The sequence below is a fragment of the Morus notabilis genome, unplaced genomic scaffold (genome assembly GCF_000414095.1).
Source record: "Morus notabilis unplaced genomic scaffold, ASM41409v2 Scaffold825, whole genome shotgun sequence".
Taxonomy (NCBI): domain Eukaryota; kingdom Viridiplantae; phylum Streptophyta; class Magnoliopsida; order Rosales; family Moraceae; genus Morus; species Morus notabilis.
The window spans coordinates 256,086-324,425 of record NW_010358062.1 but is presented as its reverse complement, the minus strand read 5'-3'; the positions used below and the strand labels follow the sequence as shown (position 1 = coordinate 324,425).

The following is a 68,340-nucleotide window of genomic DNA, read 5'->3' as shown; positions in this document are numbered from 1 at the left end:
GGGGCTTGAGGAAGCGGAAGCCGGAAAAGGGCAACGCTAGTCCCAGGTTTGATTGTGTGAGGTAGGATTTCTATCCCTTTTCCTTGTGAGCCTGTTTTCAAAAAGAATTTTGGCCTTGAAAATGTTTTAAAGAAAGGGATTGATTTGTGAAAGAAAATGCTTTGAAAACCGTGGCTTGTTTAGTCATGGAACCTCATGGCTTGTCGAGTCATGGGGCCCGCGCTTGAGTAATTTGTGGGGTCGTATTAACGATTTCAAAATGTTTAATAAATGATTTCTTAAGCAAAGAGATCTTGTGAACTGGTAATAGAGTCTATTGCTGTAAGCCTAGATAGGATGCGGAGAGTGCATCCTCGGGGGCAGAACCCGAAACCGGTCCGAGTAGGCGAGGCACTTGGTTAGGTAAGTAATTTGTACTAATTACTTGCTGAAGCCTGTAACATGGTTATTTTCAGTTATATTTCCTTTGATAAAAAGGATGTGAGGTTCCGGCTGTTCTGTCGGGACTGAATGTCTTATTTTATTTATGTATTCAATTATTTATTCATGCGCTCATTTATTCTAAATATTTCAAATTATATCCTACTGGGCCTTTCGCTCACGTTTTATGTTTCAAATGTTTAAAACCCCTCCCAGGAGACTCTAGGAGCGGGGCACAGTAGCGGGAGGAGCTGAGTGGTGCTACGGAACGATCAAGTGAGGATTGTGTTCATCCTCTGACATAAAGTGTAAGGAATATGTATGAATTTGTAATAAATGACATTTGAATTTACTAGACTATGGATGATGTCTATTGTAATTGATTATTTACATGTGCATGTATGTACGATACTTTATGTCCTGTGGGGCGGAGCCCTGTGTGTCAGAGGCTCCTGGATTATGTCGTTTATTTATATTTTAATGCAGTCAAACGTGGGGCCCGGTTGGGAATCTGCTTTATTAATCCCTAATCGAGCTCCACGTCACCCACCCCGTTTGGGGGGCGTGACAGTTTAGATGTGACTTTATGTGAGAATTTTTTACTGTAGTAAAAAAAAAAAAAAGATGTGACTATCCTCTACTACTGAGATCATCACATGATCATCAAGCCACTAATCACGCTCTCGCGCTCATGATTCATCCACCAGGTTGAGATTCCTGTCTTCTTAAGCCTCGTTTATTTCACCGATTTTAGTTTTGCTATAGTAAAAAACTTTCAGAAACAGTCACATCTAATTTTTTGCTATAGTAAAAAACTCTCAGGGCCCATTTAGTTTGTTGATTTGAGTTTTTAATTCGAGTTTTGGTTCACTGATTCGAGTTGAGATGTGACTTTATGTGAGAGCAGTTCGTTGATTCAAGTTTTTAATTTGAGTTTTAGGCCTCGTTCACTTCGCTGATTCGAGTTTAGAATTCGAGTTTTTCTACAGTAAAAAGCTCTCACAAACAATCACATCTAACTTTTTTGCTACAGTAAAAGCTCTTACATAAAATCACATCTCAACTCGAATTCTAAACTCGAATCAGCGAAGCGAACGAGGTCTTAGTTCGTTGATTCGAGTTGAGATGTGACTTTATGTGAGAGTTTTTTACTGTAGCAAATATATATATATATATATATATATGTGTGTGTGTGTGTGTGTGTGTGTGACTATTTCTAGGCCCGTTTAGTTCACTAATTCGAGTTGAAATGTGACTTTATATGAGAGATTTTTACTGTAGCAAAAATATTATATGTGACTATTTTTGAAAGCTTTTTACAGTAACAGAACTCGAAGTGTAAACTTAAATCAGTAAAATATTAGATGTGACTGTTTCGAGTTTTAGTTCGCTGATTCCAGTTGAAATGTGACTTTGAGAAATTTTTACTATAGCAAAACTTGAATTGATGAAATGAACGGGACCTTTATCCATTCATTTCACCGATTCAAATTTTGGTATAGTAAAAAACTCACAGAAACAGTCACATCTAACTTTTTGCTAGAGTAAAAAATTATCGTAGAAAATCACATTTCAACTCGGATTAAAAATTTAAAGAATCACACCTCTACTCGAATTAAAAATTTGAATAAACGAACTAAACGGGCATAAAACCTCACATAAAATCACATTTCAACGAATTAAAATTCAAACAAACTAATAAAATCACATTTCAACGAATTAAAATTCAAACAAACTAACGGCCTATTTAGTTCGTTGATTTGAGTTTTTAATTCGAGTTGATATGTAACTTTATGTGAGATCTTTATAATGTAACAAAAAATTTAAATCTGACTGTTTTTAAGAACTTTTTATTATAATAAAACTCTCGAAATGTAAACTCAAAACGGTGAGGTAAAAGAAATAAAACTAACAGTAACTCAAGAATATAGAGAGGAACAACCTATAGAAAAGATCCTGTTGAAGTAAGGTCACGTTTTATTTTGTTAACAAACAACAATATAAAGCGCTATTTTTTCTAATCAACTTTCGCCGTGGGACTTTTGTCTTCGACGCATGTTTCCTACTTTTCTTGGTTTCTTTGGGCTTTTTTCACTATTGTCTATTGGGTTTTCGATTGATCTTCTTGGCCCAAAAATTTGCGCCTCGGACTTAGCAAAGAAAGATTTACTATGTATTTAATTGGTGGATTAGTTCGAATCATAGTTCGTAGTTAGTTATAGTATTTTATTTCACAAAAAATACACATAAATCGAAAATAATTCTAAATTCATGAACCAAACGTCCATTTATTTTATTTGGAAAAAAGAAGAAGAAAAGAACTAGTGAGCTGCTACTATTTACTTTTTTTTTATGACTCGCAAAATATGAACAATATGCACAACAAAAATATTTGAAAACCAGTTAGGATTCTCTACTAAATATGAACATATGACAACAGAATTTAATCAGACTAACGTTTGTTTCCTATATTCGTCGCTGATTCTGAATCATGATTCATAGTTCTCTATAGTGTTTTCTCTCACAAAAAATACACGTAAAATAAAAATAATTTAGAATCATGATTCCGAATACATAAACTAAACGACCTAGTTTAATCGGATAAGGAGACCACCAACCGTGAAATAAAGCCAAAAATCTATGAGGTGGACTTGAGTCATTCTCCAACTTTTTACAACAACATACATCCCCCAAAGAAGACAACGTTGAAGATAATATTACGCACGCACAGTCTACAGATTCATAAGTGTTTTCTTTTCTTAAAAGTTAGGGGACCACCCCATTTTCTTTTCTTTTTGTTTGCTAATAAGTGTTCATATCCTGCTGAAAGTTTGAATATATATATTTTTTTTTTTTTTTTTTGTGAAATGTATTTTTTATAAGAAAAAAGAAATACTTTTCGCTCTACTACTTAGCGTGACAATTGACATTATTTTAACACTAATTATGTACAATGTATGTGTGTAATAGGGATACCAACTGGGATGGGAGGGCCCACCCTTATACCCTACCTTTTTTTTGTCCGTCCAATTTAAATCAGATCGAGATATATCATCCTTAATGTGTTATAAATGAGATAAATATAGAAGTATACCTTGTAGCTTTATTTTAAAACAAAATAATAATAATAATAATAATAATAATAATAATAATAATAAGTTACTTGATAATTAATGAGATTAAGCACCTATATTATCCCCTCCCAAAAGAAAAAAAAAATGATAGTAAAAGAGGCATAAACCTTTAAGAACTTAATGTTAACTACCAACCAAGTTAAAATGATGATAACAACTGGAAAGTACTAATAGTCTTCTCCTAAAGGTTGAGTCGCAATAGTTAGATATCATGAGAGTATGCTCTTACATATTTTGATGATCTTTCAAGCAAAGACCACGATTGAGACAATCATGCAACATTAATTAGAAGGAAAGGAATTGAATAAATAAGATTGTAAAGGTCCGTTCATTTCACCAATTCGAGTTTTGTTACAATAAAAAGCTCTCAGAAACAGTCACATTTAACTTTTTTACTGCAGTAAAAAGCTCTCACATAAAGTCACATCTCAACTCGATCAAATCAGCGAACTAAACGAGCCCTAAGTTTAAACCACGGAAGTCAAACGATTGATTAAGCAAGTGAAAGTATTTTTTATTCTTGATATCGGATATGTATCTCAAATTATTCATCTGATTAATTATAGGACTCCTTGATTATAATATTTTTTCGTAAAAAGTACTATAGCTAAACCAATAATTAATGGTCAGGTTATAAAAAAGTGTAGTCATGTCATTGCCAAATAGGCAAAAACTTGGCTAATATTGAGAAAAAAAACTAGAAATTAAAGGTAATATTCACAGCTTCTAGAAAAGGATAAAGAATTCTGAGGTGGACAAGAACCTCATAGTGGAATTCTCCCGCTTAAATGCAAGCCCCAATTTCATTGATTACTAAATTTAAAGGAGTGGCAGCATTTGCATTGTAATAATGAACTTTTTACAGATTGGAGTCTAAAGATATGCCTCAAAGTTAGTTTTTTGAGAAGACCAATGCTAAACCCTAAAGGTATGGATAATGAACTTTTTATAGATGGGAAAAAAGGTTGAATTAACAAAAAGGTGCCTCAAATTCATGTACGTGTACTTTACTCTCTCTCTCTCTCTCTCTCTCTCTCTTTTCTTTTTTTGTTAAGTATGGCTGATTACAAATAGAGATATAAAACATGAACAACAAGTAGGTTGGAAAGTTAGACTGATTTTCAACTGGAGACATTTTTTTAGAAGGAAAAAAAAAAGAGATTAGTGGTGTATTCATATCACGACTTAGGCCCCGTTTATTTCACCGATTTGAGTTTACAATTCGAGTTTTGTTACAGTAAAAAGCTCTTAAAAACAGTCGTGTCTAACTTTTTTACTACAGTAAAAAACTCTCATATAAAATCACATCTCAACTCTAATCAGCGAATTAAACGGACCTCTAGTGTCACGAATAGAGTTTAGTGGGATCATCTATGGGATGATAAGAGTAATGGACCTTGAGCTTTCAATTTCGAATAGAGACTTATGAGCAGGGGACGTGCAAGTAATAATGAAGTGCGATAGTCTCCAATTCTTTTAACTTTTTTTTTTCCTTTAAAAACAAAAAATATAGGTCAAACACCTTTTTAATAACACTTGACAATATGCACATCTTACGTATGGACAACAAAAGTATTGCTTTGCCTTTATTTTTCTTGTATTGGAAGTCATGAAGATTTCTGTAAATCATGTGCAATGTTTGGTTGAAAAGAATCGATGATGTGCTTGACCAGTTATGTCATGCTTTCATTCTAATCCAAAATGAAATTAACAAAATATTGAAGTAATTAGTTGACGATCGATCAACTTGTCGTTGTATTAGTTAAACTTTTCCTTTCTTTCCATCTACTTTTGCATGCATTCCTTTAATTTTGACATGGACGATGAGTAGATGCCTCACCAAATCTCCGCATAAATGCAAAAGCTTAATGCTTATTGCTTTGCTTGCATACACACACGTATATTGTTTTATTTGATATTTAAATAATAATTAGAGTAACATAAATTGGCCTGACTAGAATCCACATTGTACTTTTAAAAAAAATGTAAATATATAGGACGTGTTTGGAATTAATCTCGTTTTTATTTTTTACGTTTTTTAAGATATAAAAAATGAAAACGTTTCTAAAACGCCGTTTGGCGCAATAAAGACAAAAAACGGAAATGAAAACGATTTTTTAGTTTAGTGTAAAATGAGAGAGAAATGAAAAACGACTTTTAGTCGTTTTTCATTTTTTGTTTTTGTTTTCTCCTCTCTCGAGCAAAGAGAAAGAGACAGAGACATTAATGAGCTTTTTTTATACTGAAAATAATCTCTTGATAAAATTACCAAATACATTTTTAAAAATGATTTATGTATGAGATTGTAAACGTTTTCATTTTCATTTTCATACAAAGAATAAAATCATTTTGGAACGAGTTCCAAACACGCTCATATATTTTTTGTTTTCTATTCTAAAATAGTTGTATACGAATAATTTGATGAATGACTTGTTAGTTTAAAGAGTGTTATATGGAGAGTCGCTTTCCCATTTATATGGTTGACTAGCGCGCTTTAACAATACAACATTAAGGCCCTTTCTCGACGGTTTTAAAATGTGATGAATAAAAAGATGACTTTTGACAAATAAAATTATATGTACTTACTAAGGTCTCGTTCATTTCACGGATTTGGGTTTTCAATTCGAGCTGAGATGTGACATTTTTTTAGAGCTTTTTACTGTAAAAACCTAAAACTGAAAATTCGAATCGGTGAAATGAATGAGGCCTAAGCGTTCACTTATTGATCGTTTACTTTCATGTCATAAGAATAAGAGTAAGGCGTAAAAAATAAAGAAGGAGCGGATGTGTGCGTGATAATGACAGAATGGAAACCTAAGTCATGCTTACTTTTACATTAGGTTTTAATAAATCTTTTTATTATTGAGGTTTCGTTTAAGATAAGTTAATCTTTGGAATAAGTCCGGTGAGCGGACAAAACTGCTACTATTTTAGTGGTCCTTTATGGTTTGAATTTTATAAGTACACGTTATGATATTTTTTTTATTTCATGTTTTATCTCAATAAGTTTTAAATCAGATTTTCTAGTATTAATTGTTTCCGCATAAGTTTTCTCCACGATATCTTTTAATTTATAAACAAAGAAATAAGTATCAGTAAATGTAACCATCCGTGAGGGATAGTTAACAAAAAAAAAAGAATAATATCTTATATTTTTTGGCGAACAAGTAAAAAAAAATAATATTAATTAAGAGAAAGAAGTAAATAGTTTTTCTATAGTAAATAATTGAAGTAAATATTATATTTTAAAATATTTTGTTGCTATTTATTAAATTATAGTAAATAATTGGAGCAAATAATTTGTAATTTACTATAATTTATCTTAAATATTTTAAAACTTTACTATTTATTTCTTTTAATTTTACAAAAATGATATTTACTGCAATTTCAAAATATTTTTTGTGTTTTTCCTTTTATATCAAGCCTAAATTGATGTTGCATCTTCTTCCTTTTTTTTTTTTTTTTTTGAGTCTTTTCTATAATTTTAAATTCTTAAAAAATATTAGTTGTCTCACTTTACCGTTTAAACGTTCATGTAACACGATACCGACATCCGAACTAAACACATATTTCACTAATAACACCTCCGTGATTTAAATGTTAAAAATGGATGGAACGGAGCACGTGAGGCACTGTGGTCATTGGTATTGTTAAAGTTGCTGCCGTGCTCTTTGCTATAAGCTGTAAATACTAAGATCTTGTTTATTTTATTGATTTAAATTTAGAATTTGAATTTTATTATAGTAAAAAGTTTTTAAAAATAGTTAAATTTAATTTTTTTACTACAATAAAAAATTCTCACATAAAATTACATCTCAATTTAAATTAAAAACTCGAATCAACAAACTAAACTCGCCTTAAACTAAGGGTGGCAATTTGTGTTAGTGGGTCATATTCGTGTCAACCCATTTATTAATCGTGTCAGAAAATATTAATCCAAACACGACTTATTTATTAAACGTGTCAAAATATCAATCCAAACACGACTCATTTATTAAACGTGTCAAAATATCAATCCAAACACGACTCATTTATTAATCGTGTTAATCATGTCAACCCGCATAACCCGTTTAAATTAATATATTAAATAAATAACTAATATAATAATGACTTATTTAATAAGGTCAAGACATGTTTAACATGTTTATTGGTCAATTTATCTTTTCCTTTAAGAAAAATAAATAAATTTTACCTACAAATATTAAAATTCACATTATTTGTATTTAATATGTCATATAAACTTTCATGTTATATCACATATCATTAGATTGTAGATGACACATATAGTTAATCGTATCAATTCGTGTTAGAAGGTCAACTTTAACCTAACTTATTTATTAATCGTGTTAATCGTGTCAACCCAATTATGGCACAAACCCATTTATAGTAAATCCAAATCCGCTAACTTCCTACGACTTTTAAGTTATGTTGTCGTGTTGCTACCCGAATTGCTAGTTCTACACTAAAGTCCCAAATATCCAAATTGTATGGTCGAAGGGGAATGGACCAAATTTCTTCTCATGGTGTTCTTCAAAATTTTGATGGGAAAAAAAAAGAAATTTGGTCTGCTCTTGCTCTTCTTCCTTCAACCATACAATTTAGGAATTTAGAAATTTTGTCTCGAGAGCATTTAATTAAGAAGTAATTACATAAAATGTCTACTTTTAAATCTATATTTTTAAAAATGTCGACTATTTTACAATTTATGAAAATGCCGATTTGTTTTTTTATAAGGCATATTTTTTTATGGTATTGTCCTTATTTAGTATTTTCAGTAATATTCTTTATATAGTTAAGTTTTATTTATTTGTAGATTGTTTTTTCCTGATTAAATTTTAGTTATTTACTTCCCTTTTTAAATTTAATTGATTTTTTTTATCAATCAATGTGATTTTATGCTGATTTGTTTTTTTTTTGTTGTTGTTGTTTATTTTACTGCTATTCCTTTTTGCTTTCTTAATAATTGCTTGCGTTTACGTTGCTGCTAATCCTTTTGGTTTTCTTTGCTTGCGTTATTTCTCTTTGATATTTGTTAATTTGTTAGGTCATGTTCATTTTATCGATTTGAGTTTAAAATTTGAGTTTTTTAATAATAAAAAATTTTCATAAATAGTTATATCTAACTTTTTTACTACAGTAAAAAACTCTCACATAAAATCACATCTTAACTCGAATGAGCGAATTAAATAAGAGTGTAACTCAAAATTGGTGTCTTTTTTTGTCCACGTCATTCAAATTTCATATTCATTCTTTGATGTAATTCTTAGCTCATTGCATTAATGAAAAGTTTTCACATCTGTTCATGTTTTCGAGTACTATACTTGTTTGATTCATATTGTATTGTTTTTTTTTTCAAGGTGTTTTTTTAGTGATGTCACAACTAAACTAATAAAGAGATTTTTTTTTAATTCCTTTGTATTTTTTATTCTATTTCATAATAATTTATTATATATTCTTTTTTATTATGATTTCATCATTTTTTATTTGTGGATTAGAATCATAAGATTAGAATTATTTTTAATTTACGTGTATTTTTTATAAAAAAATATTATAATAAATTATAAATCATAATTTGAATCAAAGAAAGAACTAAAATATATATTTTTTATGTGTTATATATTCTCTTGTTTCATACGTAATTTAATATATAATAACAATAATAATAAAAAATTATAAGCAAAAAATAAAAGAAAGTGATGGTAACTGACACGTGCGGGCTTAGGTGTAATCAAACTTTTCTGATGCGACCGAAGAATCCGCCTCAGGGGCGGTGGCGTACACGTGCGCTCTGCTAAGATTCGCGTCAGCATTGTTTCCTTTTTGTTTTTTGTTCAAAATAAGTAAATTGCATTCGAGATTGCTTTCTTTAAAGGTCTAAAATATTTACGGTGTTTAGTCGGTGAATTTGTGTTATAATTTGAATTATAATTTATAATTTATTATAATATTTTTTTTATAAAAAATATATATAAATTAAAAATAATTTTGAATTATGATTTTGAATCCATCAATTAAACGTTCATTTAGAGTCTGTTTAGTTCGTTGATTCGAGTTTTTAATTTGAGTTGAGATGTTATTTTATGTGAGAATTTTTTATTATAATAAAAAAAATAAATATGATTATTTTTTAAAACTTTACTGTAATAAAGCTCGATTCGATAAAATAAACGGGGCCTTAATATACGATATACATTCTTTTTTCCTAGAGTTGCATTGAAATTTCGTATTATTTTCTAAAAAATAATGTATATATATGTTCATAAAGTGTAAACGAGATCGGTATAATTCTCATTTTTTAAAGTCTTTTACTGTTATTTTAGTTCTTAAATTATCAATAATATATTGGAGAAAATTCAAAATTTCCTCTTAATTTTACCTAAAAACAACTTTTATTCTTAAGTTTTAAAATTTAAAAAGTATCGCATGTGTTTTTCACACCAGGCAAAAAAAAAAACATTTCTTTTTTAACTTGTTTGGTTTAATGTTTTTTTAAAATGGCTAAATTATTCTTAAATATCTCATATACTATCAAAATTTAGTCATGTTACCGGCTTTCAAACTCTACTCTTAAATTCTTTTTTTTTTTTTCCTTTCTAAGTGACACCGTTAGATTTACATTCACAAATGTGAAGGAAATTTACGGCACTAATTTAAACAATTTTTTTAAAGTCGGATCCGAATCTTCTATTTAATTTTTAGTGTTCTAAAAATTCCTCACACTTCCTTACTTTGTGTGCGTATGGCCCCGTTCATTTCACCGATTCGAGTTTAGAATTCAAGTTTTGCTACAGTAAAAGGTTCTAAAAAACACTCACATCTAACTTTTTTACTACAGTAAAAAGCTCTCACATAAAATTACATCTCAACTCGAATTAAAAACTCAAATCAGTAAACTAAACATGCTCATATTTGTAATATGACTCCATTCAATTCCTCGATGAATTTTCAATTCCCCAAGACTCTTTTCCGCTTACATTCCTTACCCTTGCTTGCCAAAATCCATTGAGGAATTGAAATGTCGGATTGTATACGGCCTCGTTTATTTTACCAATTTAAATTTTTAATTTTAGGTTTATACAGTTAAAAACTCTCAGAAAATGTCACATCTAACTTTTTCTGCTACAGTTAATAACTATCAGAAAATGTCACATCTCAACACGAATTGAAAACTCAAATCCGCAAAGCAAAAAATGCATACTTTTGTCGGAATCCTCTTGATATCGTTGTTTCCCATTGGAATTTGGCAACTCAAGACGTTGATCATAACTCCCAATTGTTCTAAGTGGAAATTTGTATTTTGTGGACGTGTATTGTGAAGGTGAAGAGTTTTTTCGGCCATTAATTTTTCGGTTCATGTGCATGGTTATTGAAAGCAAAGCTTGGAAAATCCGCAAATTTGGTGTTGTTTCTCAAGTACGAAGACTAGAAAAAGGATACCAAAACTCAAGTGAAAAGGCTGGCAGAGTTAGTGGGATTCCCTTCTTTAGAGGAAGAGAACCAAAGGATTGTTGAAGGCATATATATATTGAAGCTTTTTAGTTTGAGCAATTTGGGGACTTGGAAGTGAACAAATGTGAGAAATTCATGCCCTAAAGAAGAAGTGGGGGATTGGATTAAAATCATCTTGACAAGGCCATGGTAGAATGTGTGGAGAAGTTAATCCAAGAAAAATTATATGTTGTTTTGGTTTGACATTCTAGGTAGCTAGATAATTTTTTCACATGACATACATTGGTAGGGTATTTAGCACATATATCCCCTAAACTTATAGAGTTTTGTTAACTTAATCCTTAACTTTTAATTTTGACAATTTGTTCCTGCAACTTGCAATTTTTTTTAAGAAGAATTGCAACTTGCAATTCAAATTCCACATTTTTACGAAGTTTTCACTATTTTTTTTGTTAGATTTAAGGGATTAAGAGTTTCGTCAATCGTGCTCTTTCGTCACTAATTTAACACAACTATATGAGACATATTGTAATAATTTTATAAGTTTAGAAAATTGTCAAAATACTAAAGTTCAAGGGCAAACGGCAAAAAAAAAAAAAAAAACCCTTATATTAAGGCTCGTTTAGTTTGCTGATGTAAGTTTTTAATTCGAGTTGAGATGTGATTTTATGTTAGAACTTTTTACTGTAGCAAAAAAGTTAAATGTGACTATTTCTGAGAGTTTTTTACTGTAGCAAAACTCGAATTCTAAATTTAAATCGGTGAAATAAACGAAATCTTATTATACTAATTAGAATATTATGTGGTGGCCAACTAACGGAGACCGGAAGATATTTTTATTATTTGCGTCTATATTATTCCATGCTACACCAGCGCAATTGATCATATACACGTTCAAGATACTTTGGTAGAAATTATTAAAGGAAAAAAAAAAAACAGACTTTAGTAATAAATACATATTAATTATGTGTGTGTACTAGCGGCGTTATACCATACAAAAATCCATTAAATTAAACATTCACACAATTCTACTCAACAAAACATCATTTTCTTAGGGTTTTTTTCATAACTTGCCGTAATATTGTTCTCCAATCACACTACAAAAGGATTTTTCCCAATTAAATCTGGCAAAATACAATAAACAAAAAGATAAAAGGCCGGGAAGTGAATCCTACTGCACTTATCAATCCTTTTTGACTTTCTAAAAACCATTCACGATGTTGGGTATTTCCGTAAACTACCACAGATTTAAAGGCAATTCGGGACACAAAAATTACGATGTCGGTTATCCACATAACACGTTGCCAGAATTCGATACGCGTACGTAAACTACTGGCTAATAAATATCAATTAAATAAACCGAGTGCGGAGGAATTATTTCGTAAATTAAGTATATCACATCATATTATTTATGTGATATATCTATTTAATAAAATTATATTATTTAAATATTTTATCTATATTAATTTTTCATTTTTATTTTTCTCTTTCTTAATAGGTATTATGTAAATACCTATTAAGAAAAAAAAAAATTAATATAAATAAAATATTTAAATAATATAGTCTTATTAGACGAGTGTATTATATAAATAATATGAGTTAGTACACTTATGCCTCGTTCACTTTACAAATTCGAATTGAGATGTGATATTTTGTGATAACTTTTTATTGTAGTAAAAAAAAAGTTAGATGAGATATTTTTTTAGAATTTTTAACTGCAGAAATCTAAAACTGAAAACTTGAATGGTGAAATGAACAAGACTTTTAGTGTAAGCCCACGTTAAGATCCACATAGCCCCAGAATGCTCGAACATAGCCCCATACTTGATTTAAAATTAAAAATAAAAAATCTTTTTTTTTAGATAAAAAGAATACTTTTGTGTGTGTGGTGTACTGTTTGTGCGGTTGTGGCTTGTATATGTAGGAGTTGAGTTTGTGACGAGGTTGTTAGCTGGCAAGAGGAGGATCAAAATCAATTTATATTATATCGTCGTTTCTGAGGGACGACAGAGAGTTTTTGGGTTTGAGAAGGTGAAGAAGTGAAGGCCAAGATCGGATCAGCAATGGGGAGATATTCTTCATCTTCTTCTCCTCTCATCTTCCGAATCATTCTTCTCTTTCTCACCGTCTCGGGTTTGTTTCTTCTCTTTAATGGCTTTTGGTGCAAGAAAAAGAGGAAACGAAAAGAAAAGAAAAGAAAAAAGTTTGTCTCAGTTATAATAAAGTTTCCGAATTTCTTTCTCATCTGGGTGTTATTAGCCCATTTCCCTTTCTTTTTTTTTTATAGCTTTTCTTAGACAGTTCTTTCTTTTTCCTTTTTTGGATCACAGAAGAAAAACTACGTTTTGGTATATTTTGCTATGTTCTCTTTTTGGTTGCAAAGCAACATAAACTTCTTTTGTGTTGTTTCATTCTTAAAAGTCTGATCTAGTAAATGAACTTCTACTCTGTTTTGACTCTGTTTATTTATTTTATATTCATTTTCCGGGATTCAGCTGCTTTGGACTCATGCTCTTCTTCTTACTTTGTTTTTGTCTTTTAGATTTAGATATCTCAGTTTTCTCATGCACCATTTTTCTTTAATTAGTATTTAGAAAACGTCCAATACAATTCTAAATTCTTCAAACTACCCAAATCATTTTCTCCTTTCAACAATGAAATCCTCATGGTTTTAAATCTTACATAATTATCCCCTTTTTTCTTAACAAGATTACTACTACTAACTCTTCATTCACATTTTCTTTCAACTTTCAACTCTTTTTTCTTTGAATTGCATATCCAACATTTGTTTCACATCCACCAATACTTCATTGTTTTCTGATCCAACAATTTAATGAATTACAACAAAATTTATTTATTTTTTTTCTCAAAACAATGATTTTTTTGTATTAATTTTTCATTAAATATTTGTTATAGTATTAGTCCTAACTCACAAAAAATTCCGGACTCCGTCACTGATGATCACAGATTCATCTCTCGGCGTGGTCGGCCTCGGAGTCGGCATAAACTACGGGCAAATAGCAAACAACCTGCCGTCGCCGTCGCGCGTTGCCTTCCTCCTCCGCTCCCTCAACGTCAGCCGCATCAAGCTCTATGATGCCGACCCGAACGTCCTCACCGCCTTTTCGAACGCCGGCGTCTCATTCATCGTCAGTATCGGCAACGAGAACCTCCAGAACATGAGGGACCCCCTCAAGGCTCAGAATTGGATCACCCAACACCTCTCTCCACACCTCCCCCAGACCAAAATCACCTCCATAGTCGTCGGAAACGAGGTCTTCAGCTCCAACGACACTCAACTCATGTCGTTTCTCCTTCCCGCCATGCAAACCGTCCACAGCACTCTCGTTAACCTCGGACTCGACAAGCAAGTAGCGGTCACAACGGCTCATTCTCTCACAATTTTGTCAAACTCTTACCCGCCTTCTTCGGGCACTTTCCGGCAAGATTTCGCCCAGTATCTTCAGCCATTGTTGAACTTCCATGCTCAGATCAAGTCCCCTTTTCTGATCAATGCTTATCCGTATTTCGCATACAAGGATAATCCCAATGAAGTTCCATTGGAGTATGTCCTGTTTCAGCCTAATCAGGGCATGACCGACCCGAATACTAATTTGCATTACGACAACATGTTGTACGCTCAGCTTGACGCCGTATACTCGGCGATTCGGGCGATGGGGCACAACGACATCGAGGTGAGGATATCGGAGACGGGATGGCCGTCGATGGGGGACTCGAATGAGGCCGGGGCGACGCCGGAGAATGCGGGGCTCTACAATGGGAATTTGCTTAGGAGGATTGAGCAGAGGCAGGGGACTCCGGCGAGGCCTTCGGTTCCGGTTGACATTTATGTTTTCGCGCTTTTTAATGAGAATTTGAAGCCGGGGCCGGCGTCGGAGAGGAATTACGGGCTGTACTATCCCGATGGGAATCCGGTTTACGATATCGGATTGCAGGGGTATCTGCCGGAGCTGGCTTTGGTCACGGATTCGGCTTCTGTGATGAATGTAAGTTTTAGTAAGGTACATTTTCATACTGTTTGATTCTGATATGATGAAAATTCCTGGGCAGTAGAAGCCCCTTAATTTTGTTCTTAATGTGGCAAAGAATATTGTAGTTAAAAAAAAAAAAAAAAGGCAACATTGAACATTTTTTGATGTGTTACTATTTCATGCCATGATGTGCTGTTTCCACTCTCTCACTTTGTAATCTTCACCTTTTGAAGTGAAATTCATTATTTAGTTTTTACTTTTTTTTTAGGTGCTTCAAATAGAAATTAACCCTCTTGTTCCAATGAGTTCTCATGAAATTCAGATATTAAATGTGACATACGTTTAGTAAGGGAATTTATACCATGATTTGAATCATAGTTCATGATTCGTTACAGTGTTTTTTCTCATAAAAAATACACATAAATAAAAAATGATTCTAATATCATAATTCTAATCCATAAACTAAATGTCTCCGTGTGAAATTCAGTTGAACAAGTTGGATGAGAATTTAATGTAATGCCCATTTTTGTTCATCCTTGGCAGGCTTTGTCCATCTTCAAGTTTTTGATCCTTCTTATCACATACTTAATATGTGCTTAAGCCACTTGTTAGCTGACGGAAGAGACCAGTCAAAGGCATATATCTAGTTTAAATGCAGAAAGTGGTCTTACAGGTAAATAGAAACTTTCTTTTCCTTTTCAAATTTTTTTTTTTTTTTTTTTTTTTTTTTGCCCTCTCTCTTTCCTTCCCATTCCTAATTAATATGCTTGCCATAGCCCTTGCCACACCTACACCTATTTGATGGAGATTTAACAATTATGGTCCTTCTAAATATCCATGACAAGGACTAAAAGTTACTGCTTCTTTTTCCACTTGATTTTCATTGCACTTTCCTTTGGATTCTCTTGGAAATTCAAAAGTAGACGTAGAACAATTTTAGAATAAGTTGTGCATGAAAGGAACTAAGGAATCTTTTGTTTATTTATTATTATTATTTTGTTTTTTTTTTATTAGAGAGCATGTTTTTAAATGTTAGATCTTTTCAAAATCACAATCAAAATTTTAAAAACTATATATGAAAAATGATGAAATCTTTAAAGAAAAAAAGAATTAACGATTCAAAATAATATCTTAGTTTTTTTTCATTTTTTTCTTTACTAAGGTATCTAAAGAAAAAAAAGAATTAACGATTCAAATAAATAGTTATGAGTGTCAGAGCTGGTTCATCCTCAACTTTATAAATATGAGTCTTCTTTTTTTTTTTTTTTTTTAATAATTTGTTTGTTGAAGAAATTGTAATGGGTCTCAATCTTTCTTAGCCCCCACTTGCTATATCGTGCTTGTGAATCTTTCTTGTTGACAAAATTCTCTGTGTCTTCAACAATACAAAAGTCCAAATGAGGGGGTTCTATCAAAGAAAAGAGACCTTTTTACACTTTTCTTCCAATCGTGTTTTAATTTCTCCCAAGTCATCAAAAGTAGGAGCCTATCTCATCATGTTTGTCTTTGATTCCAATTCCGTTTTCATGATGTCTCTCTTGTTGTTTTAAATATTTTTCTTTCCATTACGAAATGGGAATTCATTGCATCAGCCGCTCATACAGCTTGTCGGTAACAATCCATGTTAGTTTCCTTTTCACATGGCCTTTCCCAAAAAATATCTATTTAATTGATAGTTCCCTTCTATCATAATCTTTGAAAAATATACAAAAATTGGAAAAACCCTTTATTGGTTGGAATGTGAAACAAAAGTCTTGTTTATTTCACCAATTCAAGTTTTGTTACAGTAAAAAACTTTCAGAAACAATCACATCTAACTCTTTTTTGTTACAGTAAAAAATTCTCACATAAAGTTAAATTTAAACTGAAATCAGCGAACTAAACATGCCCAAAATAGTGGAACCTATCGGGTGGGGCCGCACTTATCTCCTATTCCGACTAAGGGTGTGAAGTCGGGATGTTTAAGAGTGCTCTAAAAAGTTTGAGTATTGTACATAGAACATTAGAAACTTTATTAAGTCACTTTGACAATAGATGACAATCATGTGTCAACTCGGAGACGATAATTTAACAGCTAAATTATCTTCAATATCGGTGATTAGCGTCCTTTTAGAGACCTAGCTAGTGGCAGTGGCGGAGCCACTTGATGATGAGCGGGGCAGTCGTTTCCATTTAAAATAAAATTTTACACTTAAATCTCTATTGATATAATATATACCCCACTAAAATAAATACATATTAATTTATTAAAAAAATTTAATATACGTCGTTACTAAAATAAAAAACTGACTCCGTCATTGGCTAGTGGTGCTATCTCATACAAGTTCATGGTATGGTTAATTCTTCCATAATTAGGCGGTCAAAAACAGATGACATTATTATAAATATATTTTCTTTCCTCGACTATTTTTGCCACTGTGCATGCTTATTATATATGTTTACGGCCGGTAATGGCAAAGGGAAGAAAACCTTTTCCCAGAAGAAAATCAACGTAAGAATCATGTTTTTCTCCTTGTGAAATTGACGAATAGTGTTGAAAAGTGGGAGACGTGACACAAAAGAATACTGATAATAAAATTTTTAAGTCACTAAAAAGTGATGTCGTGTGGTGGATTTCAACATCGTGGACCATGTGTGGGTTAGCATTGTAGGATTCGCATCAGATTGGGCCCATCCAAGGATAAGATTGACAGATGGGCGGCGAATCCACTACATATATTGCGACTTGTTAGCCACCACCATATCTGCTGGTAGATTACCACATGTCTAATGAGCTTCGCACACAACATATCTATATACATACATACATACATACATATATATATATATTCATTTAATTTGTCATTGTCCATTTACATCAGCATTTACGAGGCAAAACGACATTACGTATAGTTCATGGATTATAATCATAATATTAGAACTATTTTCGATTTACGTGTATTTTTTTTATGAGAAAAAACACTGTAACAAACTATGAATCATGATTCAAATCATGGTATGAATCCTCTTACCGAACGTTATTGACGCTGCTATTATTTTCTAGCATCATTGTACCATATATGGGATACGTGAGATGAGAGCTGTTGATCATTGTGGTGTTAAGGAAACATCAAACTATAGGCTATCTTGTTTTTATTTTATCTTATTATCATTATTATTATTATTATTATTATTATTTGCTGAATTAGGCTGTCTTGAGAAGTGTGTGGCTTAATCAATAATTAACTCATACACATGAAATGTTATTCATAATTATTAAATAACTCTGCCATGGTCATAGTTTTGTTTTTGAATTCCTTTCGGCAATTTAGCATTTTTCACTTTAAATAGAGAAACATATAAGTGAATCATGCAAGGACTAGATTAGAATAGACTATAGGACTAGATTACAAGGAATAGATTAGATTAGAGGACCAGATTGGATTAGATCTGTTAAGAGATTCGATTCTCTACGTCCGTACTTAGTCTTCATAAATAATAAGGTTGTATGTTTGATGTGTATGAACTGGGGATTGTTGACGAAGTGGAGGATTTAAACCATGATTTGAATCATGGTTTATGATTTTTTATAGTATTTTCTCTCACAAAAAATACACGTAAATCGAAAATGAAAGAGAAAAAATAATAGAAGTGATAATATGAGAATCACATGATTCTAATTCATGAACCAAACGTCTCCTAAATTAGAGGTGAGATTCGCTAACCATTATGATTGTTGAAAAAATAATAGAAGAGAAAAGTAAAGAGGTGCAAGCACAAATCTGGTTTCATTACACAGCCAGGTTGTGGCATCCTAAAAATCTTTAAATAAATGGTGGCAGGTAGGCCATCACTTGGGAAAGACTCATCTAATTCAGCTAACTTTGTATTTAATAATTCAGTTAATTTTCAAAAGTAGGTATTTGGTTTATTTTCTAATAATTCCATTGACATTTTTTTTTTTTTTTTTTTTTTTGCAGGGAGATAGCCGTACCTTAGCTGTTATATCCCCGCCATAATTGTTACAAAGAGCTTCAATTCTTTCAGCAGTGGCCATATTGGAGATTCAAGATTTGCTTCTTTTTTTGTGAGACAATAATCACCAATATCCATTTGCTAACATATTTTAGAAGGGCCTAACCTCAATGGATGATTGATATACGAAGCAAAACAAAGAAAGTAAAAACAAAAAAAACAAAAAAATTCAAGCAATAAGGTAGAAGGATAGAAACTAGTTAATTCTTTGACATAAATCTAGGCATTGTTTATGTCACCGATTCGAGTTTTCAATTTTAAGTTTCTACAGTTTAAAAACTCTCAGAAAATGTCACATCTAACTTTTTCTGTTACAGTTAAAAACTCTCAGAAAATATCACATCTCAGTTCGAATTGAAAATTCGAATCCGCGAAATGAATGAGACCTTAAGAATTGAGATCTTGGTGGTGTGTTTTCTAATATATTTAAGTAGAAGTTTAGGACTTTCACTTGTGATATTGTATTTGGATTTTGATTCTTAATAGAATAGCAGCCAGCAGGATTTTATTGTGAAGAATTGTTTTATTTATTATTATTATTATTATTTGGTCTTTTTCTTTCCTTGGTGAATTCCTAATCAATTTGTTTCCAATTTTTCTTTGATTTAATGAGTGTAAACCTACCCTATTTTATCTTCTTCTTAGAGTCGGTGGAATAGTATCCTTTAAAACTTCCGAATCAATTGAAGATTATCAGCATCTTAGCCAAAAAAATAATAATAATAAATAAATCAAGATGATCAGAAATTCAACGTGATCATCAATATGAGAACTACGTTTATGCCCCTTAAACTTCACATTGTTTGGCAGTTTCTTGTTTAGCTTCTAAAATTGGTTTTTATTTATGGAAGTTATATTATGGACAAAATAATTTTAGCTTTTTAACAGCCTCCTGAACTTTTCGTATTTTATACTTTCGTTATTGAAATTTTTTTCCCAGTTTAGTCATTGAAGTAATCCCATAAGTTCTTAATATATAGCCCCTATTAATAATTAGATTTAATTTCTCTTTCGTATTTTATAATGCTCTTTGACAAAGTACCAAATTTGGCTCTCGTTTTCAACATTGGTGGTTTGGGATGTGATTTGTAAACGTAATATATCAAAGCCAACCTAATATGCTACTACCTAAAAGTGGTGTAGATGGAGTAAAAACTGATGGCTTGTTCTTTTAAAATTTAAATTGAGTATAATTTTTGAGTTGAATTTGAGTTATAACTTGAGTTAAATTTGTAACTTGAGTTTGTGTTTGGTTGTATACATTTGAGTTATGATTTGAGATAAAAATCTTTTTGAGTTTGTGTTTGAGTGAGTCAAAACTTGAATTTGTATTTAGATAGTATTTTAATAAAAACTCAATGCTGATGAAAAATTTTAATAGGGTATATGGGTCGGGTTTTATTCGTCTTTTTGTTGTCAACGCATAGAAAAAAAATTATCTCAATCAGAATTAAAACGAAAAAGTTATAGCATTTTTAAGAATAGAAAAAATACTATTTATTAATTTGAGTTCGAGTTTCTGAACTCGAGTTGAAGGAAAAACTTGAACTTGAGTTTTAGTCCTAAACTCAAGTTTGAACTCGAGTTTAAACTTAAAAGAACATAAACTCGAATAAAGTTGTAACTCGAGTTGCATTTTTTTGAGTTTTTCACTCAAAAGAACAAGCCCTGAGTTATTAGTGTTAGACGGTTAAGCTTTTAAATATTTCTTTTAGAAAAAGACTTTGAATTAAGGAGACGTTTGGTTTATGGATTAAAATCATGTGATTAGAATTATTTTTGATTTACGTGTATTTTTTGTGAGAGAAAACACTATAGTGAACCATGAACCATGATTCAAATCATGGTTTGAATCCTCCAACCAAACGTTCCCTATGTTTTTGCAGTTTTGATTCCTAAAACTTTCAAGGCAATCAGGTTTTAGCACTAAAACTGCCTAATATCCTAGCACCCAATCGGTATGGATGGATTAAAAACTGATTTTTTTTAGTGTTTTGACGATTAAATTTTTAAGCGTTTCTTTTGATTATATAAAAAAAAAAGCCCTTTAAATTAAAATTTTTGGCATTTTGTAAAATTATGAGTCAAAAAAATTTCTAGCCACAAAACTTTCCAAAAGAAAAATAATTGAACGACGTTTTTGTCAAAGTTTAGGGATTATTGGTATAAAAGTCCAAATGAGATTGTTAGGCCACATTTAGTGTGCAGAATAGGATAGTATAATTTTAAGAAATGGATTGGAATGTATAGAAAAGTATAGGATTAAATTTTAGTTTAATCCAATCCCATGTTTGTTGTGTTATTAGGATAAGAGCACTTTTGTAAAACTTTTTAAAATTTGAGGTCAAATTGAAAATTTTTCAAACTTGCGGGGCAAAAATATAATTTTTTTTAAAAATATTTTACTTATATAAAATTATAATTTGATCTCTAATTTTTTAAAAAATTACTATTAGACCTTAAATTTTATAAAAATTTATAAATAGGTCCCTAGTGTTTTTCATAATGCGTTTTAGTCAAAAGTTATCCCATTCAGTAGGAAATAGCAACACTCCCTTCTAAGGGGATTTGATAATTGACTGGCCAAAAGTTTATCCAATCCAGTCCCTTAAAAAAGCGTACTAAACACAATATTAAAATTTAATCTTAACCAATCCTCTTTAATCATGCGCACCAAATAGACCCTTAGTGTGAAAAATTTAAATTTCTATTGGCTCCACGAAATTATTCATTGAAAAACCTTAGCAATTACAGTCCAATCAATAATGGACGTTAATTAATGAATTAAACAAACGTACCTTAAGCTTTTTTAACTGACAAATTGGACAAACGACTGTTTAATTTAACATTTGGGACCTTAATTGTCATCCATTATCTATTAGACTACAAGGGTCATGGACTTACGAATTTTTGGTGGGTATTCAAGGTGCATTTATTAACAAAAAAATAAATAAATAAATAAATAAACAAAGCACAAGTCTCAACTGTAATTGAAATCTCTCTAATCTTAGAAGCCATTTTTATCTCTGAGTTCAATAAAGAACGTAGGCACTAGAAGCCATTTTATTAATTACCAGAGAGCCCGATCCTCAATAGAGTAAGTATTTGCCAGATGGCCCCATTCACTTCACCGATTCGAGTTTTGCTACAGTAAAAAATTCTTACAAACAGTCACATCTAATTTTTTTACTACAGTAAAAAACTCACATAAAATCACATCTCAACTTAAATTACAAACTCGAATCAGCGAACTAAACAGGCCCTTGATACATTCTTCTATATGGATTTATTGTGTTTTCGAACTTTTATGAATATTCCGACTTTCCATTGCCATGGGTTGTCGAACGTAAGACTATGTTGAAACGTTCAGTCGTCTTGTTTCTGTTTAGAACCATGGTAATTCCTATGACTAGTTTCTAACATGAAATACCCAGCTTCTCTTTTGGACAAATTATGTCTAGTTGTTTAGGCATTGGTTGCACCAATAGTATAGAATTTTAACCAATTTTTAACTATTTCGCTTTGCATTAGAATGTGAGTGCCGATTTATCAATAAAAGATATCTACGTACCTAATAAATTCCAATTCATTTGAGTACCTCTACATGATAGACCTCAATAGAATACTAAAGAGTAACGGCGATAAATGATTGAGTCCCAAAATTCCTCGTATAAAATTATTGATGTAGTAACATGGAGAAGACAATTGTTTCAAGCACCAAAAGAACAAGAAACGTCCCTTTGTTTAAAGAGAGGAGGACGGGTTATTCAGAATTCACATTTCATTTCGGTTCAGAGGGCAGAGGCGAGTTGAAATGTTAAGCATCGGTAATTCTAAGGTTTCCTCAATTCATCATTTGAATTTGAATTTGTGTTTTCTGTCTTTATCTCTGAGTTCAATAAAGAACGTAGGCACTAGAAGCCATTTTATTAATTACCAGAGAGCCCGATCCTCAATAGAGTAAGTATTTGTCAGATGGCCTCATTCACTTCACCGATTCGAGTTTTGTTACAGTAAAAAATTCTTACAAACAGTCACATCTAATTTTTTTATTACAGTGAAAAACTCACATAAAATCACATCTCAACTTAAATTACAAACTCGAATCAGCGAACTAAACAGGCCCTTGATACATTCTTCTATATGGATTTATTGTGTTTTCGAACTTTTATGAATATTCCGACTTTCCATTGCCATGGGTTGTCGAACGTAAGACTATGTTGAAACATTCAGTCGTCTTGTTTCTGTTTAGAACCATGGTAATTCCTATGACTAGTTTCTAACATGAAATACCCAGCTTCTCTTTTGGACAAATTATGTCTAGTTGTTTAGGCATTGGTTGCACCAATAGTATAGAATTTTAACCTCTTTTTAACTATTTCGCTTTGCATTAGAATGTGATTGCCGATTTATCAATAAAAGATATCTACGTACCTAATAAATTCCAATTCATTTGAGTACCTCTACATGATAGACCTCAATAGAATACTAAAGAGTAACGGCGATAAATGATTGAGTCCCAAAATTCCTCGTATAAAATTATTGATGTAGTAACATGGAGAAGACAATTGTTTCAAGCACCAAAAGAACAAGAAACGTCCCTTTGTTTAAAGAGCGGAGGACGGGTTATTCAGAATTCACATTTCATTTCGGGTCAGAGGAGAGGTAAGTTGAAATTTCCTCAATTCATTATTTGAATTTAAATATGTGTTTTCTGTCTAAGGAAAAGATGAACATGGAAAGATATACACACTACTTTGAGAAATTGAAAAAAGAAAAAAGAAAAAAAAGTTGCTTCACCAAGCAAACAAAAGCAAATTCTCAAATTCTGATGAACAAAGAAATTTCAAGCAAACAAATAATGAATAAGAAGAACAAAGCAACCCAACAAATGTACCAAAAGCAAATTCTCTCAGCCCCTTGTGAAATATACAAGTTTCTAACTGATTCACAGTTTTTCATGTGAGTTCTAAAATAAATGCTTACCATACAGGGAAAAAAAAGATCTCACACGAAATCAGTATGACACGAGAAATGGGATGACCATAGACATGAATGCGTCATATGTGAAAGTTGCTGATCCGGAATAACGCGGATCCTTCTCTTTAAATTTTTCAGTCAAACCCTGCAATTAAAATGGCATAAAGTTACAAGGTACCAAATGCATATATTACATGTAAGAAGGTGTAGAAGTAAGCTCTAACCATATAGTTTTTATAAACAGTTACAAAATTGGCACATATGAACTGGACAACTAGTGTCTGGTAAAATGTTATCTCCAACTACTTTAACTATTAATTGTTGGGCAATGATTTATCAAACTGATCCAACGTGCAAAGAAGTTCAACACAAAATTAATAAACAAAATTTTAAAGTAAATATAAATCTTACCTTGACAATCATCCCACATCTGCAAATCCAATAAAAGACAATATAAGAAACATAATCACAACTTGTTCTTAAACATTTAAGAGATAAAAGAGTGCGCCTATAAAACTTACTCGACAAAACTGTCAAAATCAAGCTCGACTTTCCGACCACTTCCATTATCATACTTGGAAATCAGAAGTTGAAGAACAGAGCCAGGAACCATATAGCCTAAACCGTAAAGAGCATCTCTGAATTCCATTACATCGATTCGTCCACTCCTGTCTTTATCATATCTCTGAAATATGCCCTGCCAGTTGCAAAATAAAAACTCCAAATCACAAGTTGTTCATACAATAGGGGGTGCACTTTATAACAACAAAATGTTGTGCTTTAGTCAGAAAGTGGGTGCTCGAGACTCGAGCAACATGCTCCACAACTTTAAGCATTCTGCCTACTTAAACAACATAGCAAATTTCTGGTGTACACAAGAATAACTACTTGTTTAAGTACAAGGATATTCTTGTAACAGAAAATGGGATATAGACCAAGGTGGGGCTACAATAAACTGAAATACACGCCGAGTTAATCACGGTTAGCATAAGTTATATTGCCTGTTTCAAGAGCAAGAGAGCTATGAATATTGCGCCCACGACAAATCTAGTATTCTAAATGATTTTCGGTACTGCAAATCACAAAACCCACCGATCGACAAATGAAAAGAAGAAGAGAAAAGTTGGTGGAAAATGCCCTTTAGAACCATTCACAACGTGCTTGCTAAACAACACGGATCAACACTTTTTAACTTGGATGTATGTACGTGCCCATATCTAGCATTCTCTCTCTGTATATATATATGACCTATTATTTCTTTCCAATTTAACATGCGATATAGACAACCGGAAAGAGTATACTGACATGTTTCTTATTCAGTTCTTGGGCTAGTATTTTAAAAGCAAATGAGTTGTAATATTGCTATCCATATTACGACTTTGAGAGAGAGCATGTCCCTAGTGCTTGGATTAGCTTAATAGCAAGTAACTAGCATCTGTGTTGTCTTTTGAATCTTCTGAAGGCTCGTTTAGTTTGTTGATTCGAGTTTTTAATTGAAATTGAGATGAGACTTTATGTGAGAGTTTTTTACTGTAACAAAAAAGTTAGATGTAATTGTTTTTGAGTGTTTTTTACTATAATAAAATTCGGATCGGTGAAATGAACGGGACCTCATAGTTAAGTTTTGCACTTTTTCTCTTTTTGTGTAGTCTTCGTGTATAAAGGCACTTTAAAACAAAAGTCTCAAGCAGTTTACAAGAAAAGTTGCTTCACCTATTTACATATTTGTGTTCAACAAAGTACAAAGGCCTTGATAAAGATTAGAATCGGCTTACATACATATAACGCTTTTTCATGCATCAAATGATAGTTTGTAAGAATCTAAATCGTTGAAAATTTTTTACGATTACGTCCCACGTGATATAAATAGCTCATCCAAATCATGATAAATCATATGCACGACACGACAGAAAAAAGACCGGCCGTGTCGTAGTTCTAGCCTAAAGATTAACTGATTAAGTGCTCCGTAATGTATACAGAGAGAGAGAGAGAGTAAAGAAGTTCAAATTACTTACGCGCCATTGACCGAGGCAATTCCATAATCCAGCAAACTCTTTGGGCCCTATTAACAGCAAACAAAACCCCCACCTCATTATTATTTACAATCATGACCATCAGATGCTTTACACATATTATGCAATGAAAAGAAGAATAAAGATGGACGGGTCTTGTCGAGAACAGGTCATAATCAAATACAATACCAACTTGTTAAAAAGAACACCATACTTTTCTTTCTCTCTCTTTTTAAACAACATAATCCAACACGAAAACATAAAACAAACGCGGAAAGTTGGATGCCACGTTGTTACTTGAAAGGGTGGGACTCTGACGTTCAACCGAAAAAAACAAAAAATAAAAATAATTCAACGCTTGATCACGAAGGAAACTCAATTAAAGCAAAAACAGTGAACTTTAATAGAATTGAAACGCTTAAAAAATAACTCGAGTTACAATTTTATTTGAGTTCATATTCTTTTAAGTTTAAATTTAAGTTTAAATTCAAATTTATGACTAAAATTCAAGTTTAAATTTTTAACTCGAGTTCAGAAACTCAAACTCAAATTAATGAACAGTATTTTTTATATTCTTAAAAATATTATAACTTTTTTATTTTAATTCTGATTGAGATGATTTTTTTTATGCGTTGACAACGAAAAGACGAATAAAACCCGACCTATATATCATATTAAAATTTTTCATCAGCATTGAATTTTTATTAAAATATTATCTAAATATAAATTTAAATTTTGACTCACTCAAACACAAACTCAAAAAGATTTTTATATTAAATTATAACTTAAATGCACACAACTAAACACAAATTTAAATTATAAATTTAACTCAAATTATAACTCAAATTCAACTCAAAAATTATACTCAAATTAAACTCCAAAAAAGAAACCAAAAGAACCCAGAAATCCAATTGTGATAGAATATAAGAGAATTTACCGCTTAGACACAGCTTTCAAACGTCGGACCAATCACAAAAAGTACGATAATTTAACCAAACTTATGTTATGCTCTAATATGCAATCAATTAATCCACAGAAACATATTGAAAAGAGACAAAAAGAAGAGAGAGAGAGAGAGAGAGAGAGAGTAACAATCAACATACCAATTCTGGGAGCTGGATCATTGGGATTCTTGAAGAGAGAGATGAGCAAACGAATAGTTCTAAGGCTAAATTTCTGGTACCCAGAAGAAAGCGCTTGCTGTAACTCGTTATCATCAATAAACCCACTTCGATCTCTGTCGACCATCTCAAAACTCCTTATCACATCAGGACTCGTCCCAGCAGGAAAACCCACGTACCCATATCCATACGAAGAAGAAAACGAAGACGTAGAACCCATTTGCCCATATCCATATGGAGAAGAACTTGATTGCCCATAACCATGTGAAGAAGAACTTGATTGCCCATATGCATAAGAAGAAGGAGAAGAGCCATGGCTGTGAAATTGGGTGTGATCATGGCCATGGCTGTTTGGAGGAGGCGTAGTAGTAGTAGTAGTAGAGGTGTAGTTGTGATCTTCGGGGAGAGTTGGAGCTGAGGGGGCGTAGGATTGAGAGCCGTATCTCTCAAAAGAAGCCATTGAAGAGGGATTAAGCTTTTATGATAGAAACAAAATTAAGGTTCTGGGTATATATATGTAATTAAAAGAAGGTGAAATCTTAGAAATTATCGAAAGATTTGTTTTTCAAGAGGGAAATAGTGCAGCGTTTTAAGGAAAAGGTGTCTTATTTGATTTGGGTATTTATGAGTTTTCGGAAGTTCGGGATTGCTTTTGATGAAACGGTGTCTTATTTTTGATTGGATATATGTGAGTTTCGGCAAGTTCGGGATTTAACAAGATAGAACAGACTCGAGGATGGTTAATTGGCTTTAGAGGGATCAGGTTGTGCTTTTTATTCAAAACGAGGAGGCGGTGTTGAATAGGCGGTCAACGCCATCGCTTTGATTTCGTTGAGTAATGGCTAATCCAACTCTCGTGAATGTTCTCGCTTGCTGCCTTTTATTATTATTATTATTATTATTATTATTATTTCTCTTTTGGATTTTTGGTCAATTTTGCCGAAAAAAGAAATTTTGATAGAAATACTCAGGGACGGATGTATAGGTAATATGCGTTACATTACGATAATGTAATTTAAAAATGATACGAATTTTATAAATTAAAGTTAAAAAAAAAAAATTTGAATCAGAATTAGAATGATATAAAATTAATGTGAAAAGTACATATTAATTTTGGATTAAACCCACATAATTTGAACATGACATAAAATTTATAAAAAATAAAAAATAAAAAAAAATTTCATTATATATTTTAGATTTTATTATGAACTTATGATATCATAATAGTTCTACTCAAAATCTTATATTATTATTTGATTAATTTTGATAGATGTTATTGTATTTTAGTGTATTATGAATTTTAAGTTATTTCTAATATGTAAAAAAATTAAAGAGAATTATATAATTTTCGTGTCAATTTCAGGTTCACAGGTTAATTTCATGTCACGAGTCATTTTCGTATCATGTCATGTCAACCCATAAAATGGTCGTGTCGTGTTGTGGTTTTTAAAAAATTTTGTGACATGGGTTGATTGTAAATTTAAAAAAAACGATCAAAATACGATACGTGATATGAATTACCATCCATATATGTAGTAGGGTTAAAATAATAATATTTGTGTTCTTACTGTTTGATACATATACTTGAATTTGTGATCTAATTTTATTACAATATTTTTTATCTTATAAAGAATTTAAATTCAAAAATTCTTAATAGAATTATTAATTTAAATGCGTAAATTAAAGAAATTTTGGTGGAAAAAATAATGATTAAACTTTGAAAATTTTCTGGTAGGGGGGTAATTTTTGGATTTTTTTCCTTGACCAAATTGGGCCTGGGGCTGAGACTCGATTGGCCCACCGTGATAAGAACCAACAACAAATGCTGGGAAATAAAACCACATCCACGGAATGAGAATTGAGCCTTCGGTCAACATTAGCAGAGCGATATATATATATATATATATTTAGAGAGAGAGAGAGAGAGAGAGATGGAAAAAGCAGTATCGGAGGCGGAGGAGCTGCCGAAGGCGATTGTGCGGCGGGTGGTGAAGGACAAGCTCTCCCGCTGCTCCGCCGACGCCGACATCAATGTCCACAAAGATACCCTCCTCACTTTCTCAGAATCCGCTCGCATTTTCATCCACTACCTTTCCGCCACGTACTCTCTCTCTCAAATCCTGTTTTGCATCTATTTTACGAATAATTTGTGTTGTTGAAATTTTCTGGTATTCCTTGTTTGTAAGTGAATCTATTGGGAAAAAGAAAAATATGAATAATTGGGAATGGATGTGTGGTAGGGCAAACGACATTTGCAAGGAGTCAAAACGACAGACGATCAATGGAGACGACGTCTTCAAAGCCTTGGAAGAGATAGAGTTCTCCGAGTTTCTGAAGCCTCTCCAGGCCTCTCTCGATGGTTAGTTTTTGGGATTTTTCTAGATCTTGTTCTTTATAAATTCTTTTTTTTTTTTTTGTCAATTAAGTTTAGTGAATATGCAGTAAAATCGTAATATGCAATGATTCTGAAATGATTCCACTGACCAGTGAGTTAGATTATAACGAAGTAATAACCTTTCATTGTAACCCTCTTTTACCACCTTTTTTTTTTTGGCATTTCATAGAAGAAAAGCTTCATTTGCTTATATAATGTCTCGAAATTGAGATTTTATATTAAGTATCATGAATTGAAAAGTGTTTCCTCGAAGTGCTGGGATTGCAACTGGTAACTTGAATATGGTTAAACCCTTTTTGTGAGTCACGCCCATATGATTCACTATATAGTTTTTTTTTTTTTTTTTGTCTGTGTGTGTGTGGACTGAGCGGATCTTTAAGAAGTGAATATTTGTCTTGTGTGTATATATATACACACACATATGTAGCATACATAACATAATGTGTGTAGAATGTTGGACAACATACAGTATTTCTGTAAAATGAGCTTTAGGAGATATGAGAATATGTAGGTTACAAGGTGGATGAGTGATGACAAAACTAGCGTTAAAAATGGGACTTCTCTCTCTCTTCTTTTTTTCTAAGATGGATAGTCCCAATACAGGATAGGATAGTGGAAAGTAAAGGAATGAGATTGTTTGGATTTGCGATTTTGTGAATGATGCGACAAATTTGTCTTTCCAAAAGAGTGAGAGAATTCAAGCTGAACAATCAGAGGGAAGGGAGCCCAAGAATAGTTTCACGACAAGTAATTGTAATGAAACATATATGCAGTATGTAGAGAAAATTATCACCCCAGCTTGGATTAAGACAAGATAGAATTAATTTATCTGAGCCTTATTGATTTCAGGTAAGGATTCATGTAGTCAATCCCATGTATTGAGAATTTGGATTATGGCCGATCTAACTGAGTTAAGTATGCATGCAGACATCTTTCCTTGGATATTTTACCCATCTCCATTGCCCTCTTTGCTTTTTGTAGAAGTTCAAACAGCAAAAAAGTTGAGATTTGTTATTTTGCTGCATTACTCTATGCATCTTAATGACTATTTGTTTAAAACTTTTCTTGTTTTATAGAGGATTAATTTCATAAATTCATATGGAAGAATGTTGCCAGATTAGTTGGGTTGGGAGTCCTATTATGGCATTAAAAGAACATATGGTGATGTAATCTAGATATAAATGCAAAGAACTGGTTTACATATATGGGATGTAGAAAAAATACAGATCATTTTTAGAAGGTAATGAAAAGACATCATGGATAGTTCATCTCTATCTCTCTCCCTGTTGGTCTATTCATCTGTGCCTCTATCTATTGCTCAGTCTGTTTATCTGTAGTTGTTTATATAAGTGAGGGGAAAAGAGAGACTCGGAAAAAAAAAAAGAAAAGGGGCTTTATTCTAGGATATCTGCAATTCCCATTTGTTGCTCTTTAAATCTTTTAGCAATTTCTGATTTCTGTTTTCATTCTTGTTTCATTCGGTACAGCAAAGGGAGTTAAAATGTTGTTTATTCGTTATTGCCAACTATTTCTTTTGAAGAAAGGAGAATCGCTTATACAATTAGGTTGACGAATACCATTGCAGAAATTTCCAAGTTTTACATCAGACCATGATTATGATCTCATATGTATAAATATTTGAAAGGCTTATTTATTTTCCTAACAAGTACAAATTGCCGTACTTTTCCAGTATATGTGCTTTTATGAAATTGGAATGCTTCTGTTCGAAATTTATTTCCTTTTAGCAGTGTCTTGCTGGTAGCAGACAACGAAGTGCCAGCTGAACACAGATGCTCAATGCTAAAATTTACATTTACTTTTTTTATCCGAATGCTAAAATTTACTTTTGTACATAAATTATGACGCCAAATAGACAAAGCTGTGTAGATGGCTCAAAATGCTTTCTTTTATATTCATTTTTGCTAGTGTACCACAATGCGGAAGGGATTCTTGAGTCTTACCATCCTTGCTTTTTCTTGGCTTCTCTTCAGAGTTCAAAAAGAGAAACGCTGGAAAGAAGAAAGGAGCGTCACAGTCCGAGGATGTGAAAAAGAAGAGGAAATTAGAAGACGAGCCATCTGATAAAAAAGATGGTAGTGAAAGCAAGCAAGACGAAAATGACGAAGACAAAGACAATGAAAATGACGAAGACAAGGACAATGAAAATGACGAAGACAAAGACAATGAAAATGACGATGGAACTGGTGATGAATGAACTCTTTGTATTTACATATTAGAAGGTGCAGAAAAAGGTAATTCTGCAAGCAAATGTAGCGCCATGTTTCTCTTTTTCTGCGCTTGCAGTCTGTTTTGTTGCTAATCTGAGAGTAATGAAGAGGAAACTAATTCTGAGAAAATGCCTCGTTTTATGCACTATAATGGTCTATCAAATCTGGTGTCTGATCATCCTTAGTTGTCTCCTTAAAAAGCCGCATTTTTGCACCCTTAAACTAACCATTTTTTGCAACGTGAAGAACAGCAGAGAAATGCAGATGAAGCTTGTTAGGTTTCACAAGTACATTAGAATTTAATAGAAAATTGTTTTGATCTAAAACCAAAATCAATAATATTTAGGCTTTATTGCAACCTGGTCTCGTTGACGCTAGCCATTTCAACGTCTCAACTAACTGCATGGAGAATGCTTCTGGCACAAGTAATATTTTAAGTTCATGTGTCCAGTTTCCACAATCACATTTGAAGAGGCTCCTCTCGAGTAATGCCCCAAGCACCGACTGTCTTAATGGCTGACTCAACACTCTAACCCGAAAAACACTAACCTGATTACTGCTTCTTAATCTGGATTTTGGAATTCTATCGTTTCTAATATCATAATGAAGATGTACTAATAAAAACTTATCAAAATTCCTATCCTTATGAATGAATTTTCCAACAATTTACGGACAATCGTTTTGTAAGGGATCCGTAAATGAGTCTATCCAAAGTTATATCGTGCCACTCTCTGTCCTTGTAACTTTCTTTTCCTTTTAAAAATATATAATCCACTTCTTGTTATGCCTCTGTGGTTGATGTTATTTATCGCTCGTAGTGACCATTGTCAAAAGCTTTTAGTCAATCCACAGTCATGTAATAGTATTTCTTGTCGTACTACATTTGTTCTGATAAAAAAGGAGCAAGGATGGCCAAATTGCTCTTTCAGAGGGGAACAACTTTTTAGCAGAATAGAAAACACAAAATAAAACAATAGCCTCAGCAGAGGACAGCTTTAAACATGGTCACGAAATGCAAAAAAAATAGACTGATAAAAATAAATTATAACGACAGGAAAAAAAAAAAAAGAATATTTCAGTTCCACACTTGTTTTTGACTAAAATGATATTTAATGAGATGACCGTGGTATAGTTACATTGAATTGCACCACCTTGAGATTTAACTGACCCTTATCAACTCATAATCATTTAAACAAGAACTGATTAATAACTAATACGGGCGATACCGGCGCCCACTCCCACCGCTGTCATTGTTCTGCCTTCCTTTTGAACTGCCGCCACTTTTACTGCCACTTCCACCGCCACCCCTGCCACTACTCCTCTGATGTGAGGGAGGAGAGGGCTGAGGCTGTCCTCCCGGTTGTTGCCTACAATGAGAGAAACAAGACTTTCTTTCAGTCCCTGGATCATAATCACAAAAAGTCGCATCACGCGACTAATACTCGTAAAGTTATAATCCAGATGGAAACTTGAGTTTCAAATATTTTGTTACAGCAGCATTGAAATGATTTCTTGCAAGTAAATCTGCCCAAATCACAAAACAGCAGCTCTAGCGCCATGTTAAATAGACAATTTTATTATGGCTGCAAGCATTTATCATCTGCTAGCAAGCCAAATGGCAAAGTAAAAGAAAGACACAACGAAAAACAAATTACAAAAAATTTCGACAAGACTTTGTAAGATCGTGGTATTGAAATTCAGCAACAAAATTCTGTTTAGTTGAATCACAAACAGATTGAGGAAAAGAAAGTTAATAGATGTTCAAGAATATTCTGAAGCAATTTGATGCTTTTAAGACAAATTGTTTCTTTTTTCCCAAATGAGCCGAGGCATCATTCAGAGAGACAATGAAAGATTACTGCAATGAAAAGTAACTCTTGGTTCATTCTTAAAAGGCTCCGCAAGTGCATAGTCAACTGCTCGGCATTAAATCTCAAAATACTAACAGAAACCAACCTCTAATAAACCAAGAAACACAGCTGCTGCTACTTCGTTCTAAGAAGAGTTAATACATTTTCACTTCTCTCCTATACATTCTGTGAGAAATGATGTAGTGATGTTTATGATTCACACAAACTTCTTTGGGGGGAAAAAAATGAAAACTAATGGACGCGTTTGAAACTCGTTCTAAAAGAATTTTGTTTTTTGTATGAAAATAGAAATGAAAACGTTTTCAATCTCAGACAGAAATCATTTTTAAAAATGCATTTGGTAGTTTTATCAAAAGATTATTTTCAGTATAAAAAAAACCCACTAATGTCTCTCTCTCTCTCTCTCTCTCTCTCTGCTCGAGAGGAGAAAACGAAAACAAAAAATAAAAAACGACTAAAAGTCATTTTTCATTTCTCTCCCGTTTTACACTAAACCAAAAAATCATTTTCATTTCTGTTTTTTGTCTTTAATTGCCAAACGCTGTTTTGGAATTGTTTTCATTTTTTCTTTCTAGAAAAAAGTGAAACAAAAACAAGAACAATTCCAAACACGGCAAATGATTTCACCAGCCTTATTTTGAAAAGGACGCCAGCAGAAAGAAAATAATCTTCGTTTTATTACTTATTTCTGCAAAAGAAAATCTAAATGTAATAGGTTAACGGGATAAGAATTTTCTGCTTACAAAACATATCCTATTCGTCCATCAGGCAGAAGCATTGGCATCATTGACATGCCCGAAGGAGTTGGTCCCCGTCCATAGATCACAGGCTGCGACAGTGCAAAATCATCAGAACAATTGTAGAGAACACAAGGTTATCTATATTCAAGCAAATAAGGCTTTGGCGAGCATCACGTATCCAGCTAACAACCAAAAAGTTTTAATGAAAAAATATGTTAAAGACACTTGTGCACTTATCGCTAGGTAAAAAACAAGAACATAATATAAACAACTAAAATAGTGTACAAGAAAAGATGTTTAGTTACATTTATATTCAAGAGGGCGACACTTTCAGTGATGATTCTTGAAAGTAAAAACAAAACAAGTTTACCATTCTTTCTTTTGATAAAAAAAAAATCATTCCTCTTCCAAAAAACAGAAAACAAAAGTGCTATTGTGACAAGGTCTTATTATTAACTTTTGTGCAAGCGTGAAGACAGTTCATAAGAAAATAGCTTCACTCGATATTATCTATAACTGCATCAAATTTTTACATTAACACCTTCCTACATATCTGACCTGCGCAAAACCAGCATGGCCAAAGCCTGCACCAAGAGCACCATAGGGACCCCCCATTAAACCATAACCAACACGAGGTGGGTAAGCAGGAAGCAACCCTGACTTCTGAGTATTTGATCCAGATGACTTTTGATCTGCCTGCGGCTTTGCAAGAGAACACTCCAGAACTTGACCTGAACACCAGAAAGTTACAAATCACTGAAAAGTTTGAGAGAGAGAAAGACATTGTATAATGAAGACCCAAAGAAATAGTCACCATCAAGCTCATATCTTTCCGTGTTCTTTAATGCTTTCATAGCACTTGATCTCTCAGAAAAATGCACAAAACCAATTCTATTCTTTTCCTGTCCAGATTTTGCAGGTGGAAGAGCCACTTTAATGATTTTTCCATGGTGTTCAAATAGCTTCTTTAACTGGCCTTGGGTTACATTTTTGGGTAGATTCTTCACATATACAGCCTTCACCTGTGTGAAACACAACATTTTATCAAACGCAATGACTGGGGAGCAAGCACCAAAAAGAATAGGCTACATGAAAAGAAAAAATACCCACCAGGTTCACACAAAATCATAAGCAACCCATTGACTCAAAATATAATGTCAAGATAATATATTGCTCACACAGAATGACAGGTCTAATGAGGCAGCAAGGAACCAGAAATATTTCATGGTTTGCGGTTCATAATTTACATAATGTGGTAGTTCATAATCCAATCACAAGTGTCAACTTTCAAGTTAATTTCATCGTCAGTAGTGTTAAGAAGATGCGGCCGCAGAATGAATACTTAATTTTATCTCTTATTCACCAAGCAACACCTTCTATAATTTATTCTCACCTGCTATCATTTGAAACGGCTTAAAGAAGTAGGATTTGTCAACATCAGTTAATTTTAGCATCACGAATCATAATGAATATTATCCAAACATAAAACTCAGTAAGCACCTGAGAAGCTGCAGAAGATTCAGCATTTTTAGGTTCAGCCCAGCTCACAGTTGGGGCATTATCACCTAGCCTGAATTTGGGGTTCATCATTTTTTGCCTTGAATAATCAGCACATGCATGATTATAGTAGTCAATAAAAGCAAAGCCCCGGTTATTGTACCTATTCTTTATGTCCTGTGATAGAGAGTTGGATAAACAACGAGCTAGCAACTCATAACCAAAAGAAGAGAGAACGGTGTAAAGAAAAAAAAAAAAGGTGAAAAACAAATGTTGAAAATTATATGATACATTGTCACGAAGACTTCTTTTAAAAAAAAAAAAAAATATATATATATATATATACCTAGGATAAAATAAGAGATAACTTCAACAGTTTAGCCAAGCTTCCATAGAAATACATAATCACAGTGCACTAACCTTAACCAGTTCCAAGCCAGTAACTCCAGGTCCTATCTCTTTCACAACCTTCATCAAATCTTCTTCTCCCCAACTCCTAGGAACATTACCAATGAACAAACGGTGCTTTGCTTGAGATGTGGAACATTTTATCTTTTTTCCCTGAGAGAGAGACAGAGAAGTTTTACTATAAAAGCACCAGTAGCACACGAAGCGAACACAATTCAAAAAAAGAAAAGCATAAAAAAAAAAAAAATTTAAAAAATAAATAAAAACTCTTGTTCAGCAAAAATTATCTAAAAATTTCTGAGCCTTTTGATAATCAGTTATTACTATTTTTAAGACTGTGAACATAAGCAAAAAGTTTATCCTACCTTGAATTCAGTACCGTTCAAATCATCAATGGCTTTCGAAGCCATTTCGACATTTTTAAATGTCACAAATGCAAAACCCTTGTTCTCACTTGAGTCTTTGTCTTTCATAATACGAACCTGTTGTCATTAAAACTTAAAAGGAATTAATACTCATATCAGTTGTTGAATTTAAGACTGCTATGTAAATAGCAATGCAGCATACCTCTACAACTTCTCCCACAGACTCACAGAAATGTTTTAATTCCTCTTCAGAAGCATCATGAGGAATGCCTCCAACATAAACTTCGGAACCATGTGGAGGAAAGGCAAGAAGTTCAGCATGTTTTTTCTTCTCATCCTCATCTTCAACCTTTACATCAGCACTACTTTGATTTTTCTCGGCACCAGCTCCATCTCCATCCTCTTCTTCTTCTTCTACCTCCTCCTCTTCCTCTTCCTCCTCCTCCTCCTCCTCTTCCTCCTCTTCTACTTCTTCTTCCACTTCTTCTATTTCTTCTACTTCTTCTTCCTCCTCGACTTCTTCGTACTCAACCTCTTCATCCATTGACTCTTCAGGGTCATCGGACTCAACTGGCTTAGCATCTGATGATGTATTTACTTTTTCCCTTGCCATGTTATGTATCTAATAGTATAAGCTTGCAAGGGAACTGTGAAGAAGGAGGCCAGAAGAATTCAAGGGAAGAAGTATACAAAAATCGAAAGGAGGAAACAAAGCGAAAGGCCAAAAGGTGTTGCAGAATTCGAATTGCAATTGAATACTAGCGAGATAAGACTTAAGGGGGTTACAATTCGGAGGAGTTCCATAAAGGTCCATTGATATCACAAGCAGAAAAAACAGAATAGAGATAGGTGATTTCTGAATTATTATAAAGATTATGAAGGTGGTTGAAAAAGCAAGAAACAAATTTCTTGAACAGGACAGATGTCCAGCAAACAATATTGGCAAGTATAAGCTTTTAACTATCTTCATTCGAGCGGGTGCATTATCCCCATTACAAAGTAAAAAAAGAAAAAATAATCAGCATTTAGGAATTGAGAAAATGACTTGTAGATAATAGAAATAAAAGAAAATTATTACTTTTGAGTAATTAACAAGTTTTCATTCACATGAAACACACATCCACAAACTATCAAAGGTTATATGTAGATTCAAGCAAATAAAAAAAAACAAAAAAACAGAAAACAGAAAAGACTGCTTTAACATAAAGAAGAATCAGGCCACAACATTGTTTAATCTGCTTCAGAAACGCATAGTATGAATCGTGCCTTCTTCTACAATTACAATCTAAAAAGTTCACGCACGCGCAACCATAAAACAATAACGGAAAAATTCAGAAAGCCCACTTGTAATAGTAAAAACCCATGTTATATAATGGAAAATTAACACAAACAAAGACACATACACGCATCAAAAGCTCAACCATAAAAAAATAATGGAGAAAATTCAGAAAGCCCACTTGTAATGGTCAAAAACCCATCTCATATAATGGAAAATTAACACCATAAGCAAAATAATTCCATGATTTGGTAACAATAAGAAGCAACATTTTCTCCCATAAACTAAATTCCACGACCCAACATATTTAAAAAAAAAAATTAATATCAAGAGAAAACATTGAACAAATTAGCAACCATAATATTTTTACACCTTTCAGCTAGAACAATAAAATTAAGGGGGGAGAGAGAGAAAGTGAGTACCGAAGAAACTTCGTGATATGAAAGACGTTTCTTTGGTCGGAGGGCTTTCTGAGAACGCTGGAAATTTGGTGTTTGTAAATTCTCGTCTCGTCGGGTGGGTTCGTTATTGTCTCTGAGCGAACCCTAACAGACGGATTTGGGAATTTGGGATTTTCGCAATATAAACGGACCGGAGGGTCGGCACGTGAATTATTTCAAAATTAACTCCAACCATCATGATGGACTGTTCTGCGTAAGGGCATTCTCGGAAAAGTAACACAAAATATTTACTTTGAATTATTTACAACTCTGCCCCTCAACTTTGGGGTCGGTCCCTCTTTGCCCCATGAGCTTTAAAAGTTCACATTACACTACCTCAAGCCTTGAGGGATTGTTCTTTTGGAGTGTAACTTGAGTGTAGTTTTTTAGTTGAATTTGAGTTATAACTTGAGTTGAAGTTAGAACTTGAATAAAATTGAGTAAAATTGAATAAAATTGAAACTTAAAAGAACGTGAACTTGAATAAAGTTGAAACTTGAGTTGTCTTTTTTTGAGTTTTATGGACAAAAGAGCATGTTCTCCCACTTTGCCCATCCGTTTCATTTTCTGTCAAAGCCAAACAAAAAACTAGCATGTGCATTCACGTCGTGTATTCTATGTGTAAAATAGTAATTGATTATTGGGTTGTTTGCACTCGTGCCTTTTAAATTTTAGAATCGCTTTCACTTTACCTCTTAAACTTTGCTTTCACTTTACCTCTTAAACTTTAAGATAGCATCTTCCTTATCCCTTTGAACTTTTTCATAATTCTCACCGTACTTTTTAAGGCTGTTCATAAACCTGTAAAACCCGTAAGCCCAACCCACCCCATCCCAACCCGAAAAATGAAATTTTTAGTATTAAATTTTTTTTTTTGGCCCATTCAATGTCTGATTCGAAGTTTTGGGGCGGGGTGTGGGTTGAGCCTATAATGACCTGCACATCCCAACTCAATCTGCCCTCTAACTTGCCTCTTCTAATATCTAACCCTAGGCAGGCAACTCATTTCTACTCTCTAATTTATTCATGTTTGAATTAAACATCTATGTTTAATTTATCTTAAGACTAATTTATGAGTGTAGACTAATTTATGTTTACTTTTGTTTGATGTTGGATGGACTACTTTGCTTCATGTTTGATGTTGGATTGAACTTTGAATTTCTATCTATTTGAATGTTGGAGTTATTATTTCTATTAGATGATAAACTTTGAATGTTAGATTAAACTTTAAGTCTTTAATTTTTTGAATGTTGAAACTGACCACCCAACCCACCCCGCACCACCCCAACCCAACCCAAACATCATTGGGTTGTGAAATTTTTCTAATATCGTTAGGGCTAAATATGTGCAACCCACACCTTTTGAGGCAGGAGAAGAAAAAATTCTACCTCGCACCAACTCAACCCATGAACAACTCTAATACTTTTTTTAAACTTTGAATTTCTCCCACTTTAAAAAGTATATTGTTAAATGATAAAATATTTTGTGGAAAGTTTTTAGAGATATAAGCACAATATTGTTTTAGGGTGATTTGTGTAGTTTACGTCAACTTCCAACACTATCGATCTTTTTATAAAATCTAGAGTTATTTTAATGGATATTTATATTTTCATTCTTGGTTGCAACTTACATTGTAATTAGAATTACAACAATTTTGTCTAGTTTGTTTACAAACTATAGGTTTGATCTAGATCTATAAAATTTCTATATTCTCCTTATGAATCAAATCAACAAAAATATTCAAATAAAAAATAAAAACAATAATAATAGAAAAGACGTCAAACTATGATTAGAAAATAATAAAAGAAAGAGAAGTTATATTACCAAAAAAATCATATTAGATGATCGGATTGTTATGGAGCGAGTGGGCGAGCACCAATCGTAATCAAACAGAGGGAGTAAAGTGAAAGAATTTCAAAATTAGAGTATTAAAATGGGAATTGCGAAAGAGTTTGGGGGACAAAGTAGAAGTGACCTCAAAATTTGGGGAGTTAAAATGGAGGTGAGTCCAGAGTTCAAGAGGCATGGATGCAAATAACTCAAAATTCAATTACAGTCATACCCTCTTAGAACTTATAATGTGAATGCGCGTGCTATTTTTCTATTTGGTTTTGACAGAAAATGAAACATAATAGGCAACATGGGAGAAATTCAAAATTTGTAGTATTATAGTTAAAATTTTTAAAGTTTAAAGGGCAAAATACATGCGACCCCAAAGATATGTTAGATTAGATGTGCTGGACTAATTTTATTGTTCTTTTTTACACTTAAATGGTTCTTAAAGATACCCCTAATCAAACATTTTTCTACTTCTTATATGTACACCCTATTTAGTTTTCTATTTATTCTCATATATTTACCTTATTTTTTTCATTTCTGTATGTACACATTAATTAATTTTCTATTTTATTTTATATTTTATAAAATAGATTTTATTTCACAATACAGATATAATATTATTTTTAAGCTAATGAAAAAAAGTTAACGTTATCACTATTTTAAGTACTTTTAACTTCAACATCTAAAAATTATAATTGCTTTTTATATTTAGTTTTATTTTAATATTTATTTGTTAGTTAAAAGCTTGATAGGAGCTATAAATTTTATTAGTGCACTTATAATTGATTTAAGACATTCTTTTATAAATATATCACCCATTGAATTTATGTAAATGAGAAAACATTGTCTTTGAAATAAATTTAAAATAATTAACACTAAATTGTGAACAAAAACTACACTATATGTGAAATCAATTTTTGTCGTACGAATTTACAAGCGCGCTAAAAAAAACTAGTATATAAAAGATTACACAAAATGTCCATTTCAAAATCCATAAGTTAATATGTACTTTTATACAATACAACAAAGAGTGTGTCTATTGACACTCATATTTTACTTTTCACAATTATTATATCACCTTTAATTTTACTTGTTACACCCCTCTTAAAAATTTAAAAAAGTCCCCACAAATAAATTGTATTGTTTTTTCCTTTATGTACCCACAATACGTCTACATATTGTTTTTTTTTTTTTCTTTTTTTTCCTGGAGGGAATATTATGATGTCCCTGTATTAAATGGCAACCACTCAGGTAAAAAAAAAAAAAAAAAATGGCAACTATCTATGTAGACGTATTACAGCAAAGGCAAAATAGATGATCAAGAGAGTTTATTACTGCATCCAAACTAGAGGGCTAGTTCTTTTAGGCACATGAGTATTTGGCTGAATCCTAATTCCTAACAAATAACAATTACATGTGTTTAATCACTTGAACTTCCATCATAAGTTAACATTTCACTATTTGGAGTGTGTTCAGCTGCCTAAAAAACTTATAAAAAGACAACTCGAGTTCTAATTTTATTTAAGTTCATGCTCTTTTAAGTTTAAACTCGAGTTTGTGACTAAAACTCAAGTTCAGGCATCCCCTTCAATTCGAGTTCAGAAACTCGAACTCAAATTAATGAATAATATTTTTTCTATTCTTAAAAATACTATCCATAAAAATAGCAGAAAACGTCCAACAAAAAACAGTTGAGCTAATTTTTTCTTGCATCAATGCATCACAAACTAATAATAAAAGTAGTAGTGATAACAATAGAAATAATACTGGCGTTTCCACGAGTTAATTAATGTTCACTGAGCAAAAAAACCTAATCAGATTAATGCAACCCAAAACGAACAAAAAGGCAGAATAGTAAGGTAAACAAAGACAAACTAAACTTAATTAATTAGTCCCATACACAAAAGCTTACTCTATGCCGATGCTCGTTACAAAGCTGCTGCGGATGACCATCGTCGTTTCAAGAACTTTGCTGTGGGTGACGTTGTTATGGTCCATCTCTCACCAAGGACCGCCTCCCTCATGCTGGTCCTTCCAAGCTGCAAGCTCCTAAGTTTGGACCATTCCGCATTCTCGTCAAGATTAAAGGCTCATTTAGTTCGTTAATTTAAATTTTTAATTCAAGTTTAAATGTGATTTTATGTGAGAACTTTTTATTATAGCAAAAAAGTTAGATGTAACTGTTTCTGAGAGCTTTTTACTGTAGTAAAACTTAAATTCTAAACTCGAATCGGTGAAATGAACGGATTATAAATGACAACGTCTACAAGTTGGAACTTCCCCCGGATCTGTCCATCTCCTCTACTTTCAATGTGCAAGATTTGTTCGAGTATCACCCACCCGATGCCGCACCTGCCGCATTCGAAGATTCGGGGTTGAATCTTTTCGAAGAGGGGGAGCCCTGATGCAGGGGATTAGCTAGTTTTATGTCTTATTGGGTATGTTTGGTAGTGATTTTTAGAGCTTAAAATCAATTATCTAGTCATCCATAGCTGAAATTTGTATTTGATAAAAACCAAAAATAATGATTTTTTAAGAATTTTTGAAGAATTTACACTCAAAATCAGGAGCAACTCAAAGGCAATTTTAACTTTTAAATTGTGTGATAATCACCTTGAAGTACAATTAACAAAACTTTTATAATACTCATGAAATTAATATTTATATAATTACAGTTTATTAAATACTCATTGTAACGACTGTTTTTTTTTTCAGCATGGCTAATATCAATTTTTTTAAAATCTACGGCACTACTAAAGTGGCCCATTGTCGTTGTAATAAGCCCATGAGCACTATCATTTCCTTTTGCTACTTGTCGTTTATGTTGTTGGCTGATTTTCCTTATGCTGTGCGTTTAATGTTGTATTCCCCATGATACCCTTGAGTCGAGCGTCGACCCCGGTTGGTGTTCCTCAGGTATAAGGGATGCATTTTGAGGCTGTTAAGGCAGGCTTGGGACATTGATGAATGGAATTGAGCTCAGAGCTCTTTATTTTCTTGTTGCGTTTTGGTACTTTCTTGGATTAGAGCGTGTTTCTCTTCCAATTACTTCTCGGATTTTGTTGTTCCGATTGGCTCCTACGCCAGGAATCTTCTCCTCATCACATATTTTTACGACGCTTCATCTCATTCTCATCCATCGGCATCAAGAGGTTCGGAATCCGCCTTGACAATGCAGCGTGAAGGAATCATTGCCCAATGTACAAATCAAGAGCCAAATATGAAGTGCACTTGTAGAAGACACAGGTTTCATACAACTTATTATTAGTGCGGTTCATGGGTTGGGTTGGTACAGAATAGAGCTTTTTCTTCTCTCGTTTTAAAGAGTGTGAGTTGCACATATTTAACTCCAACAATGTTAAAAAAATTTCACAACCTAATGATGTTTGGGTTGGGTTGGGACGGTGTGGGGTAAGTTGAGTGGTCGGTTTTAACATTTAAAAAATTAAAAACTTAAAATTCAATCACACATTCAAAGTTTATTATCAAATAAAAATAATAACTCCAACATTCAAACAGATAGAAATTCAAAGTTCAATCTAACATCAAACATGAAATAAAGTAGTTCATCCAACATCAAACATAAAACAAACATAAATTAGTCTACACTCATAAATTAGTCTTACATAAAGCAAACATAGTGGCTTAATTCAAACATGAAGAAACTAGAGAGTAAAATGAGTTACCTACTTAGGATTAGATATTATAGGAGGCAAGTTAGAACGCGGATTGGGTTGGGGTGTACGGGCTATTATAAGCCTAACTTACACCCCGTTCTAAAACTTTAGGCCGGACATTGAATGGGCCAAAAAAAAAAATTTAATACTAAATATTATATTTTTCAGGTTAGATTGAAGTGATGTGGGTTGAGCCTGCGAGTTTTATGAATTTATGAACGGCCTTACTTATCATCAGATGCCTTGAAAACAATTAAAACAATTTCTTCACAGCATGGTTTTGTGCCCTGCAAAACAATTAAAACAAACAAAACCCAATCCTATGGTGTATCAAAAAGGAATCCATCTATTTTTAATCAGTTCATTAGATCTGTTATAATATATAGAAAAAAAAAGAAATTTACAGAGTTCAAATAAATGAGAAACTTTAAGGATCCGTTTAATTTATTAATTTAAATTTTTAATTCAAGTTTAGATGTGATTTTATATGAGAATTTTTTTACTATAATGAAAAAAAATTAAATGAGATTATTTGTTAAAATTTTTTACTGCAATAAAAATCATCAATCGCAATATCCACTCCAGCTTTTGCCACAGAAACAGAGATAATGTCCTCAGAATCAATTGGTTTAACAACAAGTCTTTCATGTAATAATCAAACATTGGTGGACTGTCTAAAATAATGATGACTGCTCAGGTCTTTCCCACCTCTCTCTCTCCTGCCTGCTCAGGTCAATCAAAACTGGCGCCGATGATCGGCTGTAAATTGGGTAAATTCTAATATTTACATGTACATCTGATCGCCGACATCAAAACCCCGTAAAATTATTAGTCCAGTCTCCTCTTTTGCCTCATGCAATAAATAGGCCCGAATAACTAGAGCTAAATATCAATTTTGTTCAATCCATTCTTCTTCGGTCTCATATAAATTTGGACTAGTATTATTATTCCAATCAGATTTTGCTAGATACTCTAGCTCCATTCATTTTATCGATTTGAATTTTGTTACAATAAAAAGCTCTTAAAAATAATTATATTTAACTTTTTTATTACAGTAAAAAATTCTCATATAAAGTCACATCTCAATAAAAATTAAAAATTCAAATCACGAACTAAACGTACTCTCTTTTTATTTTGATTAATTGATAGAAATTAATATTGTAAAAATTATTTCTTTATAAAAAATCTAACACTTATTGCTAACTCAAACAATTACACATCATTACAATGCTAAAGCCAAACAGCATTGCTAAAGCTCGGATCAAATCAAAGGAGGCCTAGGAATTTAGAAGATGAAGCAAGGGAAACGATGTGATAGAAGCAGATCGAATATATTTATATTTTATGGTCTCCAAATAACACAAGTCAAGATTGAATGACGAGAGAAAAGCTTCATCATCTAGAGAGATAACCCAGATGACCAAGATGATTGTGTGGCTTTACCAAAAAGGAGGAAGCGTTTCAGTTCCTACTTTTGGGCATTGTCGACTTTGGATAGAAAGACATTTTTAAGGACGTGATATGTTGAGCAAAATAATTGAAAAAAATAAATAAATAAGGGACGAAAGAAAAATGGAACCTTCTAAAAACCATCCAAAATAAGACTCTAGGATGTTATTGTAAAAATAATGGTCATGTTTGAAATTGATTATGTTTTTTTTTTCACGTTTTTTAAAAAAAAAAGAACGTTTTTAAAACAGCGTTTGACGCAATAAAAATAAAAAACAGAAATAAAAATAATTTTTAATTTAATGTAAAATGAGAGAAATAAAAAACGACTTTTAATCATTTTTCATTTTTTATTTTCGTTTTCTCCTCACTCAACTGAGAGAGAGAGAGGTATTAATAGATTTTTTTACACTAAAAAAATCTCTTGATAAAACTACCAAACGCATTTTTAAAAATGATTTCTATCTGAGATTGAAAATGTTTTCATTTTCATTTTCATTTTCATACAAAAAATAAAATCATTTTGAAACAAATTCCAAACGCACCCAATATTTTACCACCGAATTAGCTAAAAACTAATATTTTTATTATGATCCTTGATAGTTTTAAAGCATCCGAACTTTAACACAAAAATTAACGATTTGTACCACCACTGCCAAATTTAATTCAAGAAGTTTTTATCCACAAAATTAAATGTAGGACTAAATCGTCATAAACTTAGACCTTGTTCACTTCGCAGATTCAAGTTTTCAATTCGAGTTGAGATGTGACATTTTTTGAGAGTTTTTTTATTGTAGTAGAAAAAAATTAGATGTGACATTTTCTGAGAGTTTTTTACTGTAGAAACCTAAAACTGAAAACTCAAATCGATAAAATAAATAAGACCTTAATTAACACCGATGAAAATTCCTTTGGCGACCCCGTGTAAGTTGGTCTATGCCCATTGCTTAACTCACAAGGAAGAGACTGCATGCAAAAGAAAGGCCCCGCCATAGGATGCAAGAATACCGTCTCATACAACCGATCGGTATCTAGACTAAGTTACAAAAAAGAAAACAATCCATAAATTATCAAAACCATAACAAAAACTAAAGCAAAAAAATGGAATCGAGGGGAAGTGAGTATAGAAAAACCAAAGAACTCGCATCAGTTTGCTGTTCCTACATGAAACAATGCGAAATAAAATCTACTTTTATGATCTATATTCACGATGAAACAAAAATGAGCAGCACTGCCTTCCGGAAACTTTGTTTTAACGAAGAAATCACGAACGTCTACGATTTCAATATATTGCATCTTTGGGGCTCCTATTAGGGGTTCTCCGAGCCAATTACTATTCAAAGTAGGCCTCCTTGTTTCGACAAGGAGATAACTTTTCAACCTTTGTTATATCAGACAGAACATGAGATCTGGCTTCTTCATCCAATTCCAGCACCTCTGTAATGCATAGTTGCATCTCTTCCAACGCTTTTGTGATTTCAATTCAGCCATAACCATTTACTTCATGTATTCTAATACGCTCTGTGTGACCTCCTCAAGAAAGGAAACAAAACCTGTAACGCTGGTTAGACCACTTCCGTCAACATCCTGTTCCTCGATGAGATAGTTCTCAAAAATGGTAGCATCCTCCTGCCCTCCCCGGATAAAAATGAGTTTTGGAGTTATACACCTCTCTTGCTTCAATTTGTTGATAGTGGTCCTCAATAAACCTAAAATATTATCGAATGTTAAAAGTGAAGCATAACCATTTTCACGAACTGTCTCATAATAGAAACGCAACAAGAAATATTGTGCACTTACAATCATGGGGTGGAGGATAAGGAAGGGTAGGATCTGCCGTCGAAGAATAAAACACAACTAGAGTTGTAAATGCATCAAGGAAAAATATTGGACTTCCACTAGTAATCAGTGCAGCACGACTCAATGAGTGGCTTGGATATGCTTGCTCATCTGGAGTAGAGTACGAGGTCAGCACCGGATACACAGCACGCTGAAGGGAACTTGGTTCCAGTACACTGCAAAAAAGTTTTAGAAATCGAAGAGAAAAGGGAAGACAAAATCAATAATTAGGTCTAATCATAAGAGACTCTTGCTGCTAATTCTCAGGCATCAATCACCAAAAGATAATGTTGTAGAAAGTTGACTCAACACACGTGAAGTGAAAATTAATTTAGCAACAGAAACATGTTTCAATAGGCAAATAAAATCCATTCAAAACAATAGATCTCCACAGAAACGAAAATCCAATCAATAAATCAGTAAATACAAAAATGAAGAATGTTTAAGAAGACACAAAGAATGGGGAAAATAATTTCAAAAAGAAAAAAAAGTACCAAACAAGAACGAAAAGTAATGCATAATCCTTATCAGATATGCTAGTCATTTAAACCCTGCAACAAGCCAAGAACAGCAATTACATTCATTATGAGCCGAGCCCAATACCTTAAGAGGCACTGCAAGAAGATGCGGTAGTCAGGATGTACACCTTCTTCGTGAAGTCGAAGCAGAGGATTCCGCAACAAAGCAAAGACTAAGCGAGGTAAACGCTGCATTTCAGGGCATTGTGAGAATGAAACATCAATCTGAGAAGTTATTGAACTTCCGCTATGGTATTGAACAAGTTTATAAGCATTATTGTATTGGGCCGTCAGGATCACAAGCCAATCATGAAGCAACAGCCTACCCTCTCGAACCCCTTGCTCCAATGAGGCTAGGATAACCTGTGTGAGTCAATAGAATGTTTAATTAACAAGTATGAAGAACGTTATACAGTAAGAGTAAATATTCAGCTAGCTAAGACAAATCCTAGAAATTAAAGAACTTGCCATATGACAGATGAGTTTTGCAATTTTGGGGAAAAAATACGATACACGTCTATCTTGAACTCAAAGATGACATGCCATTCAGTCTATGTCGAAGAAATAGAAAACAGAAAGTTGTATTGGAACTCCAAATTCACAGATAATTAATAAAACAAAAGTGCAATGTGAATCAACCTCAAAGATAGGGACAAAAACAAACCATGGGAATGGGATACGTGAATGGCATAGCAAAGTATTGGAATTACCTTGTGAACAAGTAATGATAAGACCACTTCAGGAGCAACACTGTCATAGATCTCACTGATGTTTTGAGCAGTTGAAAATTGCAATGTTCGAATCCTTAAGCGACGTTTGAGTGCATATTTTCCCCTATAAAGAGAATACAGGAAGCTCATTTCAGATGCTATTATGCATAGGCATGAATTATGAGAATATGGTGAAAGGTATTGGCATTGCATTCATTAAGAAGTGTAATTGAAAAAATAAAATGCTTGAAAGTGTTGGTTCAACACAAGATAACACACAGTGACACAGCTGACATTGAGAACCAACCATACCTACTTAAGGAAAGAGGCCTAGAATTAGAAAGCTCCACGGGAGGCACAACAACTGTGTACTGAAATGCAATCTGTACCATAGGGGGAGGTTCTGATCCATGTCTGCAGGAGCAAAACAGTCACTCAAGATTTAGATTAAGCCATGTGTCAAGCAAGTACAGGCATTGAGCCAACAGTTATGCCATGCAGTAAGAAAGAAGCTTCATTCAAATGGTGATACAGAAAATCAAGTCAACCAAAAGAAGAAAAAACAAGAATATTTAGTCGCCACAATCCTACTGTAAAATGTGGTCCAAAGATCTGATCCCCAAATACACCATTAACTATTTTCGCTTGATGCTACACATCTTTCCGTTATTGGAAATGTCTGATAAGCCCCTACTCAGGCAAGTGTATGTTAGGAGGAATAAACAGGGTTAGGAAAGGCTGTCTTTAGCTTGCTGTAGGCGTTGGAAGCTTGCTGTGGAAGTGTTAGTATTAATTTAGTTAGCTTACTGAGAAAGTTTGTTTGTTAGAGGGAAAGTGTATAAAATGGGGGGGGGGGCAAGAGGGATAGACAGGCATCGGGAAATTAACAGAAATCTTGTACAAATCTTGGAAAGATTCCAAGTAAGGGGAGGAAGCAGACCCTTGAAGTTCTGCCGATTGGAGTGTACATTTCTACAATCAATAAAGTCTACCGTGATGCTTTTCTTCTTTCTTTCAGTTCTTTTCTTGATTTTGTTCCAAACAACAGTCTTTATCAATGTCTTTCTTGGATATTTTTGTTTCCATTAGAATTCACATAATACGATTTTTTTTAACGACAAAGAAAAAACCGAATAACAACACAAGTTATACGTTTAATCTCCTTTATTCGATCATAATAGTTGCTTCTGAAGACAACAAATAGGTTATACCTTCCAATGATTGCAATTCTTTTAGCTCTTTCAGAGATCACGAGAGAGGCAATTCTCAAACTTTTCATACTCTATTGCAATTCTCAAATATTTCATACTCTATTGCTTCTAAGCAAACCACCCCAACCGCCTCCACCCACCCCAACAAACCACCAAATACCATACTAGTGTTTCTGGAGAACAATGATTGCAATTCTTGTATGCCCCTTTAGAGATCGCATGAATGCAATTCTAAATTTTCCTATAGTCCAATGCTTGAAAGCAAATTTTCTCATAGTATCATCAATCCTTTCCAATAGCAAGATAATACAGTAACGGAACATACAAAAGGTTACCTACCTTGAAAAACCATCAGCACTTGCAAACTCAAAATCATAAGCATATGTTGCATAAGAATCACAACATATAATGTGTTGAACATTTTCATACTGCGGATCTGGAAAAAAATGACCATACTGCAACATAACAATTAGAATACAATAAGAAATAGTATATTTGATAAGGTCAAGTATAACATAAAATGGAGGTGTATACTCACGGAATGCCCAGGTTTGAATTCAGTTGATGTCCTCAGCCGTAATATACACCCAAAAGCGTATGGCCGACTTAGCATCCGATACCTACAAAAGAAAAATAAAAACAAAAATAGTAATCATGATATCATAACCTTGAGAAAAGGAACGAAACACGGGCCATCTCTTGTCCATTCACACTAGAAAAAGATGCCACTGCCAGAACAAGCATATTCACTGCTTACATGTCCTGGGGAAGGGTTGAATCATCGGTGCTAGAATACAAAAATAATGAGCCCCCACTTTCTATGCTGAGAAACTTTAGCGAAGCCAAATCTGTATACTCATTGGTGACAGCAAATATATCCACACAAACACCTGCTTGTGCAGCAAGTGCAGCCTGTAAAATATGTTTTAAATGCTTAATTTATTCCGCTTTTTTCACAAAAGAATAGAGAAGAGACTTTATTAAAATAAGCAACATTGTATTACCAGATCTTTGTAAAAAGGTGTCTGCTCAGGAAGTAAAGCCCGATCCGCATCCTCTCCTTTACTAGCATATTGTTCACCATAGCGTCTCGTATCTAATTGCCCAGGTCCATAATCAGGAGGACCGGATAGAAAAGCAAAGACTCTAGCTGCAGATGTTGAAAGGAGACAAGAACATGTCATGATTTTTTAATATATATGGTGGTTTATGTTTACAAAATTACATGAATGCTGAAAGTTGAACCTTTTAACTCCATAAAATCATGTAACTATCAAGTTAATTCAGTTTTGAAATTGATCCACAAACCTAATGCAAATGTGCTTCCATATTCGGATCCAAGGTAATTTAGAAGGGCTTCCATTGCCGCCCCAAAACCTCGCCCACCCATTAAAATACCATCCAATCCTTGACCTGCTCCTGTGGTTCTCTCCCACGAAGTTGTTGGTCTAAGTGTTTCAAGTGCAGATGCAATACGATCCTTACAAGTTTCTACCTGCAGCAAAGTTACTGAGTTTATGACTACAAGAAAACTTAGTGAATAGACGGTATAGTTCCAGGTATTGAAAAGGAAACTAAACTAAAGTTTCTCCCAGGATGCAAAAAAAAAAAGGGAAAGACGAACAATAAATATAAGACCAAATGAATACCATACAGGAGCCAAGAATTGTAACAAAGGCATGACATCTTCAAGCTCTATTGGTAAAGTCCCCTCTGTATCAGGGGGAATGAATACGTTCTTCACTACTGGGATAGGCCCTTGAACATCATATAACCCCAATTTGTGGCTGAAGGTAGCAAGCCCAAATAGTGAACCAGGCCCAAGAGCTGAAAAGAAAATAGTAATTATGGTAGGATTCATATTCTTCCAAGAACAGGACTCATGCAAGAAATAAGTAGTCATTAGGGGTTAATATTACCCTCTAAGGCTGCCAGAAGTGCGCTCTTAGTAAGTTCCAGAAATTCTTCTGAGGCTGCAATTTAATCCAGAAAGAAATTAGAAGTTCAATCGTATACAGAGGACTTTCATATGAAAATAATTAGGCTGAAGACAGTAACCACAGGGAAGAGAGAGGAAATGTCAACGTGGGTTCAATTTAATAAAAATATTATCCATATGGGCTACAACAGAACTTATTCAAGCTTATCCTCAGAATTTTCTTTGGAGAGTTAACAAAGATATTTAATCTGAACTCGTAATCGAGTTTGTTGAATCTACCATTACAATCCTAGGACTACTATGGCCCCGTTCTTTTCCTAGGTTTGAATCACAATTCAAACTTTTTGCTACAGCTTTTTCTCTCACAAAAATTTAAATTAAAGTCCGAATTTTCTATTCAAGAATATGAAAAGAACAACCCCCCCAATCACACACACACAGAGTATATCATAGAACACTATAGATCATAAGTCATAACTAGCTTTCCTAACTATAAAGTCATGTCTGTTGTTGTAATAAGTCATAACAAGCTTTCCTTTTCTTTTGGAATGCAATTAAACCCACCCAAACCTGGTCGAAGCTATTCATAGAATTGTATATCGGACCTCATTATTTCCACTAAATTTTTAGAAATGAAATTTTGAAAAGCTAAGCAATCATTAATGAGGATATAGATAGGAGTTCATGATACACTATCCTAAGAACAAGCCGGTTAAATGCCTCTATGCATTAAACGCTAGTTAGAATTTTCCTTCTAGTTAATTCTTGGGTTTCCTTCTACGTTTTAGAGTAATTTTGGCATTGAGAAATCCCTCCTCCCTTTTCCCCTCTCCTTTCTTCCCATTTGTCTTTCTCATTGTAGCTTGTTAACACTACATTGGAAAGCCATCACATTATGGACAGTTACCGGTTCTTCAGAACACTCAAGTCTCCTCACCTCCTCCTTAAACCAAATATCCAGTCAAAAACAAAACTATGGCATTCCACCAAAATGTTCTTGATGCTAAAATGCATTGGATATTTCCTCCAAATCCAGCAACGAGGCTCACACTCCCACTACAATGGCAAATCTGACAATTAGATAAAAAGAAGGAGATATTTTCTTAACGACAATCCTCAAGGCCAAATTGCATCTGAATCACCATTGGAGCACCAACAATAAACTTGACAATAATTGGGGTGAAAGTCACCAAGCTTCCAAGAAGGGGAAAAAGTAACGGAGATAAGGAACCTCCACATAGCGAACAACACGAAAATATTCCTTCTTTTTATCCAATTCCCTCCTTTCAGGTATTGCAACATAGCCATCTAATGTTAACATTTTCACTACTCATCATACTATATAATTTCTTTATCGCCCCAAATTTCAGTATCATAAATCAGTGTGAGGATCATAGCAACCCTAAAAAGTTGCTTCAACTTAATAGCTATTTCTTGATCAGGTGGAGAGAACTTCTTGCATTCGGATTTATCCATCCAGCTTTACAAGTATGATCATCACTAATACATGCCATATTTTTTTTTAAATGCCCAAATATTGAAAATAGCCCCTCAATAACTTTTAACCTAAAAACTTGGCACATATGGAAAACCACCTACTTAAAGTGAATTGTACTTCTATTTAATATAAATAAAAAACCATATTCTAGTCTTGTGCCAACCTGTGAAAGCATTGACATTGCGAGAAAACACTTCATTATTGCAAACTATTCTCTTTTAGCATCCATAAGAAGAAAATTAGAGTTCAAGACTACTATTAATCTCAAACATAGGCAGCAGAAAAGACTGTCGTCGACATTATAACACTGATTACCGTGGGGGAAAAAAAAAAGCGCTCAAAACCAAACCACGTGATCAATCAAATCTTACAAGACAAATCAATGGCAGCAACATATACCGGCTGAGGTTGCATCCCTTCATCCGATCTTTCCTCTGCAAAAAAGAAGAGGGGAAAAAAAGCCAAACGAGTAATAAGAATTAGCCAATGGGAAATCTCAAACACCTCAGTTTTCAGTGGTTCAAGTTTTCTCTGCAGCCAAACAAACAGGAAAATAAATTTCAGAAACCTTGAAATTGAGATTTTATACAGAAAAATATGTACTTCTTACTAAATGGATTTAGCCTTTGTTCTTGTCAAGATCTCTACTTTCACACTCCAATAGAACATCAAATCAAGTCAATGTATCAACTAATAAAAATATACCAAAAAAAGATTTTCAAAACACTTAACAATTCAAATTACAATTCACTTGTTACTAACAGAATTCAGCCTCTGTTCTTCTTTAGATCCCTCGGGTCAATGCAGATTGACGAGGCAATTCAAGATCCAAATTTGGAAAAACTAACAAGAAAAGTAAAAGCATGTGAGAAAATAGAATTATTCTGACCAGGAAGCTCGAGATCGACGAATGAAGAAGTCATCTCAGGACAAGACTCAGGGTGAGAATAGCGAGCGATGGCTTTGGAAGAGAAGCCATTGAGCTGCGAACAGAGGCAGCAAGTCCAGCTCCATTGATCAAGATCACAGAAGGTGCTGAAGTAGGCCCAGCAGTTTTCGCACCGCGGCAAAAGGTGTCCGTCTGTTCCGTACGCCGGCGACCGGCCTTCCTCGTCTTTGGCGGCGAACGGCGTCACCGTGACGCCCCACGGGAGCCCCGAGCTCTCCTGCGCGTCCGAGTCGATCGGGAACCGAGACACTGTCGCTCTCACCGCCATGGTTTTAAAATTGTCTCGATGAAACTCTCTCTTTCTTCTCGATTTGTGTTTTACTTTACTTGTGGGCGTTTTCTCGGGAAACAAACGGAAAAGGAAAGAAATGAGCAGGGTGTGCAAATTAGACGGAATAGGGAAGACGGCGCATGTTAGCGGCTATCACTCGTGTGCAGTGTGATTGTGCCACATAAGACTGGCCAATTGTGGTATGCCACGACACAAATGACGTGGCATGGGAGAATACTTATTCTGGTTTAATATCATATTTATGTTGTTCTTTTTTTCTTTTCTTTTTTCTTTTTTTTTTTTTTGAATGAGGGAGATAACAAAATAGAGGAGTAAAGGTTCCGTTAATTTCACCGATTTGAGTTTAAAATTTAAATTTTACTACAATAAATTTATAGCAGATATTAAATGTCATCAAACTCTTTGTTCTCTCAATCTCTCTCTTTCTTCCTTTCTTTCTAATCTCCCTCGCACGTCGTCTCTCTTTCTCTCTCCTCTCTCTCTCATCCTCTATGTCTGGCCTTCATCCCTAATGGACTTCGAGACAATGAGTCGTGTGGAGCAACGACGATCTGATCTCGCCATTGACAAAGACGCGAGCAAAGCAGCATTGCTGGTGTGCCACCATCATCGCCAGAGAAGCTGACCAGAGACGCCACGGAGTGGTTTTGTGTGCGTGTGGATTTTAGGGTTTGAATTGAGGATGTTAGTAAATGCAAATTTTACATTGTAAATGCTTCATTTATCAACAAACAAACTATGTTCAATTTGGTAAATAGAAGATGTACATGGTAAATGATGGATTTACTAGTTAAACAAATGCTTTAATGTTGTAAACAGCAAATTATTTTATTGAAAAATTGACAATTTACACAGTAAATCCATTATTTACTTTGTAAATGCTTCATAAACCAACATACAAAATTCTATTCATTTTGATAAATTGAGGATTTATTAGTCAAACTGAGGATCTGATGTTGTAAATAACAAGTTACCTTCTCGTAAATTGACAACTTACCATGTAAGTTGGTTTACATGGTAAAATCATCATTTTACGAAAATACAAAAATTGAGTTTGTATGGTAAATGAAGAATTTACTAGGTAAATGTAACATTTAAGCTTGAATTTGAGTTAAAATTAGAAACTAGATTAATGAGTAATTTTGTCTCTCTCCTGCCTGCTATTTGCGCCAACCACAGGGAGATCTCCCTGTGGTGTGGTCGGCCATATAAAAAGGGAAGGGAGAAATTTTGTTTCCAAAATTAAATGGGAAACTGTATTTTCAATAAGATTTAAACTGACAAATTTTATATTGCTTTATCTTCAAGTTTAAGCAAATGGGTCCTCTTAGTGTTCTATAAATAAGAGACAATAGAAAATTAGAGAACACAATTGTTCCTCCCTTCCCTTATGAGATAGGGGTGTAACATAGCTGTTACAGGTGCGTAATATTCTGTTTGACAGCGTGTAATATTTCAGTGATAGTTGTATAACCTGAGAGAAAAATAGAAGAAAAGTTTTTTCAATTCTCAGTTTCATCACATACATGCGTTGATAGCGGTGAAATAGAAAATTATGAGTGATCATAATCCGATAGTTTCATATTAGAGCTCACACTCTACGTCTTGCAGATTTCAAGGATCAGACGAGGAAGATTTGAGTTTTCTAAGAAAGCTTGGAGCTTGGACTGTTAGTGGTCAAAGACCTCAAGTTATTCGCTTAATCGTTCGCTAGGTATCTATTTTTATAAATTAATATGATTAATTTATTATTGTGTAAATTAATATATTTTATAACGTTCTTAAAAGTCTTATGAAAATTTTTGTTCGGACCCGATATGTGTTTCCACGCTTCTGCACCCGAATTCAATTCGGAAACCAACATGAAGATGCGAGTTCGTGATTTTCTCCCATTTATGAGTTTGTGATTTTCTTTTGTTTTGTGAGTTTGTGATTTTCATGGTATTTTGAAGTCTCTTCACCCGCATGACTTTAAGTTCACTCAAATTGCTTGGTTTGATCCATATATTGGCTTGAGGTTTGGCCTGAGAAAAAGTACTCAGAGGGATGTTTGAACTCTGTATGAATAAGGCACGATCATTTTTGTGTATTTTTCATGTTTTTTTTATTGTGATTTGATTTAAGAAAGTTTTTGGATTTTTGAGTAAATATTGTATTTCTAAGTAAATACATCACTGAATCTAATTTTAAATTTAGTAAATTTTGCATTTATCAGTAAATACTTCACTAAATTCGAGTTTGAATTTGGTAAATACTATATTTACCAGTAAATATTTCACTAGATTCAAGTTTGAATATGGTAACTACTGTATTTATGAGTAAATATTTAACTAAATACAATTCCTAATCTAGTAAATATGCTGGTAAATATGGTATTTACATGGTATTTACCAATCGCCGGAACAGGTTGCCAGATTTTCAGATAAATATGGTATTTTCTGATAAATAAGGTATTTATTGATAAATACAGTATTTACCAGTCGCCGAAGCTAGTCATCGAAAAACTTTGGCTGCCAGATTGGTTGTTAGTCGCTGGAAAAATGTCGTCGGAGACAGTGGCCTGTCGCCAGAGCCTTCTACGGTGGACTTAGACTATAAGGAGAAGGGAGAAAGAGGGAAATAGGCCAAGACTTAAGATGAATTAAAATTAATAGGCCAATAGTTTACATAAGTTAATAAATAGGCCAAATTACTGTTTTTGTCCATAACTTGTCTGGTTATGAACCATAACTTGATAAGTTATTGTTCATAATTCACGATTTTTATCCATAACTTGTCTAGCTATGAACCATAACTTAACAATTTTGTCCATAATTTATCTGGTTATGAACCATAACTTGACAAGTTATGGCCTATTAATTTATATAACTAAAAATTGGCTTATATACTTTCTTAAGCTTTTCATATTGACCTATTTTCTACTATATCTGTAAGGAGAAGAAGAAAGAGGTGGGAGGCTTAGGGGTATTTTTAGATTTTTAAATAACGTTTAAAACTTAAAATATCAAATTATGCTATAATCTATCATCTTTAAAAAATATGCTATAATTTACTAAACATTCTACTAAATATGTTATTTCCCTCCTTCCCCATAAATAAACTAGGAGATTCAATTCTACTTAACTTTGATTGCAGATTTGCCACAAAACATAACAAATTTCAAATTTAACATTTAATTGTCACTAGTTATACATTAACATTAACTTTCTTATTTTAATCATTATGTCCTTTTGAAATTTTTTTCATTATCATATGCTTGGTTTTACGAGTTTCAAAACATTATAATAACGAGAAAAAATAAGTATAACATCTCAAATGATATTATGCTTTATTTTATTGCACAAAATAAATTAACACATCACCAATATCATTTTGTAAATATAACATTAGTATTAGTATTTGTTTTGGAGAGAGACGGAGTTGTTCTTTTAGAGTGTAACTTAAGTGTAGTTTTTAAGTTGAATTTGAGTTATAACTTGAGTTGAAGTTGTAACTTGAATAAAGTTGAGTAAAGTTGAATAAAGTTGGAACTTAAAAGAACGTGAACTTGAATAAAGTTGAATTTGAGTTATAACTTGAGTTGAAGTTGTAACTTGAATAAAGTTGAGTAAAGTTGAATAAAGTTGGAACTTAAAAGAATGTGAACTTGAATAAAGTTGAAACTCAAGTTATCTTTTTTTGAGTTTTTTAGACAAAAGAACAACCCCTAAGGGGTTGTCCTTTTACAACAAAACTCTGAAAAAGTTTAAACTCAAGTTACAATTTTATTCAAGTTCACGTTCTTTTAAGTTTCAACTTTATTCAACTTTATTCAAGTTACAACTTTAAACTCAAGTTATAACTCAAATTCAACTAAAAAACTACACTCAAGTAACACTCCAAAAAAACAACCCCTAAGGCTTTCATTTCATCGATTCGAATTTACAATTCGAGTTTTACTATAATAAAAAATTTTCAGGAATAGTCACATCTAATTTTTTTATTATAGTAAAAAACTCTCACTTAAAATTACATATCAACTTAAATTAAAAATTTAAATTAACGAACTAAACGGGATGTAATTTTACATAAAATTTGATATGCTTGTAAAATCAACCAAGTCAAATTCTCTTTAATTTTTTTTTTAAAGGGAAAATATTGGGGGCTAATTAGCACGACAAGTATCTTCCGTTTCCTCGGCTCAGGTTCACAATTTAAAAACCCTCCAAAGCCCTCCATAAAACGGAGTGAAATTACTCTTCGTCTTTCTCGTCTGAATCTCTGCAATTATCCGGTACGCCAATCCTTTTATTCTTTCCCCGTCAATTTTCTTTTCGCATTTCCCATAGTAGTTTTTTTTTCTTTGATATTAGTATTGGTCTTTCAATCTGCTTCTCGATATATTTTTTTTTTAAATTAGGGCAAAGCTTCAATTTGTGGATGATTTCATATGCTACAATACTAGTTCATGAATTTTTTAGATCATCCGAGAATAATTCATTTTAGTTTTCGGTTAAACGAATAATTGATTTGGTAAACTTCTACCGAGCAAAAAACAAAATTAATAAAGAAATGATAAACGTTTATTCGAGTATTTTGATTTTGATTTGCAAGCTTGTTATTGTTAATGGAAGAGAAATGGCGTCGAGGATCGCTGCAAGATTCGCATCTCGGAGGTTCTCAAGTGGTGGCAAAATGCTAAGCGAGGAGGAAAAAGCTGCCGAGAATGTTTATATTAAGGCAATCTTTCAAATTCCCTTCATGTGTTTATTATGCATTTCAGCAATTTTTTAGTTATGTCTGGGATTTTTTTTTTTTGGAAATTTTGTCGACCCTGTTATTTAATTATAAACTTCAGGCTAATTTTGTATGATTCTTTGGTTGATTCCCTGTTTTATTGAATCTGTTAGAACAGTTTCATATTCTCAGATTTCTGTTTTATATTAAGTAATTTCGGTTATACAAGTCCAATTAATTAGCTGATTTCTAGGATTAGTCTTTATGATTTGAAGGAGGAGGATTCTTGTTCAAGAAGTTTGAAAGTTGTTGCTGAAATCTGCATTATTATTATTATTGTTATTTTAATTCTTTTCCCCCACAAAGAGAAAAGCGTTCTTCTATATCCTTTAAGGAGTTGCTGAAAATGTAAACGATATGTTCGAATGCATATCTTTCATTACTGTGTGCTGAAGTGGGAGGTATTCCAGATTTTTCTTTTTTTTGTCTTTTTTTTTTCCTCAGTGTTTAATGTGGTAGGCTGTCACTTTTATTCTTCACTAGTTGAGCTATCGAAATGAACATTGTTGATAGCTTCTGCCAGACATAACGTACCTGCTTGAGGTTCCCTTTGAGGGCTACGAGGTGAATGCCCGATGCTGTTTAGTAGGATGGCATTGTACCCTCAGTACCCTTGTTTCTATTTATTTGCTTAATGCCTCTGAATACTTTTTGATGAAGGGATTTTGGATGAATTGTTTCCAATTCAATCTGTTGCCCTTATTGTTACCAATTCAATCTGTTATCCTTATTGTTGCCAATTCAATCTGTTATCCTTCTTGTTGCCAATTCAATCTGCAACCCTTTTTTTGTCTTTTTCAGAGTTGGAACTCACAGGCAAAACTGTTTTGCTAGATTATATTTGTTACCCTTGGAAACACCCATATCTTATGTATGTAAGTATGCATGCATGCATATATGATATGTAGTTGTGAGTGTTGAAATCTTAATTTACACTGACGAGGATCCTTAGGTCTCTGAGAATTGTAGCATGCCTTTCTACAATTGAATGAATTCCAGTGTGGGCACTCATACATATTTGTGAAGTTTATTTTGTGATTACCTGCGATGATCATACTTAAAGAGGAAAGAAAAAGTAACCAATTGTGTTTCAAATCCTTTTCAGATTGACATTTTTTTTTTCCTGTCAGAATAACAGAGTCGATCTAGTCTTGCTTATTTGACCATATCCCTTTTTCTCTCAACCTTCTCATCCCCTCACCTCACTGGAATCTCCATTATCCTCTGTGTGGAAATCCGGATTCTTTCTTGATCTCTAGGAACCGGATCTTCGTTGATTTATAGAGTATTTGCTAGCTGTAAATTAGTTGTAATTAGTTTCCTAGAATAAAGGATTTGGTATTTACTTACCGTTTCCTATTTTAGGCAGTTTCTAGTTTTATGTTTTCCCTGTAATTTTATTTATTGGCTGTAATATTGAACCAGAAATGAATGAGAATTTCATTCACAATTTCTCACATGGTATCAGAACACTCTCTGAACCTCTAAAAATTTCTGATGACCAAGTATGGGATGGCTGGTGAAAAGCTAACTGAGCCCTCCACTGAAGGATCATCGAAACCAGAGGCAGCCATGATGGATATGAGAGTATCCAAATTCCCATTATAGGACACAAATTAAATGGGAATAACTATCTTCAATGGTCACAATCTGTCAAGATGTTCATCTGCGGGCGAGGAAAGGACGAGTATCTCACAGGAGAAATCGTTCCTCCAAAGGATGGTGATCCGAAGTACAGAATGTGGAAGGTGGAAAACAACTTGGTAATGTCCTGGCTAATCAATTCTATGACTAATGAAATTGGCGAGAATTTTCTCCTCTACAGAACAGCACAGGAAATCTGGGAGGCAGCAAAGGAATTCTATTCCAGCAAAGAAAACACCTTAGAGATATTCGAGACTGAAAGCAGTCTTCATGATCTTCGGAAGGGGATCTTAATGTCACTCAATACTATGGCATTTTAACCCGCCATTGGCAACGGTTGGATGTATTTGAGGAACATCATTGGGAATGTCCTAATGATGCAAATAAATTCAGAGAGATAGTTGAAAAGAAAAGGATATTCAAGTTTCTTATGGGACTTAATAAGAATCTTGATGAGGTTCGGGGCGAATTCTAGGAATAAAACCCTTGCCCAGCATCCGTGAAGCCTTCTCCGAGGTGCGAAGAGAAGAGAACATGAAGAAGGTGATGATGGGGGATGTTCTGGGTAATCCAACCGCAGATCAAAGTTCAGCCCTTGCTGCTCGAGGTTTTCAACCTAACAGCAGTGACAATTGGGGAAGGAAGGGAAGAGCATAGTGTGAGCACTGCAGAAAACCTAGCCATACCCGAGATACCTGCTGGAAAATCCACGGCAAGCCTGCAGATTGGAAACCTTCAAGGCCTGCTCCTGACAAAGAAAGCCGTGGCAATCATGCTTCAGCAGAAGAAGGAACACCTTCCATCGAATCAAGCCCTTTCAGCAAAGAACAACTTGAGACCCTACAAAAAATGTTCTCATAACAGAATACAAGTCTCAATATCATTGGAACAGGAACAGTAGCACAAAAAGGTAATCACATTAGTGCCCTTACTGTAAAATCCAAGAATTCAAAGTCATGGATTGTAGATTCGGGAGCCTCTGATCATATGACAGGAGATATCTCAATGTTTCACAAGTACAATCCATGTCAAGAAAACGTTACAGTGACAATAGCCGATGGATCTCACTCTGGAGTAGCCGGAACAGGTTCTATTATTATTTCAAAGGACCTTAGTCTAAATTTTGTCCTCTATGTCCTGAATCTTGATTGTAATCTCTTGTCCATCAGCAAGCTAACTCGAGAACATAACTGTGTTGCTAAGTTTTCGTCAAATTTGTGTGAATTTCAGGATTTGACTTCGGGGAGGACGATTGGCAATGCTAAGGTGTATTCCGGACTATTTCTTCTTAAAGCTGAGGGATCTCCTAGAGGACAAACTCATAGTGCAGTACGTGTTGAGTCAAATAAAAGTCTTTTTCCTTCCAATAAAGACAATACTATTATGTTGTGGCACTATAGATTAGGCCATCCTAATTTCTTGTATCTTCAAAAATTGTTTCCAACATTTTTCAGAAATAAAAATCCAAAAATGTTTCAGTGTGAAGTGTGCCAATTCTCTAAACACACTCGTATACCTTATCGCAATCTTCCATATAGAGCATCACAACCTTTTTTGATGATTCATAGTGATGTGTGGGGGCCATCTAGAATAAAAAATATCGTGGGTACTAGGTGGTTTGTGTCATTTGTTGATGATCATACTAGAATCACATGGTTGTTTCTTATGAAGGAAAAATCTGAAGTTGGTCCAATCTTCAAAAAATTCAATACCATGATTGAAACCTAATTCCAGACAAAAATACAAGTATTGAAAACAGATAATGCAAAAGAATACTTTGAAATGACTCTGGGTGATTACCTTGATAGTCAGGGAATTGTTCACCAAAGTTCATGTGTCGACACACCCCAACAAAATGGGATTGCCGAAAGGAAAAATAGGCACCTTCTGGAAGTTGCTCGATCTCTTATGTTTACCACACATGTTCCAAAATTTTTCTGGGGTGAAGCAATGTTGACAGCTGCTTACCTAATAAACAAAATGCCCTCTCGAGTCTTGAATTTCCAAACACCGCACCAGGCACTTCTCCATTCCTTTCCAAATACTCGTCTCTTATCCAACCTTCCCATGAAAATCTTTGGTTGCTCCACATTTGTCCATATATATGCCCAACACAGAAGTAAAACTTGATCCCAAGTCACTCAAATGCATCTTTGTTGGGTACTCTTCCAATCAAAAGGGGTATAAATGCTATTCACCTGTCACAAGAAAGTTCTATAACACCATGGATGTTACATTCTTTGAGCAACGACCCTATTACAAAATTGGTATTCAGGGGGAGAACTATACTCAAGAATACCAATCTTGGGATATTAATACCCTGGAACCATCTGGAGCTCTTAATTCAAATATCTCAGAACCTTCAATTCTTCAATCCAGTCAAATCCAACCCGAGCTCGGGTTATCCCAACCAGTCCAAACAGAGTCACCTCAACAAAATCATGACCTTACTTCAGCCACTCAATCTGAATCTCATTCCCAGGCAGAATTCCAAACACCACCTGCAACAAAAGAGTTTCGTGTTTACACTAGGAGACCCAAAGCTCAAGAAGGAAGAGAAAGGCTGACACCTGATCAGAACCATGAATCCAATCCGAATCTTGAATCTCAGAATTCACCAGGTAACACTAGTTCTGAACTCACACCTGTCAATCCTCCTATTGATGATAGACCTATTGTCTGGAGAAAAGGAAAAAGGTCGTGCACTGATCATCCGATTTACAATTTTGTATCATATAAAGGATTGTCACGTAGTCACTATGCCTTTGTTAGCAATCTTGACAAAATACTGGTTCCAAGCTCAATACATGAAGCACTCAAAGTACCAGAGTGGAAGGAAGCTATTTTGGAAGAAATTCAGGCACTGGAAAAGAATGGAACTTGGGAAATATTGGAGTTACCAGCAGACAAACGCCCCGGTTGGTTGTAAATGGATCTTCATAGTCAAGCACAATGTTGATGGCAGTATAAACAGATTTAAGGCCCAACTTGTTGCTAAGGGGTTTACTCAATCTTAGGGAATTGATTACCAGGAGACCTTTGCTCCTGTAGCAAAGCTTAATACAGTTCAAGTGTTACTTTCTCTTGCTTCCAATCTAGACTGGCCGCTATTTTAGCTTGGATGTGAAGAATGCTTTCCTCAACGGGGATTTAGAAGAAGAAGTGTACATGGAGATACCACCAAGATTTGAGAGTGGAACAACATCCAATAAGGTCTGCAAACTCAAGAAGTCGCTATATGGTCTAAAGCAATCACCAAGCGCATGGTTTGACAGGTTCACTAAAGCTGTAAAAAGGTTTGGGTATGATCAATGTCAGACAGATCACACTATGTTTGTCAAACATGCAGCCTCTGAAAAAAAGGCAATTCTCATTGTGTATGTTGACGACATAATTCTGACTGGAGATAATCTGGAAGAAATAACCAAACTGAAGAGTTTTTTAGCAAGGGAGTTTGAGATCAAGGACTTGAGGACACTTAAGTACTTTCTAGGAATGGAGATAGCCCGATCAAGAAAGGGAATTTCAGTTTCTCAGCGAAAGTATGTGTTGGACTTGTTGAACGAAACATAGATGCTTGGATGCAAGCCTGCTGACACTCTTATGGATCCCAACATAAAACTGGGAAGAAAGGATGACAGTGCACCGGTTGACAAAGGAAGGTATCAAAGGTTAGTTGAGAAACTCATTTATCTCTCCCACACTAGACCTGATATTAGTTTTGCTGTTAGTATGGTGAGCCAATTTATGAACGACCCAACAAAAGAACACATGGAGGCAGTATACAAGATCCTGAGATACTTGAAAATGACGCTAGGTCAAGGATTGTTCTTTAAAAGGTCAGAAAGGATGGAGATTGAGATCTACATTGATGTAGATTGGGCTGGGTCTGTTACAGACAGAAGATCAACATCAGGATACTGCACATAAGTCTGGGGTAATCTAGTTACGTGGCGAAGCAAGAAGCAGTCAGTAGTGTCTCGAAGCAGTGCAGAGGCAGAGTTCAGGGCACTAGCTCATGGTATCTGTGAAGGAATGTGGTTGAAGAGGGTACTTTGTGAACTAAAGATTCCCATTACAAAACCTATGAGAGTGTTATGCGACAATCAGTCAGCTATCAGTATAGCAAAGAATCCAGTTCATCAGGACAGAACGAAATATGTCGAGATTGATAGACACTTTGTCAAAGAGAAAATAGAGGCTAAAACGATATCACTTCAATACATTCCAACCACTCAACAAATAGCAGATATTCTAACTAAGGCCGTTCCCAGGAAGACTTTTGATGAACTTAATTCCAAGCTAGGATTGCTCAACATCTACAACCTAGCTTGAGGGGGAGTGTGGAAATCCAGATTCTTTCCTAATCTCTAGGAACCGGATCTTCTCTGATTTATAGAGTATTTGCTAGCTGTAAATTAGTTGTAATTAGTTTCCTAGAATAAAGGATTTGGTATTTACTTACCGTCTCCTATTTTAGGTAGTTTCTAGTTTTATGTTTTCCCTGTAATTCTATTTATTGGCTGTAATATTGAACCAGAAATGAATGAGAATTTCATTCACAATTTCTCACACTATCGAATGAGAGTATAAAGAAAGCATGAGGGGAAGAGGATGAGTGACTGGGCGAGAGTTGTAGAATGGAACGAGGTGAGAGTGGATGAAGGAAGAACAGATAAGAAGAGAGAAAGAGAAGATAGAAAACAAGAGGGGGGTAGAAAGAAGAAAATAGATTAAGATTTGATAGGAAAGAGGAGAGCATGAGGATGGAGAATATAGACTTGGCGGGTCCTGTGGGTTTGTTTCATACTATCATTCAACAATAATAAAATAATTTTTCATTTTGAAAGTAGGTAGTATTTATAATATGAATCAGATGTATGGGTTGAGGGAAAGTTTAAAAACCAAAATCATATTCGTGGATGGTTAAGGTTCTTTGAAAGGAAAAGTCTAATGTACGTCTTTGATGATCGTTGTCTATGTCAAGTTGATGCGAATTTTTGTATGATGTAGACTATCTCTAATTATATTGGAAGAAGCTGCTTAATTATATCTGTCTGTGTTTTCACAACTGTGTGAAACTTTTTATTTGCATTAAGTATTTACTGCTTCAGTTTTTCTGTGCCATTGTCTTAATTCCTATTGCAATGGTGTCATCTTTGCAATTTCAGAAAACTGAGCGAGAGAAGCTCGAGAAGCTAGCACGCAAGGTATGCTCAGAGTGTACATTTTACCTTTCTTTTTTTTTTTTTTTTTTTTTCATTTTCTGGTCACTTATATTCACCTGAAAAATTAAAGATGATCATTACTTTGAACTATGGCTCTGAAAGCTCTACTGGTGACAAAGTTTGAAGTGTTTTTCCAAATCTAGGCATATGATTTATTCGTTGCGGAATGAACTACTGAAAATAAGATATATTCATATGCTTTGCGTATCTGCCAAGATCAGTCGAGTAAGAACTCATTTGATGGCACACTTTAATCTACCCTGTCAAGACATGGATAAACCATTCTTGTTTTCTTTCTTTTTTTTTTTTCTTTTTTTTTTTTTAATGCCTTTTATTATCCTATCCTTGAGTTTAGCCTGCTCAGGTTTTCTTGTACACTCTTAAATGCTTTTTGTATTTAAGTTTTTGGCTCGTTCGTTTCACAATTTGAATCACAACTCAAACTTTTTATTAGTGTTTTCTCATAAAATTCAATTTAACTTTTTTATTATAGTGTTTTCTCTCATGTAAATTTACTTTTCAACTCAAGTTCTCAACTCGAAGCACGGGCCCTTTGTATTCTAGCCTTTGAACCGGATGTGTGTTTCAGTCTCATAAACAAGTCCACTTTTTTTTTTATCCAAACTTGTTGCCTTTTGTCTCTTCTTTGTGTTCATTCTGTTGCCTGTGCTAAATGGTTTGAATGGTTCCAGGGCCCTAAACCAGAAGAGACAACTTCTGCAAGCTCTGGGGGTTCGGCAACTGAGGCCAAACCTAATTCGGCTTCCACTTCTGGAGCATCAACTGAAAGGGTATCAACTGACAAGCACCGGAACTATGCAGTTATTGCGGGTGTAATCACGGCTTTTGGAGCTCTGGGATGGTATCTCAAAGGTAGTGAAAAGAAGCCGGAGATCCAGGAGGATTGAGGTTGTTAATGTGCTTTCGATACAGAATAACTGATGGAGTAGACTCTTCTGGTTTTCAGAAGTGATAGACTGACAATAAACTCGACTATGCACCATCTATATTCTTTGCTCCTTCAGATATATTGTTTTGCCAATATATCACAATCATAACCTTTTATCTGTTTTTTCAAGTATTTTCAAGGTGTTATTTTTTTTAAAAAAAATTCAGTCGATCAAGCTTCATGGGCAATTTATTTTTCTTTCACTGAATGCAACTTCACAAGCAATTGATTTAGGAGGGGCAGTGAAAAATTTCATTTCAAACAAAAAAAAAAGGGAAGGAAAATGAAATCAGTATAGGACATATGGTTTATGAGCAAAATCAATACTGGTTTTAGGAAAAGATAAATCTTCGGGTGCGTTTGAAACTCGTTATAAAATGATTTTATTTTTTATATAAAAATAAAAATAAAAATATTTTCAATCTCAGACAGAAATTATTTTTAAAAATGAGTTTGATAGTTTTATTAAGAGATTGTTTTCAGTATAAAAAAATTCATTAATGTCTCTCTCTCTCTGCTCAAGAGAGGAGAAAACAGAAACAAAAAATAAAAAACAATTAAAAATTATTTTTCATTTCTCTCATGTTTTACACTAAACTAAAAAATTGTTTTTATTTCTGTTTTTTATCTTTAAGTATGTCAAACGCCGTTTCTCATGCTTTTATTTTTTTTCTCAAAAAACGTGAAAAATAAAAATAAAACCAATTCCAAACATGACCTTTAATTCTTAAAAGCTGTATGCGAGAACCTAAATGCATGCTTGTGTTAGAAATGACCATTAGGTGAAACGCGTTTAAAAATCAAGAAGACCTTGAAGAGAAAACAGTCGAAGAGGAAAATCATTCTAAAGCAAGTATTACGGGGTTTGACGGCAAAAGCCAAAAGTGTGGAGTCTTAATAACATTTTTCACTAGTCCTTATTACTAATTTTTGTTACGTTCTTTGTCATGTATGATGCTCTTTGATTTAAGTTTGTTATCTATTAGGCAACGAGAAACTTTTTCACAATGCGAAGACAAAAACATGATGCCTTAAATAAAGGAGCTTACAAACAAAAAAATATAATGAGGGGCTAATCATAAAATATCTACTCTAATATTTCGTTCATTTCACCGATTCGAGTTTTGTTACAGTAAAAATCTCTCAGAAATAGTCACATCTAATTTTTTTACTACAATAAAAAGCTCTAACACAAAGTCACATCTAAACTCGAATCAGCGAACTAAACAGGTCTCGTACATAAAGTTAACGACTAGCTTTGACGACTTGTAAATATTTCATCATTTTCTTTTCCCGGACCAATACTTGTATTACTTTAGTTGGAGTCATGAGATTTCAATAATCTTATAACGATTGCAGGTGGAATCTACAAATATCTTACTTTGGCATAACACTAGGGGGCTGTTCTTTTGCCCTTTTTGAGTTAGGTGACTTGAGTGTAGATTTTGAGTTGAGTTTGAGTTATAACTTGAGTTGAAGT

At 33.6% G+C, this 68,340-nt stretch overlaps 6 protein-coding genes across 7 annotated transcripts; 3 read left to right on the top strand and 3 right to left on the bottom strand.

The window, feature by feature from the left end:
• The first annotated feature begins 12,916 nt into the window (after window positions 1–12,916).
• On the top strand, window positions 12,917–19,300 carry LOC21405154 (glucan endo-1,3-beta-glucosidase 14). 2 transcript variants are annotated; one of them, XM_024161249.1, is made up of 4 exons: window positions 12,917–13,136; window positions 13,971–15,010; window positions 15,539–15,668; window positions 18,955–19,300. In XM_024161249.1, the coding sequence occupies exons 1-3, from the start codon at window positions 13,067–13,069 to the stop codon at window positions 15,593–15,595; spliced, it is 1,167 nt and encodes a 388-aa protein (XP_024017017.1). In that variant the 5' UTR covers window positions 12,917–13,066; the 3' UTR covers window positions 15,596–15,668; window positions 18,955–19,300. The 2 variants fall into 2 exon arrangements, with proteins under 2 accessions (XP_024017017.1, XP_010089820.2); XM_010091518.2 differs by having other exon boundaries at window positions 13,971–15,025.
• Window positions 19,301–23,805: 4,505 nt separating this feature from the next.
• On the bottom strand, window positions 23,806–27,959 carry LOC21405153 (probable calcium-binding protein CML48). Its single transcript, XM_010091517.2, has 5 exons — window positions 27,105–27,959; window positions 26,005–26,051; window positions 24,511–24,686; window positions 24,401–24,419; window positions 23,806–24,134 (listed from the first exon to the last, which is right to left on the bottom strand). The coding sequence occupies exons 1-5, from the start codon at window positions 27,580–27,582 to the stop codon at window positions 24,027–24,029; spliced, it is 828 nt and encodes a 275-aa protein (XP_010089819.1). The 5' UTR covers window positions 27,583–27,959; the 3' UTR covers window positions 23,806–24,026.
• Window positions 27,960–28,989: 1,030 nt separating this feature from the next.
• On the top strand, window positions 28,990–31,874 carry LOC21405152 (DNA polymerase epsilon subunit 3). Its single transcript, XM_010091516.2, has 3 exons — window positions 28,990–29,223; window positions 29,363–29,481; window positions 31,509–31,874. The coding sequence occupies exons 1-3, from the start codon at window positions 29,054–29,056 to the stop codon at window positions 31,730–31,732; spliced, it is 513 nt and encodes a 170-aa protein (XP_010089818.1). The 5' UTR covers window positions 28,990–29,053; the 3' UTR covers window positions 31,733–31,874.
• Window positions 31,875–32,711: 837 nt separating this feature from the next.
• Window positions 32,712–38,476, bottom strand: LOC21405151 (heterogeneous nuclear ribonucleoprotein Q). The gene is made up of 9 exons (XM_010091515.2): window positions 38,325–38,476; window positions 36,829–37,273; window positions 36,627–36,743; window positions 36,274–36,414; window positions 35,857–36,030; window positions 35,171–35,378; window positions 34,915–35,087; window positions 34,360–34,445; window positions 32,712–33,112 (listed from the first exon to the last, which is right to left on the bottom strand). The coding sequence occupies exons 2-9, from the start codon at window positions 37,237–37,239 to the stop codon at window positions 32,956–32,958; spliced, it is 1,467 nt and encodes a 488-aa protein (XP_010089817.2). The 5' UTR covers window positions 37,240–37,273; window positions 38,325–38,476; the 3' UTR covers window positions 32,712–32,955.
• Window positions 38,477–46,247: 7,771 nt separating this feature from the next.
• LOC21405149 (protein transport protein sec24) lies at window positions 46,248–54,331 on the bottom strand. The gene is made up of 14 exons (XM_010091513.2): window positions 53,912–54,331; window positions 53,394–53,456; window positions 51,505–51,558; window positions 51,240–51,412; window positions 50,894–51,080; window positions 50,590–50,735; window positions 50,343–50,497; window positions 50,124–50,205; window positions 49,925–50,040; window positions 48,687–48,788; window positions 48,375–48,498; window positions 47,750–48,027; window positions 47,108–47,322; window positions 46,248–47,016 (listed from the first exon to the last, which is right to left on the bottom strand). Exons 1-14 carry the CDS (start codon window positions 54,237–54,239, stop codon window positions 46,805–46,807), a joined length of 2,235 nt encoding a protein of 744 aa, XP_010089815.1. The 5' UTR covers window positions 54,240–54,331; the 3' UTR covers window positions 46,248–46,804.
• A 4,077-nt stretch (window positions 54,332–58,408) lies between these two features.
• Window positions 58,409–67,026, top strand: LOC21405147 (uncharacterized protein At2g27730, mitochondrial). The gene is made up of 4 exons (XM_024161267.1): window positions 58,409–58,536; window positions 58,877–58,982; window positions 65,855–65,893; window positions 66,604–67,026. The coding sequence occupies exons 2-4, from the start codon at window positions 58,881–58,883 to the stop codon at window positions 66,817–66,819; spliced, it is 357 nt and encodes a 118-aa protein (XP_024017035.1). The 5' UTR covers window positions 58,409–58,536; window positions 58,877–58,880; the 3' UTR covers window positions 66,820–67,026.
• Window positions 67,027–68,340: the final 1,314 nt, after the last annotated feature.

Excerpts from the sequence above, each read along its gene's own strand:
- LOC21405154 (XM_010091518.2), top strand. The coding sequence starts at position 13,067 with ATGGGGAGATATTCTTCATCTTCTTCTCCTCTCATCTTCCGAATCATT. Across the intron at positions 13,137-13,970 it reads TCTCTTTCTCACCGTCTCGG|ATTCATCTCTCGGCGTGGTC; the intron begins GTTTGTTTCTTC and ends TGATGATCACAG. Across the intron at positions 15,026-15,538 it reads TGAATGTAAGTTTTAGTAAG|GCTTTGTCCATCTTCAAGTT; the intron begins GTACATTTTCAT and ends CATCCTTGGCAG.
- LOC21405153 (XM_010091517.2), bottom strand. The coding sequence starts at position 27,582 with ATGGCTTCTTTTGAGAGATACGGCTCTCAATCCTACGCCCCCTCAGCT. Across the intron at positions 26,052-27,104 it reads TGATCCAGCTCCCAGAATTG|GGCCCAAAGAGTTTGCTGGA; the intron begins GTATGTTGATTG and ends TGCTGTTAATAG. Across the intron at positions 24,687-26,004 it reads ATTGCCTCGGTCAATGGCGC|GGCATATTTCAGAGATATGA; the intron begins GTAAGTAATTTG and ends TGCAACTGGCAG.
- LOC21405152 (XM_010091516.2), top strand. The coding sequence starts at position 29,054 with ATGGAAAAAGCAGTATCGGAGGCGGAGGAGCTGCCGAAGGCGATTGTG. Across the intron at positions 29,224-29,362 it reads ATCCACTACCTTTCCGCCAC|GGCAAACGACATTTGCAAGG; the intron begins GTACTCTCTCTC and ends GATGTGTGGTAG. Across the intron at positions 29,482-31,508 it reads TCTCCAGGCCTCTCTCGATG|AGTTCAAAAAGAGAAACGCT; the intron begins GTTAGTTTTTGG and ends GCTTCTCTTCAG.
- LOC21405151 (XM_010091515.2), bottom strand. The coding sequence starts at position 37,239 with ATGGCAAGGGAAAAAGTAAATACATCATCAGATGCTAAGCCAGTTGAG. Across the intron at positions 36,031-36,273 it reads CTGGCTTGGAACTGGTTAAG|GACATAAAGAATAGGTACAA; the intron begins GTTAGTGCACTG and ends TCTCTATCACAG. Across the intron at positions 33,113-34,359 it reads GGACGAATAGGATATGTTTT|GCAACAACCGGGAGGACAGC; the intron begins GTAAGCAGAAAA and ends CTCTCATTGTAG.
- LOC21405149 (XM_010091513.2), bottom strand. The coding sequence starts at position 54,239 with ATGGCGGTGAGAGCGACAGTGTCTCGGTTCCCGATCGACTCGGACGCG. Across the intron at positions 51,081-51,239 it reads TGTTACAATTCTTGGCTCCT|GTAGAAACTTGTAAGGATCG; the intron begins GTATGGTATTCA and ends ACTTTGCTGCAG. Across the intron at positions 47,323-47,749 it reads TTCTTGCAGTGCCTCTTAAG|TGTACTGGAACCAAGTTCCC; the intron begins GTATTGGGCTCG and ends ACTTTTTTGCAG.
- LOC21405147 (XM_024161267.1), top strand. The coding sequence starts at position 58,881 with ATGGCGTCGAGGATCGCTGCAAGATTCGCATCTCGGAGGTTCTCAAGT. Across the intron at positions 58,983-65,854 it reads CCGAGAATGTTTATATTAAG|AAAACTGAGCGAGAGAAGCT; the intron begins GCAATCTTTCAA and ends TTGCAATTTCAG. Across the intron at positions 65,894-66,603 it reads TCGAGAAGCTAGCACGCAAG|GGCCCTAAACCAGAAGAGAC; the intron begins GTATGCTCAGAG and ends GAATGGTTCCAG.